Source organism: Mobula birostris, chromosome 14 (genome assembly GCF_030028105.1).
Source record: "Mobula birostris isolate sMobBir1 chromosome 14, sMobBir1.hap1, whole genome shotgun sequence".
NCBI classification, from domain to species: domain Eukaryota; kingdom Metazoa; phylum Chordata; class Chondrichthyes; order Myliobatiformes; family Myliobatidae; genus Mobula; species Mobula birostris.
In genome coordinates this window covers 54,993,259-55,065,347 of record NC_092383.1, presented here as the reverse complement: position 1 = coordinate 55,065,347, position 72,089 = coordinate 54,993,259, and positions in this window count along the sequence as shown.

The following is a 72,089-nucleotide window of genomic DNA, read 5'->3' as shown; positions in this document are numbered from 1 at the left end:
TGGAATTCTTAAAAGCGTGCAGACATAGTTAAAAACATTCAGTTGTAGTTTAGACTAACCATCAGAATGGAGAATAAATGTGACCTAAGTGCCTTTGATTGCGGGATGTTTGTTGGTGTCAGACAGGATTGTTTGAGTGTCTCAGAATCTGCTGATCTCCTGGGATTTTCACTCTCTACAGTCTCTAGTGTTCATAGAGAATGGTGTGAAAACCAAAACAAAATCCAGTGAGTGGCACTTCTGTGGGTGAAAACAGTTTGTTTATGGGAGACTTCAGAGGAGAATGGCCAGACTGGTTCAAGCTGACAGGAAGACGACAGCAACTCAAATAATCATGCTTTAAAACAGGGGTGTGCAGAACAGCGTCACTGAATGCACAACATGTCGATACGTGAAATGGATGGGCTACCACAGCAGATGACCATGAACGTGCACTCTGTTAGGTACAGGAGGTACCCAATAAAGTTATTGCTGAGCGTAGATTAAGATTTTGCAAGAGATTTTTGCAGAGAGAAATAAAACCAGGAAACACTGGCTGTATTGAACAGGCCAGGTGGCATATGTTTCGAGGAGTAGAGTAAATGTTTCACATCTCTGGAGAATTATAATTAGAGGTAGATAAGGAGGACAGAATGGAGAGGAAAAACATCCCTGAATCATAATAGTTGCTGAAAATCTGAAATAAGAGTGCTGAAATGCTTAGCAGATTGGGTGAAAATAGAGGAGAAAAAGGTTAATTCTAAAGGTGGGTGACCTTGCTTCAGAACTGGCCTGTTCTGGCATTAACAGGAATGGCTGTATATCTGAAATTATTGAATCCTAAGACATGTAACATGCCAAGATGAAAGGTGACGTGCTATTCTTCAAACATACATTGGGCTTTGTTAGAACATTGTGTGACTGAAGTCAGAGTGGGCTTGGGGTGAAGAATTAAAGTGGCAGGTGACTGGTAGCTCTGAAAACTGACAGAGCTGTTCTGAAAAATGATCACCAAATCTGCATTGGATTTCTCCAATATGGACAAGACCACATACAAAGCACCAACAACAGTATGCTGGATTGTGGGAGGCGCAAGTATAAACTGCTGGTAGGATCGTCTGGGTTTCTCTACAGTGCAAGTGGATGAAATGATTACATCTCTTGCACTTGCATGGGGAGGTGCCATGAGAAGGGGAATGGCTGATGAAGACAGAGGAACAAATCAGGAAGGTGGAGAAGGAACAATCACTTTGGAATGAAAGGAGAGGAAAGAGGTGTTTGGTGGTAGAATCTCTGTGAAGATGTGGTGCAGTGTGGTAAGGACTGGGGAAAATCACATCTTTGACTGAAGGAGAAGGTATGAGAGCAGACTTGTGGGAACTGATGACCTGGCTGAGAATGCTGCCATTATGATAAAGGAGAGGCCAGTTTGAGGAAAAAGAGACATCTCGGCAACTCAAGTGTAGGAAGTCACATTATCAGGGGGTTATCTGTAGAAAAGGTTGCCATGGTGATGAAAACAAGAACACCAGAAAGGAGGAGCTGCATGGGGATGTGGTGACACAGATTTTTCCACTTTAATCTCTGTTATTGATCTCCTTCAGTGGAGTGAATGGCTCTACAGCACAAGATACTATAGCATGATTGTACACGTTCCCCAGAATGGGACACAGCAAAATTTCACATACAAGGAACAGTTGCAACTCACATCAAGCACATGCATAGATTAAAACAGCAATGTACTGATACTTTAATTAGATCTATTTATCTACACCGCCATATTCAGGAATAGTTATTACCCTATAACCATCAACATGGATAACCTCACTCACCTCATCTCTGAACCGATTCCACAACCTGTGGACTCACCTTCAAGGACTTTCCAATTCATGTATTATTTATTTATTTGCATATTTTGTCTTCTTTTGCACATTGGTTTGTCAGTCTTTGTTTATGTAGAGTTTTTTAAAATAAATTTTATTGCATTTCTTTATTTTTCTATAAATGCCTGCAAGAATCAAGGCAAGATATATGGTGACATACTTTGTTAATAAATTTACTTCGAATTCAACTTTGACTTTCAGAACAGTTTTCTTTTTTTGTACAGCTTGTGTTTTTAACTCCTATTAAAGTGATCAGCAATTAGCAAATGAGATTAAAGAGAATCCAAGGCATTCAATACATATATCAAGAGCAGAAGGATAACTAGGGAGTGGGTAGGACCAGTCAAGGATAAAGGGCATTTGTTTGGATGCAGAGGGATATGAACATTGTGTCAGATTGAACACTGTATTCAATGAACCTGTCAGATCGCCAGCAGGTGGTAAGAGTGGGCTCCCTCACCTCTGCACCTCTGCCCCTCAGGGCTGTGTCCTAAGCCCCTTCCTTTACTCTCTGTATAGCCATGATTGTGTCACCACCCATAGCTCTAATCTGCTAATTAAATTTGCTGACAACACTACACTGATTGGCCTAATCTCAAATAATAATGAGGCAGCCTACAGAGAAGAAGTCATCACCCTGACACAATGGTGTCAGGAAAACAATCTCTCCTTCAATGTCGCAAAAACAAAGGAGTTGGTTGTGGACTACAGGAGGAAGGGAGACAGGCTAACCTGTATTGACATCACTGGATCTGGGATTGAGAGGGTGAACAGCTTTAAATTCCTCGGCATGCACATCACCGAGGATCTCATGTGGTCTGTCCATACCGGCTGTGTGGTGAAAAAGGCACGACCGCGCCTCTTTCACCTCAGACGGTTGAGTAAGTTTGGTATGGGCCCCCAAATCCTAAGAACTTTCTACAGGGGCACAAGTGAGAGCATCTTGACTGGCTGCATCACTGCCTGGTATGGGAACTGTACCTCCCTTAACCGCAAGATTCTGCAGAGAGTGGTCCGGACAGCCCGGTGCATCTGTAGTTGTGAACTATTCAGGACATTTACAGAGACAGGTGTGTAAAAAGGTCCCGAAAGATTATTGGGGACCAGAGTCACCCCAACCACAAGCTGTTCTAGCTGCTACTATCCGGGAAATGGTACCACAGCATTAAAGCCAGGACCAACAGGCTCCGGGACAGCTTCTTCCAACAGGTCATCAGACTGATTAATTCATGCTGATACAATTGTATTTCTATGTTATATTGACTGTCCTGTTGTACATACTATTTATTATAAATTACTATAAATTGCACATTGCACATTTAAACACAGACGTAACGTGAAGATTTTTATTCCTCATGTATATGATTGATTTAAGAAATAAAGTCAATTCAATTCAACTCAAAATAGATTGGTTTAGTTAGTCATCAGAGTACTAATTTAATTGGTTCAGCACAACATTGTGGGCTGAAGGGCCTGTTTCTGTGCTGTACTGTTCTATGTTCTGTCTTCTGTGATCATGCTCAATTTTTGTTGGAAAGAAAATGAAATATCACACATGCTGATGACATCATCACTTGTGCAAATGACTCTATGGAAATGACAGCCAATGCTAAAGGGAATATTGACCACAAGTACCCAACTCAGTTTTCCAGTAGGCAGTGCCCAGCAGAGATGGGTGTAATCAGGTTAAAATCAATTTCATAGATTTTATGTACAAAAAAAGGGCAGCAGGTCCAATTTTTGGGCATTGATTTTCTCCTGATGACACTAATGTTCATATTTAACATGGATGTATTCTTCGTTGGAAACATGAACATACATTACATAGATTAAATTTATTTGCCACATATACACGTGTAGGGCTCTCAGTATACTAGGTGGACTATTAACTGTTGATAGCTTATTACCAAAATAGCTTCCCTGAAGTGTTATATTAAAATGGGTTCTCGTAATGTTAACTGCTGAGCAAGGGATTCTCTGTAACTGCAATGTTTGGGTTATACAGGGAGATAATGGAAATTGTATTCATTTGTTAGCCAATGGAAGTCATGTTCTGTTATCTTGTATATGTGTGCTGAGTTGAAGAGCGCGGGCTTTTCGGGAGGTGAGCGGAGAGGACAGACGTGTGAGGAACGGACAGCGGTTCCAGGGTGGCGGATACCGGACCTCAGGGGTTCGGATGGTGGCCGGAGCCTCGGAAGGATGTTGTGGATGGAATCGGAGGCGTGAGCTCCAACGTGTTAAAATATTATGTGCACAAGACTGATAAGTTACTTACCTGGCGCCTAGTTTTTTGTAGTTATTTCTACTAACCCATCACCAAAAATTTGCTATAAAGTATAATTCTTTACTTGCACTTGGTATATTGTTTTCATATTTGTGTTGTGGCTGTTCATTGGGCGACTTGCACCTTATCCTTACCAAAGTGATTGCACCGTTTGGCGGGATCGACGGCTATTTAACCTGGGCAACGGGGGGTCCGTAGGGCAAAAACCTTTACATTTGGGGTCTCGTCCGGGATTTGAATTCTGTCAGGATAAGGCGTAAGCCGCCTGGGTTTAAATTAGAAGGGATGGACGCGAATAAGATTGAACTTTGGTGTGAGATCGAGGATGTCCCAGTTAATCATGCCTGCGTATTAAGTGGGGTGGATATACGTACCCCGGATGATGTGTTAATTCGATGTTTGAGTACGGTCAGAGCTATCGGTAAGGTTGAGATTGTAAGCAGAAAGATTGGTAAAACGGGGGACTCAGGCGCTGGTGCTGGCTTTTGCAGACCCCTGATTGCCCTATGTGCTACACACTGACGCCAGTCATGAGGGGTTAGGGGCCGTTCTATATCAGGATCAGGGCGCCGGCCTGAGGCCTGTGGCATTCGTCAGCTGGAGTTTGTCACCTTCGGAGAGGAACTATCCCACTCACAAGTTAGAGTTCCTGGCATTGAAATGGGCGGTGGTGGATAAGCTGAGTGACTATCTCTACGGGGCCAAGTTTGAGGTGCGGACAGACAACAACCCGCTCACTTACATACTGACCTCGGCGAAACTGGATGCCACAGGCCATCGGTGGCTGGCAGCTTTGTCTTCATATGATTTCAGCCTGAAGTACCGGCCGGGGAGCCAGAATGTCGACGTGGATGCTCTGTCCCGACGGGGCCGTGAGGAGCTGGGGAAGGATGAGGAGTGGGAGAGTGATCCTGCATCCGGGGTGAAGGTGATGTGCCAGTTTGCTATCACCGTGCAGGCTGAGGAGAAGGAGAGGCCAGGTCGAGCAGTGGACTCATTGGGGGCATCCGATGATGCTCTGCCTCTAGTGTACTGTGACATGACTGCACTGAAGGCCACGCAGTTGCCGGGGTTAAGCCCTGGGGAAGTGGCCACTGCTCAGTGAAAGGACCCCGACATAGGCCCAGTCTGGCATGCTGTGGAAGAGGGGGATGTGACACGGGCGGAGAAGGCCAAGCACGGTCTCGTATCCCTGTTACTGAAGGAATGGCTTCGGTTGAGGTTGAAGAACAAAATTTTATATCAGGTAACGTCATCCCCGGACTGACCTCGGTGTTGGCAGCTGGTCCTGCCAGAGAAGTATCGGAAGGTTGTGTTGAAGTCTCTCCATGATGACTCTGGGCATTTGGGGGAGGAAAAGACCTATGGATTGCTCAACGATCAGTTTTATTGGCCCCGAATGAGGACGGAGGTTGAAGAGTACTGCAAGTCCTGCGTTCGTTGCATACGACGGAAGGCGATGCCCGGGCAGGCTGCTCCTTTGTCTCACTTGCAGAGTGTGGGGCCTTTGGACCTGGTGTGTATGGATTTCCTGCCCATAGAACCCAATGCCAGCAACACGGCAAATGTCCTGGTCATCACGGACCACTACACCAGGTATGCGCAAGCTTTTCCTACTAAGGATCAGAGGGTGACTACAGTGGCAAAAGTGCTATGGGAGAAGTATTTTGTGCATTATGGTCTTCCTTAGCGGATCCATAGTGACCAGGGACGAGACTTTGAGAGCAAGCTCATCTATGAGTTGCTGGGCCTGCTGGGTGTTGAGAAACCGAGGACCACGCCCTACCTTCCGCAAAGGGATCCCCAGCCGGAAAGGTTCAATCGGACACTACTAGACATGCTCGGGACTCTGGAGATTAGCAAAAAGAATCGTTGGAGTCGACATATTGGGCATCTTGTTCACTGTTACAACTGCACACGCAATGAAGCTACTGGTTACTTGCCCTATTATCTCATGTTTGGGTGCAAGACAAGGTTGCCTATTGACCTTTGTTTCGGGGCTGATGCGGGTGAGGTGTCGCCGAAGCCTTGCTTGAAGTATGTGTCTGATATGAGGCAAGAACTGAAAAGAGCGTACGAGTTGGCCAGGGAGGCTGCCACCCGGCAGAATCAGGGAGATGTTTGGGTTGTACAGGGAGATAATGGAAATTGTATTCATTTGTTAGCCAATGGAAGTCATGTTCTGTTATCTTGTATATGTGTGCTGAGTTGAGGAGCGCGGGCTTTTCGGGAGGCGAGCGGAGAGAACGGACGTGTGAGGAATGGACAGCGGTTCCATGTCGGCGGATACCAGACCTCGGGGGTTCGGATGGTGGCCGGAGTCTCCGAAGGATGTTGTGGATGGAATCGGAGGCGTGAGATCCAACGGATTAAAATATTATGTGCACAAGACTGATAAGTTACTTACCTGGCGCCTAGTTTTTTGTAGTTATTTCTACTAACCCATCACCAAAAATTTACTATAAAGTATAATTCTTTACTTGCACTTGGTATATTGTTTTCATATTTGTGTTGTGTCTGTTCGTTGGGCGACTTGCACCTTATCCGCACCAAAGTGATTGCACCGTTTGGCGGGGTCGACGGCTATTTACTCTAGGCAATGGGGGGTCAGTAGGGCAAAAACCCCTTACACTGGCACTGTAAAGCACTCTGCTACCATGCTGCCTCAGCTACGGTACCATATTGTGCAGTACTGTACCGTATAAAGCAGCGTACAAACGGCTCTGCTGTGCTGAGATATTCTTGAAACCAAATTCTACTGGTTTAAGTTCCAAAGCCAACAAAAATTGGCCTCTGCCATGCTGATTTTTCAGGAAAAAAACTTAACAAAGGTTTCTTAAAATAGAAAGTTATGTTGAACTTGGGAGAGGTCAGATTTCTATAAATTATTAATTCTGCATTTTCCACCAGGAATGTACTATTATCTGAGCAGCCAGTGTATTTGGAGATAAGCCCAGTACTTAGTCAAACAATGAATAAACTCAAGGTTTCCATGGTTAATTAAGTGTAAGGGCTGGTGGGAGGAGAGTGTCAGCAAACAGTGTCAGAAAAATATATTGAAGTATCCGACAAGAAAGTTAATTTAGTTGATCAATAGGAAGAATTAAATCATAGAACATGAATATTGTCAGTAAATTCCAAGAACAGCCTGCAAGGTGTCTATTGAATTCTGTTTATCGAAAGGACATCCAAATAATTTCAATTTTTTAATCCATTTGTTCTGGGCATGTACCTCATTTGTTGCAGTGTGCACCTGCATTAGTTCAGCATTTCAGAAAGGGATAATTTAACTTCAAGCTAATGAAAAACCTGCTGTAAATGTCCACTTCTATTAGGTGGGTAATTTTTCTCTTGAAGTATTTTGATATTTATAAGTGAAGTTGCATAAAGTACTGAGATTAGAAAGTTCATGGTTGATCTTTCTACTGTAAATTAGCAATTATGCTTCAGTAGATCATTTGATTCTTTTAAATATAATTTTAGAATGAACTTTATGTTGATACACGCCAGTACTTGGGGTTGGTATATCCTTTCTAAAATTGGAGTCTGCTGGCTTAGCTTCAGAAATGAGTGAAAGCATCTTTTAACAGTAATCTACGTTCTAAGTTTAATGTTGGCATGCAGCATTTGTGGTTTTGCATCTACACTGTAGTTATATAAATCAAGTTTAGGGTCTCAAACTGAATCTGGTGCTTAGAGAAACATACATCATCCTATTTTGCTCGAGGAATGAGATCGAACCTGACTTCACATTCAGGATATACAGTATTTGTACTTAAACTGCAGGATTGTATTGGTCCTTAATGTTCTTGTTATTACACACTGTTACTGACATTACTGACTGATCTAATAATAATTTGCTGAACTTAATATCTTAAAGTGAGTGTGGTTAGAAACTTATGTAATTTTTAAGCAGGTTTGCATTTATAATTTGTGGACTCTAAATTTAAGAGTGTTTCTTAAAAGTGCACCTCTTATCATAATCTTCCATAGTCACAATTAAAACTGTTACAAGGATAATTTTAAATTTAAAACAAATTTCACCTTGAATGTGGATACTATAGCAAGAATACAGAGGAGATTTACAAGGATGTTGCCTGGATTGGGGAGCACGCCTTATGGGAATAGGTTGAGTGAACTCGGCCTTTTCTCCTTGGAGCAACGGAGGATGAGAGGTGACCTGATAGAGGTGTATAAAATGATGCAAGGCATTGATTGTGTGGATAGCCAAAGGCTTTTTCCCAGGGCTGAAATGGCTAACACAAGGGGGCATAGTTTTAAGATGCTTGGAAGTAGGTACAGAGGGGATGTCAAGGGTAAGTTTTTCACAGAAGCTTGGAAAAATAGAGGGCTATGCAGTAGGGTAATTCTGGGCAGTTTCTAGAGGAGGTTACATGGTCGGCATGACATTGTGGGCTGAAGGGCCTGTAGATTTCTATGTTCCATGTAAGGCTTGAACGTGAGATGGCTATTAAATTATGAGTAGAATTCCACTTGTGCCTGAGGTGTCTTGATGACCATATTGATTGACTGATGTGTACAGATCTTGTGGTCTATTCACTGCGAAAAGAGAATGCTGATAACTTTTGTATGCAAATTACTACATAGGTGTTACGCGCAGAACTTAGATCAAAATACACTTTCAGTGCTGTCTGGTTTTTCTTATTTTGAGTTGTAATGGTAGTCGTGACTGCATAGACATTAACATTATTTTCTGAGATCATAGCCTGCACAGGATAGAATCAATGGATGGCAATGATGGCCTACAATTGCGAACACTGACATATAGTACCTGGTGGCGAATTACATTCTCAAGAATGCAACAAAGTTTTTTTAAAAACTATGGTTTCTGGACCTAAACGCTTGACGGGGCTGACATTGGATTTAATCGAAAAAATGTTTAAGAGACAAAACCAAATTCTGCTGAACTTGTCTTCAACCATAAAAAATGAAAAGCAAAACCATTTCAGCTCTTAAAGTTCACAACCAATACCAATGATATTTACTGATGCTGAAGTGCATTATGTTCTAATTTCAGATTACACAATCTTCATTAAAGTAGATGTCTGTTTTTTATCTGGCACAGGATGGTTCTGCAGTATGTGTGTTCTCTCTGCCTTTTCATTCTCTCACCACCCCATTCACCACGGAGAATTATTCATGGCAGAAATTGACCTCAATCCTCACACCAGTTCAATCAGTCCAAACATATCCTGGAATCTGTATTTTGAAAATACTTCCACATTTTTCATATGGAACATATCTGCAGATGATATGAAACTGAGCCAGTAGAATATGCAAAAATAAGTATCAACTTTGACAGGTAGGCCAACATCTCCATCCTGCTTGGTAATTTCTACTGACATCACAAAATATGTATTTTGATATTTTTTCTCTCAATATGTCTCATGGAATGGAATTATTTCAATATATCTATGCAGCATAAATTTATTAAAGATATCTATGTAACCTATTATTTGTTCTACTCTAAAGCTGCTATGCATTAACTGGCTTCCAAACATATTAGGTAATTGGCCTTCATCAATCGTGGGATTGAGTTTAGGAGCCGAGAGGTAATGTTGCAGCTATATAGGACCCTGGTCAGACCCCACTTGGAGTACTGTGCTCAGTTCTGGTCGCCTCACTATAGAAAGGATGTGAAAACCATAGAAAGGGTGCAGAGGAGATTTACAAGGATGTTGCCTGGATTCGAGAGTATGCCTTATGAAAGCAGGTTGAGTGAACTCGGCCTTTTCTCCTTGGAGCGACGGAGGATGAGAGGTGACCTGATAGAGGTGTATAAGATGCTGAGAGGCATTGATCGTGTGGGTAGTCAGAGGCTTTTTCCCAGGGCTGAAATGGCTAGCATGAGAGGGCACAGTTTTAAGGTGCTTGGAAGTAGGTACAGAGGAGATGTCAGGGGTAAGTTTTTTACGTGGAGAGTAGTGAGTGCGTGGAATAGGCTGTTGGCGACGGTGGTGGAGGCGGATACGATAGGGTCTTTTAAGGGACACCTGGACAGGTACATGGAGCTCAGAAAAATAGAGGACTATAGGTAACCCTAGGTAATTTCTAAGGTAAGGACATGTTCAGCACAACTTTGTGGGCCGAAGGGCCTGTATTGTGCTGTAGGTTTTCTATGTTTCTATGTAATGGAATATCTATTCCAAATGTGTTTTTAATGTGTGATTGCTTGTTGTGTTGTTGACACCCTCCAGAGAGGCACCTTAATTGTAGAAATGGAGTGGTTGGTTCTCCAGTGTGGGAGCATTCCTACAGGCTCTTCCTTGTAGGAATGGAGAGCTGAGGCTTTGACGAGAGAGGCTTCAGTGAGGAGGCACAGGTGATAAGCTGGTAAGGGTCATGAATTTTTTCCCCCTGTTAATCTGTGGCCTTTGATACTATAGATAAAATGGTGGCCAGGGCAATCCAGTGCTCCTCCCTGATGACTACATACATGAGAATTGCAACCAGCTGCAGCTTCTGATAGGCTGGATGAAGGAAATAGAGCTGGAACTTTCTGTACTCAAGATTGTCCAGGAAATCATAAATGAGAATTTTAGTGAGGTGTTTTAGAGCGATTTTTGGGTTTAGCACACTTATATTTAACAAATTATTTCAGCCACCAGTCTTCAGGCCTGAATATAAATTGTGGATTTAATTTGGAGTGCAGCTCTGAACAATGGGTTCTGAAAAGCTATGAATCCCAGACCAGACGCTGCTGATTAAAATTCATTTGGACGTCTGTGGTGTGGGTGGGAATCGGGAGATTGAAATTTGTTGTAGTTTCAAAGAAAGCACTGTCAACACATTGTAAATTTGGAATTGTCCTTTGATCTTTGACACATAAAATATTGAGCCCTACGTTGGGCCAGCAGACCTCTCCACCGAAAGCCTCTCCATATGGTGCCTACTGTACCTTGTTTTGTCAAATAAAGAAGCAGCTTTGTATCTACCCATACTTTTCTCTGGTGACTTAATTTACACAACAACAAAGTGTCACACTTCAGGTGTAGTCTACATATATATGGATGACCACTAGGAGATATAAGGCAGGTAGACTGACGGAGCAGGGTCCCATTATGTCCATTCCCCTCCTAATGTGTATACCCCTTTGGATACTGTTGAGGGGGTAACCTTTCAGAGGCTAGCACTAGTGGTCAGGTCGGTGGCTGTAACAGGCTGTCTTAATCAGTTTTCAATAATTCGAGTGTCCAGGAGATGTGGTAATAAGTGTACAACCACAACAAAGTAACTTAAGCCTAATTTATTATCATAAAATAGATCGCACAAATAAACCACACTAAATATTACATAGCAAGGCACAAAGAATTTGGGTCTCATGATTCTTTGTCACCACTTGATTGTTGCTGTTGTCAGGGGGAGCTCCGAATTCTGACATGCTTGTGAAACCACCCCGGGTCCTAGGCACCAATTGTGATCTCTGATATCAGTTGAAGTCCAGTGAAGCCAGGAAAAGCACTCCCATAAATACAAGTTTCACAATTATAGAGACACACAGTGACAAACTCTTTGATCTTTTGTCTCAGCAGAGCCTTTTTTTTCAATCATATCCTTTGTCCATTAACATAGTCCTCATAATTCAATTAGACATCTCCTCATTCACTTATACCTGGACACGCAATATTTCCTTGGACTTACAACAGCTACTATCAACAAAAGTTCTACATACATTAACAGTGTTTACTCACTAACAAACATTACTCACCAAAGACATACAGACCCCGCATGCTAAGAGTTCAGAAAGAGTTAAGTGGTCTTTCGACCTGACAGCTATTCATTGTTTTACAAAATCTAGTTTGACACAGTGGTAGAGTGCTGTGCTCTGGGGTAAGAAGGGGAAGAGGACACTGAATACAAATTGGCATCAGGATTAGTACGAGATTGACTGAACGGCCTGTCAAATGCAGTTCTATGTTCTTTAATTGAATTCTCATTCACCATATCTATCTTCAAAAGGAAATATCATTTTCCTCATCACATTTCAAGTGTCATTGTAGTTGCCTCCATCTTACAACGTGATATGATTCCACACAGTGAAGAACAAGAACAATGCCACTGGGGTGAATGCACCGTAGAACTGTAGAATGATTTAGAGCCTCATACTTAAAGCAAAGAAATGTGAGCATGAAGTATGATTACTATCTCCATCAGCACAGATACACCACCAGGCTGTGTGCTTAGCCCCCTGCTCTGCTTGCTTTATACTGTGAGGCTAAGTACAGCTCCAACGCCATATTTAAGCTTGTGGATAACACCACTGTTGCTGGCCAAATCAAAGGCAATGACAAATGGGCATATGGGAGGAAGATTGAAAATCTGGCTGAGTGGTGCCACAACAACAACCTCTCACTCAACATCAGCAAAACTGAAGAGCTGATTATTGACTACAGAGGGAAGAAGCCAGAGGTCCATGAGTCAGTCCTCATCAGGGGATTGGAGGTGAAGCAGGTCAGTAACTTTAAATTCCTTGGCATTATCATGTAAGAGGATCTGGGACTAACATGTAAGTGCCATTTCAAAGAAGGCACGGCAATGCCTCTACTTTCTTCGAAGTTTGTGCTGTTCTGGCAGTCATCTAAAACCTCGACAGATGCACAGTGGAAAGTATCCTGACTGGTTGCATCTGGCTTAGTATGGAAACGCCAATTCCCCAGACGAGAACAGCATACAAAAAGTTCACAGGAAAAGCCCTTCCCAACGTTGAGCACATCTACAAAGAGAGCTACCATAAGTATTATTTATTTAGTTAGATTAGATTAGATTCAAATTTATTGTCATTGTGCCGAGTACAGATACAAAGTCAATGAAATGCAATTAGCATCTGACCAGAAGTGTAAAAGAATAATATTATTTACAAAATAACTGCGAATAAAAAGTAAGTGCTGCAGCATACAAATATAAAAGTACTGAGACAGTACAATATGGGTGCAATACTGCTTATTGCTGTGATCTGAGGTTCAGCAGTGTCACAGCCTCAGGGAAGAAGCTCTTCCTGTGCCTGCTGGTGTGGGAGCGGAGGCTCCTGTAGCGCCTACTGGATGGGAGGAGAGTAAAAAGTCCATGGTTAGGGTGAGATACATCCATGATAATGCTTTTCACCCTGCCCAGGCAGCGTTTATGGTAGATGTTCTCAACGGTGGGCAATTGCGTGCTGATAATTCACTGGGCAGTTTTTACCACATGCTGGAGTGCTTTGCGGTCCGATACGGGACAATTGCCATACCACACTGAGATGCAGTTGGTGAGTATGCTCTCAATGGTACAGCGGTAAAAGTCTGTCAGTATCCTGGGCAGAGGTGAGCTTTCTTGATGCTCCGCAGGAAATAAAGGCACTGTTGCGCCCTTTTGATCAGGATAGAGGAGTTCATGGACCAGGTGAGATCCTCAGAAATGTAGACATCAAAGAATTTGAAGCTTGATACACGCTGCAGTACAGCTCCGTTGATGTAGATGGGGACGTGAGTGTGGCTCCTAGCATTCCTGAAGTCCACAATAATCTCCTTTATCCTCCGGGTGTTAGAGGCCAAGTTGTTATCAGCACACCATGCGGCCAGGTGCCGGATCTCGTCCCTGTAGGCCATCTCATCATCCCCTCTGATCAGGCCAACCACTGTGGTGTCATCTGCGAACTTGATTATGGAGTTAGAACCACGTACAGGAACGCAGTCATAGGTGAAAAGGGAGTACAGAAGAGGGCTCAGCACACAGCTTTGAGGCACGCTGGTGTTCAGGGTGAGAGTGGAGGAGGAGAGGTTGTCTAACTTAACAGATTTGAGGTCTGTTAGTCAGAAAGTCCAAGGTCCAATTGCAAAGGGATGAGCTGATAACAAGCTGGTGAAATTTGGCGATCAGCTTGGAGGGGATCACAGTATTGAATGCCGAACTAAAGTCAATGAACAGCATTCTGACGTAAGAGTTGGGACTGTCCAGGTGGGTCAGGGCAGAGTGAAGTGCCGTGGAGATGGCGTCCTCTGTAAACCTGTTGGTGCGATAGGCAAATTGTTGGGGGTTCAGGGTAGTGGGCAGACGGGATTTCAGATGTGATAGAACCAGTCTCTCAAAGTAATTATTTATTTATGATTACACTGGGCAACAACTTTTTTCAAATGTGTTGCTTCCTCAGAAATTTTTTCTTTTGTTTATGAAGCTTGAAGCTGAACACACATCATTTCAGGCTACTTCTATTACGTAGGAATTCAGAGAAATGACAAATTAACTTTTATTGAATATAATGAATTTAATTGCATAATTTGTACTCAGAGTCTGAGGCTTCTTGCTTAAGTGTCCAACAATAATCAGCCAGCATTGATAAATTCCAGTTGCCCTGATACCGTTTCTCCATGACCGCAATGCCCTGGTGAAACCTTTCATCGTGCTTCTCAATGACAGCACTAAGACTTGCAGTGAAGAGGTCTAAATGGGAAGACAGAAAATAAATCTTTAGTGACACATTGCACTTCATAGCTTGTCCAGTAAACGTAAGGGGAGTGAGGAGGGTAATGGATCTGTTCAATTAGTGCCATAATTTCATACCAGGGTTCTTAGAACTAGTGGCTCCGATGCAGACCATAATCAAAGGAGGGAAGCCCCCTCTGGAGGAAGTAAGATATATGCCAGAGGAGGAGAAGGTTTTTACAGATATCTGGTCTCTGCAACAGCACTAGAGTTACCAGATATCCTTTCACTTTTACTGCAGTAATGAGGGAGGTATTACAATACAGTTGTGGTACAGGACCACAAGGACAGAAGAAGGCCAGTGGCATATTATTCAACGAAATGGACACCTGTCAATGCAGGACTTCCCCACTGTGTAGCAGCTTCAGGCTGGGCAGCACGGGCAGTGCGAGTGGCTGAACCTGTTGTGATAATGGGACAACTCACACTACACACACCCCATACCACTATAGAGCTCCAGAACCCGGGCAGGCTGAGAGCAGACACTGACAGCAGGACGGCAGCTTGGCAAACAGTTCTCACCTCCAGAGATGAGTCAGTAACAATAGTAAGGGACACTGGAGTGAACTCTGCAAACAGCCTCCTGACAGTGGGTGAAGCACATGAGTACCAAATGGAAATAGAACAGGAGGAAGACAGCAGTGTGAAGGAAACATCTCTGAGATGGGAAGCTGAGAAAACACTGCAGAGTTTTAGCTATCAGACAATGAAGGGGTGAAGATAAAGAACACGATTAAACCACAATTGTCCAGCAGGGAAGGCGACAACAGGAATATGAATGACAAAGCTGCATTTTAAAGACTGTTGGTCAAATTTCTGGAACAATCTCTGCCTAGAACTTCATAGGTAGCCATTAGAGATGATAGTGTAGATGCAGATGCACATAGGGACATGATAGGTATTTGGGGAAGGGGGTTTGGAAGTACAGGGCATTTCTGTTGCACTATTTGATTAGATCCTCTTTAAAGTTCGGCCTTTCCTGTAACAAATTTATTTTTGTCCCGGAGGGCCAAGAGAATGGACTCTTGGGTGTATCCTGGAGTTAGGTTTTTTAGCAAATATTAACTTCACCAGCAACCAATCTTCAGACTTGAACGTGGATTGTAGACTAAATTTAAAATGCAGCCTGGACAATAGTCTTCCTAGAGCTGAGGGCAGGAGTTGATTGCAAACCAAATAATGTTGATTAACATTCATCTTGTGTGTCTGGAGTGTGGGTGTGTAGAAGGAGGAGTGTCAAAACTGTATGTAATTCAAAGGAAGCATTGTAGATACATTGTAATTAGAGAATTGTCCTGCAGCTACCTTTCATCTTTAGCATATAAAAATGTCATGTAATATTGGGTCAGGAGGCCTCTTCCTCCATGAATGACTCAGCATGATGTCTGCATCTTGTATTTGTTGAATAAAACACTTCTATATCCACTAGCTTCACTGTCTCTCCGGTGACTGATATACACGCTACAGCACTGGCGACCCCACGGATTTGTTATACTCGTATGACATGCCCTCAGCTCCAGTAATAATTGTTCCAAAAGTCGAAGATATGTATTCAATCCTTTATTAGCAATTAGTAAGCGTACAATCTTGAAGCAATGAAATTGAAGTGTACCCAAGTGAAAGTTAAGTGTAAATAAGTGATCAACAAAAGATATGACATCCGTTGGTTCCCAACCACAAGCTACACAAACAAATAACTTATTTCCTTCGCTTTTATCATGACCCCTCATGTGACTAGTTATCATAATAAATGTATTAAACACCCAACACAGAACACAGTTCAGATAGAAAACAGATGCATGGCTCCTACATTCTAGCCCTCTAATTATTATATTATAATAATTACAACTACATGCTACTAAAACACAGCAGACATGTAATCTTAACATTTACACAACAACCTCTTTTGGTAAGCAGACTATCCTGGATTATGACCTTCTCCTGACAAACCTCTTGACTGTATTCAGGAAAATCAGTCTTGAATGGCTGCTGCCAAGCTTCATTCAAATTCAAAACTGAAGCCCTGTCAACTGCCAGCTCTGGTCGAGCGTAGTCTCTTCCACCACTGCGGTCTCCTTTCGATGGCCCATTAACAGTCCAACCCTACATTGTTCTGATTGCACCGTGAATCACTTGCAACAACTCCAATGCCTTAGGCACCTCGTCCCTATCAGCAGCTCAATTTCTGACTCAATCCCCAGTAAATGAATATGCCTCAGCTGAGACCATTCCTGAAGATTTCCCTTCTGCTTTTGGACAAGCATACGTTCCTGCACCTAGGAGTTGGGCAATTCACAGTAGTTTTCACTATCTAAGCTTCCAATCCTGAAATGACATAGCTACTCACAACCTTCTCTTGATCCATGGTGTGAAAGAGATTATGTGTTCCTTTTCCTGTCAGTTTGAGCTAGTTCATGAGGCTGTCTGTGTAGAACACTGCTGTACTTCCTTGATCTGGATAGAATAAGTAGCCATTGTCTTGTTAGACTTCACCCGAACTGGAATTATAGGAAGTTTACACCAGTCCCTGCAAGGCTATTAGATATTAGACATGCTATCTTCAGGGTGCTTTATACATAGTCACAGCATGTTCTGTGGCTTTATAAATATTTTCATTTCCTCCAGTCATCTGACTTTCAACCGCACATGTTTGCTTCAACCATTGTTCACCCTCTGCTGTGACTGTATTAATAAGCATATTAATGTTTACAAAGTTTTCAGTCTGTTTATCTTACTCAGAGATAGACATTAAGATAACAGCAAGTTATGTTGCTTAGCAACATTTTCACATTTTTAAATCACCCAGATGAGTTTTTACTGGGAAACACCTTGGTCTACATGTAAAATGTTTCTAATTAAAGACAGGGTTAAAGAAGCTATCTTTGTCAAATTGGAAAACCCATCCCTGAACAGAGAGGTGGGGTATAACACCACTACTTACAGTGTACTTACAGTGTAATCCTAACATCTTTACCCTAGCATCTCCACAACAGTTCACGCCTTCATTCATGCAAAGTAAGACTAATGACTCATTACCTGTACAACTCTTAACAACCCTCAAGGGATTGCTATATCTTTAAACAACTCACAGAGTTTATTAACTGGAAAACTACCCACCATGGATTACAACTGAAGGAACCTCTTGGATGAGTGGTAAAACGTCTTCTAGACAACACAGCAAGACTTACGACTGCTTGGTATACAGTGACCGAGGTGACTGAGAACATTCATAGATACATTTCTAATTAATGATATTAAATATTTAACCTTTCAAACAATTTCATTACAGTCCTTTCAAAATGTATCATTTCTAGCTGCCAAAGCCTTTCCAGTAAATTTAATTTTGCTCTTAGCCTTAACTTCAAGTTCACTGCTTCCAGCCTGACTCGTGTTGTTTTCCAAGTCGCAAACAAAACAATGGCAATTTAATTAAACATTTCAACAAAGTAAAGCGTCGGACTACTCAGGTAAACATCGCTATACAGCTAATGGTCCCCAATTGACAGGCAGAGCTGACTATTCAAAACTGTGTTCCAAACCCAAACACACAGCATGAATCAACAAAAATTTCAAACGGTCCTTTCAGGTGAGGCAACACTTCACTTGTGAGTCTGTTGGAGTCATCTATTGCATCCAGCGCTCCCGGCGTGACCTCCTTTACATCGGTGAAACCCGACGCAGATTGGGGGACCGCTTCGTCAAGCACCTCCGCTCCATCTGCCACAACAGACAGGATCTCCCGGTTGCCATCCACTTCAACTCTGCTTCTCATTCCCACTCGGATATGTCCATACATGGCCTCCTCTACTGCTATGATGAGGCTAAACTCAGGTTGGAGGAGCAATACCTCATATACCGTCTAGGTAGTCTCCAGCCCCTTGGTATGGACATAGAATTCTCCAACTTCCGGTAATTCCCTCCCCCTCCCTTCCCCCTTCCCAGTTTCACTCTGCTCCCTCCCCCAGCTGCCTATCACCTCCCTCATAGTTCCGCCTCCTTCTACTACCCATTGTGCTTTCCCCTATTCCTTCTTCACCTTTCCCGCCTATCCCCTCACCCACCCCTTTATCTTTCTCCTTACTGGTTTTTCACCTGGAACCTACCAGCCTTCTCCTTCCCACCCTCCCCCACCTTCTTTATAGCGCCTCTGCGCCTTCCCTCTTCAGTCCTGATGAAGGGTTCCTGCTCGAAACGTTGACTGATCGTTTCCACGGATGCTGTCCAACCTGCTGAGTTCCTCCAGCATGCTGTGCGTGTTGCTTTGACCCCAGCATGTGTTTATGAATCAACAGAAGGTCATTACTTGCCACAAGCTGCTCCAGGCTGCGGTGCTTCTAATTTCAGAGACACGTTCAAATGCTGATGTTCATTTGGTATAACAGTTGAAAACTTTTGTTGACGGTATGAAGCAGCCAGTTCTAACCAAGCCAAAATGCCACTGCTGGCAACCCCCATGGATTTTCTATTGTTGTATGATGTGCCCTCAGCTCCAAAGGTTGAAGATAAGTTTTCGATCCTTTATTAACAATTAGCAAACATACAATCTTGAAGTAATGAAACTTTAGCATACCCAAGTGTAAGTTAAGCATAAATGAGCCTAACTGAGTGGTCAACAAAAGATATAACAACCGTTGGTCCCCAGCTGCAAATTGCTACCAACAAAACACGAAGGCGTAACTTATTCCCTTCGCTTTTACCATGACCCATTCATGTGACTCATTACCATAATAAACGCACAACACAGAATACAATGCAGATAGGGACCAGATACATGACTTCTGCACTGTCCATGGAACATGTGCTGTGATCAGAATTGTGAATATGGTGCCCAAGCCTGATTTGTGGTATATGTACTTCTGTTCCTCTTAGCCTATCAGGTCATCACACAAAAGACTCAGAAGGAAAACTGTAGACTTCCTGGAACCTTAGCTATCTCTAAATTTGCCTTTCAGTTATTTTCTTTTATTGAAACTGCTTTGCAAAGCTGACAAATATTGCACAATGTGATAAAATTATTGAGCCTCACTATCTTGTACATGAAACCCCTTTTTACTGGGTGTCTCTGGAGATGCAACTCATTACCCCTCGCTTCAGCCACTGGACTCAGTGGTGAAAAAAATCCACCTTTCTCAGACTCCGCATGCGCAGGGTCGATATGACTTGGGTCCCACCAAACCCAGGGAGCTGGGATGTCTTGGGAACCCATTTCCCGATCTGAGCGAAAACTGTGTAAATGCTGCCCACTTACAATTAGCCATCAGCAAGAAATAACAGATAGTGCACTGCATACAATTATAAAAAAGTATATTTACAAATTTCAGCTTTATTGAACAGTTAGTAGGAAAAGAAAAAAATAAATAGAAAGAGCCCACTACAGTTAACCCAGTCCAAATGTGCACACAGGTTGGAGCTCATCTTGAAGTTGTCTTTATCTCATGTGCTGGACTCACGGTCTGTGAGAAAGCACATACCTCCTTCCGAAGGTCGCTCGAAATCCATCTTGAACAAACAGGCTCCCCCACAGGAGTATTCGTTTAGTGTCACTGTTGCTGAATGGTTACCACCATCCCGGGGAGATTGCCTGGTGGGGGTGATTATCATTGACCAGGATCTTAACTGGGTCAGTGATATTAAATACCATTACTTTGAATTTGGATCTTAATCTTCAGACTTCTTGACCATCTTGAAAGCTTGAAAGTGTACTAAGAAAATTTACAGGGATTTTGCTGGGACTTCAGTACAGGTTAAACAGGTAAGGACTTTATTCCTGGAAGTTTGCAGGAGAATGGGGGGAAGATCTCATAGAGGTATACAAAATTATGAGGGATATACTATGGTTAAAGGTTGCAGGCTTTTTTTTCCCTTAGGCTGGGTGAGATTAGAACTAGAGGTCATTGGTCTTGGTGGAAGATGAAATATTTAAGGAGTTTCCGAGAGAGAACTTCTTGAGTTAGAGGGTAGTGCCAGTGCGCCAGAAGAAGTGGTAAAGGCAGGTTCAAATGTAACACTTAAGAGATCTTTGCATAGTAAATGGATGAGATGGGGTATGGTGAGCTATGGTCAGGAGCAGGTAGATAGGACCAGGCAGAAGACCAGGTTGACCTGGATTAGATGAGCTGAAGGTCCTGCCTCTTTGCTGTAGTACTTGCGATGTTTGTTCTTAATAACAGCAAACTTAGCATGGGTTTAACACTAGAACATTTACAGAATGGCTTCAGCTCCTCACAAAACACAGGTGACCATCTCACCAACGTCACTTCTGGTTCCGGGTGAACTGCCCGCATAGCCCTCTGGGAACTGAAGTTCTTTATTATGTACATACATTATAACACATTTTCCCCCTTAAAGAACAAAAAGCAAAACTATGTCCTCATAAATCTGCAAGGAACAATAATCCTTTTTAACAAAGATATCTACATTAACATCAATTGTAATGAGCAAATACAATCCCTTATTCATCCCATCAACTTTCAATCCGTCTCTGAGGTGGTTTGATAAATTGAACTGACTCTATCACTTACATCCTTCATATACATGAGGAGTAAAAATCTTTATGTTACATCTCCATCTAAAGGTGCATTTTATAGTTATTTATAATAAATATTGTGTACAATGGGATAGTCAATATAACATAGAAGTATAGTTGTGTCAGCATGAATTAATTAGCCTGATGGCCTGTTGGAAGAAGCTGTCCCGGAGCCTGTTGGTCCTGGCTTTTATGCTGTGGTACCGTTTCCCAGATGGTAGCAGCTGGAACAGTTTTTGGTTGGGGTGACTTGGGTCCCCAATGATCCTTCAGCCCCCTTTTACCCATCTGTCACTGTAAATGTCCTGAATAGTGGGAAGTTCATGTCTACAGATCCTTTTTTTCTGCTATTTGTTTCTACAGATGTATTGCTTTCATTTGCTGTGTTAATATTAGTGTCTTTCTGAGAACTCTGATCAACATGTTCAATTTTTACACCTACTGGCCCCTTTGGTGTACTGACAAGTGATGTATCACAGTTGCAGGTTGGAGATTATGGTCATAAATCCACACAGTTCTTTCTCAGAGGTGTTCCTCACTCCATCTGGATCTGGTAGGAATGTGGAGCTACTTCCTCTTGAACATATCCTTGCATGGACCATGTTCTGGAAAGGCCTCAGGACGGGTAGGCTCTTTGCAGCCTTGTCATGACACTGTTTCTATTTCTCCTTCCCTCCCACTTTGACCTTGTGTGCTCATTTAGGTGCCTATAGGTTTGTGTGTACTGGAAGGTTAGTGTGTATGCGTCAACCCATCAGCATTTGGGCTTGTGAAAGGCCATTCTGCAGTGGCAGATTTCAGTAAATCATCAGACTTTTGTGAAAGTCCTCTCATCCATCTTGTGCTTTCTTCATGAGGCCCTTCACTACCTTGACTGAACTCTCTGCTAGGCTATTAGATTTTGGGTGATGTGGGCTTGAAGTTATATGTCGAACCCCCCAATCATTGGCAAAAGGACTCAAGTTCACAGCACAAAAATCGTGGATGATTGTCTGATACCACTTCACATGGAACTCCATGCTTCAGAAACACAGCTTTCAAGGAGGTGATGATCTACTCCGATTTTGAAATATGTCTGCCTGGTACAGGGTGCAGTATAAGTGGTTCTGCCTGCTGCTTTTGTTTGTAGGCAAAGCATATTTCATATGAAGCAATGGCCTTGCTGACATCTTGGTTCATTTATGGCCAGTAAATCACTTCCCAAGCTCTACATTTACATTTTTCCTCACCAATATGCCCTTCATGTACCTTCTGGAGCATTTTCTTGTGTAGTAACATTGGAATCGTAAACATGTTCCCTTTGAAGACTATATCGTCTACTACAAATAGTTCAACTCTGCATGCCCAATTACCCTGAATGCACATTGAACAGTCATTCTTAGTTGCTGGCCATCCTTTCTGTACTGTCTCTGTGAGTACTTTCATTGTTTCATCCATCTCTGCTGCTTTTCCATTCTGCTCTGTTCTGTCAGGAGATACTGGAATAGAGGTGACAATCATGTCAACATAGTCCTGTAGTTGCTGCCACTTGTGCTTGAAAATGACTATACCGCCCCCTTTCATTGGAAAATTCTCTCTAGTATAGCCTGTCACTTTTAACTTCTCTGGGTAAAGCTCACTCTTTACTTTGAGAGTTTTGTAATCATCCATGGATAACAGATTTACCTGATCCAGTGTCAAGCTTGAATGGAACTACTGCCTCATTCACAGTCTCTCGAACAATCCATTCTGTTTTATCAGCACCTGCAGTCTGTAGAGAATCTACAAAGACTTCCTCCATCTCCTCAACAAACTTTCTCTTGGTAGCCCCAGCTTTGCAGCACTTTGCAAAATAATTCTTCTTTCCATAATTATTGCAGGACTTTTCATAGGCAGGACACATCTTCGGGATGTGCCTACCATTTGGTGCATTTGCTCTTTGAGACTACGTCTTTACTTTGCAGTTGCTTTGGAAACAGCTTGTTCTCTGCCCCTCTGTTTTAACAGCATGAATTGTTGGGTCTGGTCTGTGTAGCTCCTTAGCTTGTCCTCGTGTGGTCTCTACTGCCGTACACATACCCACAGCCTTTTCCAGCATTGAATCTTTTTCACAACATCCTTTATCTGGGATTACGTAAACTATTTTGTCTCTAACTAGTGAGTCTCTGAAATCTCCAAGCTCTCAGCACTTACTCAGTGTGTGAAGCTCAGCTAAATATTGGTCAAAGTTGCCACTTTTTTTCTGGTCACAAGAAAAGAACTTAAATCTCTTAAATGTTATGTTTTCACTTGGGACAAAATACTCCTCAAATTTTGTGATCAGAGTGTCCAATGTCAAGGTGGTCTCATCAATTTGACAGCTGTTATAGATGTCTAAAGCATCTTCACCAATTTCGTGCAGAAAACAAACACTTCCAATTTCTCATCAGCCCCTTCCACTCTGCTAGCAGCTAAATATATATTGATTTGTTGTTTTGAAGTCCCTCCAGCTATTGGTTAGATTGCCGGTAAATTACATAGGTGCAAGAGGACTTAGTTTATCCATGACAGAGTTTTCGACCTCTCTCCTGAATTTCTCTTGGTGAATACGGGAACAATGTGTTCTGTTTCCTTGCTGGCCAATTTTCCTCTCTGTCACTGGCGTCTCTTTCTGAGTTGTGCACTGTATTCATTTACCATCTGTGTTTAATCCTCATGCCGACTTCTTACACCATGTTATGTTTGTTCTTAATAGACAAACTTAGTGTGGGTTGAATGCTAGAAAATTTTATTTACAGAACGGCTTCAGCTTGACACTGAGAAATGTAATGGTAAGTTCTCCTTTTACCTCCAACAACACTTGAGTGGACTGATTGGCACCTCATCAACATAAACACTCTCTGAACCACTGGTGTGTAATGGCTGCATCTGCAATTTGCACTGCAGTTACTCATTCGTCTTATTTGACAGTTCTGCCAACTTCTTGACAGCTGCCACCAAAAGGATCAAGTGTGGGATGTGTAGGAAAAGTTCAAAGCCTGCACTTTCTGCCTCAAGGCATGCACCACTTAAAATCAGGAATTGTATCGTCATTCCTTCATTGCACTCATTCTAAAGCCTGGAAAAATGTTTTCAGCAACATTGTGGAAATAACTTCGCCAGAAAAACTGCAACAATTCCGGTGAGAGGCTTACGTAAGCAATTCAGGGCAATCAATAATTATAAGTAGAATTGGATTTTTACACCATAGTCTTGTGGCCTGGTTTAACTTTCAACATTACCACAGAGCCAAGAGATTCTGTGAGCAGCATGTTTTTATTGCTTTAAGCAGTACTTAGTTTCCTTTAAGATGAGGTTCCATTGAAAACCTGTCAAAATATTTTTTTTAAAAGCCTGGCCAATAAGCCCTATGACTTGGATGAAACGATAAAAGAAAGGAAATAAATGAACACCCCCACCAAAAAAAGAAAGATTAGACTATCTATTGGGCTGATGTAAACTGTCTGGGTCCCCCTATCACAGTTGCTTGAAGTACGGAGGGCCAGCTGAAATGATCCTTTGTACCCAGGAGCTAACCCTAGGTTTCTGTATTGTAAACAAGCCTCTGGATCCCAAGGTCCCAGTCCGGACTATCTAAGGGCCTTTGACAATCTGTCAATTCAAACTGTTCAAATTGTTTAAATTTAGATGCAAAGTGCTTCTAACGTCTTGTCTCAGTAACTCGATGCCCCATTGCTGGGTCTTTGTTGTGAATCTAGTGGCACCATGACTGGTCACTTTCACCTTTTCACCAGATGTGTACAGAAATATGGGATGAACTGATCCATATTTTGTAGGTGTCCGCCACGTCACTTTAGGTCAACTCAGTCTGAGACATCTTGTCAATTTGGTTCTGCTCAAATGGAACAGATAATCATTTAGCTTTTGCATAAACAGAAGATGGATGTATACCTGAATATGAATGATGTGGTAGATACATGCATGGACTAAGGGGACTGCAAACCCAGATATTACACTGCAAACTGCATCCAGTCATTTGGATGGACATTGGGCTGGAGATGACCAGTGCATTTGTGGAGACAAATATGCTTTCTGTAGATTTGCTCAACATCTGTGGAGGAATCAAAACTGTCTATGCTTTGTCCCACAAAAAAAATTATTGCACAAGTTCTCAATTGTTAATATATAGTTTGGAGTAGAAGTGTTTCATAAAGACAGTTTTATATTTCCATTAAAGTTCAGGATCTTTGTACATGAATTCACTTGTGTGCAACCAATTTAATTTGCTCAGAATCAGAGTGATTTAGTTGTGTTTGGAAATCAGATATAATCAATACCATCAAAGTCTTAAATTATACCACTTCAGTCTGACTTATTCTTTATCCATTCCAAGTAATTAAAGCTTGGGAGCTAATTTCCTCTTGTTATAGTTATTGGTATTTGTACATCTTAATTACCAGTTCTCACTTACATGGCATGCTGTGAATTGATACTGAAAGTTTAACAAAGTGACTTTCTTATTTGCCAAAATCTCTAATTATTTGGCCCAAATATCTACATTGAATACAATCTCTGGGGTGGTAGGTTACCTTATGGAGTATTGTGACAATTATATTTTCATAGCTGAATATATAATCTGGCTGTATTTGCAACTGTTGGCCTACAGCCTTCCCACTCCAAAAATATCCATTCCAGGCCCTGAGTTACACTGAGCCATTTAATGCCAGTAATCATTTTGCAGATCAAAAGTAAGCATTGTAATTGGCGACTACACTTCAGAAAACCAATGAATTATGTTTGTAGTGCAAACGCTGGTTCAATGTCGGGAACAAGCAGCAATGGACGAAATTATCATCCAACCTGTTTTTTATGGCTGACTGAGGAACAAATGGGGGTCAGGATATCAGGACTCTCTTCTCAATGCTGAGAAGTGGTGAGAGGAAGCTCATGTGAAACATACTGCACAGAGCGCAGGACAGGTGTCCAAGATGGTGGCTCACAGGGACACAGCAGTGCTAGCTTCAAATTCTTAGATAGTGCTTCAAAGTTTCTAGTCAGGGGTTTCAGTTGTCCTAAGCTCTGTGAATATGGCACCATTTAACTCTTAGACAAAATTGCACTTAATCTACCGGCAGCAAAGTTCATAGTGGGGCTCAGCGGACTAGGGATTCTACAGATACCGGGCCCAGCGACTGCAGCCTGGTCTAAGTGGCTGAGCCCAGGAAATGGCAGGCACAGATGGTGTGAGAGGAAGCAAGGGCATTCGTAAGGCTGAGAGCTTACTCGACGAGACCGGTGGTACCGTCACTGTCCCTGGCCAACGACCACTTGCTTGGTAATAAAATGGACTTACTGAGACTGAGAATGAACGCACAGAAAGCAATAAGACACTGTTGCATTCTGGTTTTCACTGAAACATGGCTAAAGAAAACAACATGGCGGCTCAGCACTTTTGTGAAACACAAAAACACCCTGTCAGGGAAATCCAAAAGAGGTCGAATCTGTGTCTACAACAACAAAGGTTGGTGCACAAACTCATCTGTAAATAGTAGTCACTGTTCTGGGGAACTTTGCATATTACAATTAAATGCCAGCCCCATTGTCTGCTCAGGGAATTCACTGTTGTGTTAATCACCGCTGTCCACATTCTGCCGAGCGCAAACTCCAAGGATGTACTGGGAGAGCTTTACAGTATCATCAGCTCTGTACAAAATAAGCATCCAGACAGCCTCTTCATAATTCCATAATTCAATTATGTTATCCTCACCCAAATTCCACCAACACGTCACCAGGGGAACAAAGAGACTGGACCGTGTTTAAGCAAACAGACATGGTACTTATAAAACCATTCCATGCCTTAATCTTGGCCTCGCTGACTGTAGGGTGATGTAATCGGGAGAAATGTACATAATTCACAACCGCCGACATTGAGTTGGGGTTTCGCTTCAAGGGATGTGTTGACGTTATTACCCAAAAGGCTTTTAACGTGCTTTTGTCATGTGAGTTTTGAGTTTGATAAAATGTGTTACGGGTTTCATTAAACATAAAACACCTCACTTCATTTTATTTGCAGAAACCTACATTGGTGACCCTGGTGCTGTAGGACAATTCTGGAGTTATTGAATATGTTGGCCAATGCAGTCGCTTTGAAGCTACCAGGGTTTTGGGAGCAAAGTGCCATCACCTAGTTCAAACAGGCTGAGGCTCAGTTCACCCTGTGAGAAATCTCTGCCAACAACACCAAATATTTCTATGTTGTAGCATCACTCAGCAATTCCATGGCTGTGAGAGTGGTGAGTCTGCTTGAACATCCGCCTGAGCACGATAAATATTGATCGCTGAAAACTCACCTTTTACAGACTTCTGGACTATCAGAGTCTGAGTGTGCCAAACAGTTGCTCTCCTTGCCTGGTCTCAGGGATGCTAAGCCTTCAGAGCTAATGAACCACATGCTGTCTCTCCTTGGAAATCACCATCTTGTTTTATTTTTTAAAGAACTCTTTATATAGCAAATGCCTGCTCAAGTTCAAGTAGCCCTTACCAATGCACCCGTGAAGGACTATAGGGAGCTTGCTAAGATGGCTGATAGTTTACACTCAGCAAGGCAGTGGTGCATCATTCCTCCTCCTTTCTCTACCTCAATAAGCCCGGTCAGCAAGGCCCCCGACATAAGGACGCCCACAACTACGAAACAGACGACACTGTGCCCGTGCTTTTACCACGCCCCCTTCGGTAGGAATACGAGGAAGTGCCGACCGCCTCGCAACTTTGATAGTGTCAGTGCATTGGGACATCTGAGGTCTGTGAACACCATGAGTTTCAGCTGCCAGGGTCGTCGACTATGGTTTATGGACACCTTTTCCTGTGTGACACGGGTGCTCAAGTGAGTGCTGCATAATCACCTATTGATGAGAAGGCAAAGAGTAATGAAACCTTACTGGAGGCCGCCAACGGCAGCAAGATCCAGACTTATGAGACACGACGGGTGATGCTCTAGTTCAGTGGGAGACGTTACACATTGGACTTGGTCCTGGCTAAAGTGTCTAGACCTCTGCTCAGTGTAGGTTTCCTGTGTGCCCAAGGACTATTAGTTGATCTTAAGAACTGCCGGCTTGTGGGTGTCAAGGACTTTGGGTCCTTACCTTGCTCCTCCAGTAAGTTCCCCACAACAACTCTGTCAAGCACATGCAAGTTTACTCAACAGTTGGGCAAATTTCCAAACCTCACCAAGCCCACATCTGCACTACAGTCACAAAACATGGGGTCAAGCCTCACGTTCCCACAATTGGCCCCCCAGTCCACGCCTGCGCGAGCAGACTGGGCCCGGAAAAGCTGGCAACCGTGAGGGCTAAGTCTGCTGTCATGGAAAGACTTGGAATTATATGCCGGTTGAATAGCCCCTGGGCTTCACCTCTCCATATGGTCCCTAAGTGTGATGGTGGTTGACACCAATGAGGTGACTACTGACACCTTAAAGAGGCCACCACCCGTGATCATTACCATCAAGACTTTTCAGTATGTTTGGCCGGGAAGTTAATTTTTTCCAAAGTCAATCTAGTTACAGACTACCATCAGGAGCTGTGTACTCGGAAGTCTTTCCCAAAACAGCTGTGATAACCCCATTTGGTCTCTTCAGCTTTCTACTCATGCCATTTGGGCTGAAAAATGCAGCACAGACTTTCCAATGGCCAATAGACCCTGTATTAAAAGACTTAGATTATCTTTTTGTTTACCTGAATAACATATTTGTCAGCAGTGCATCCAAATTTGCACACATATCTCATCTCTGCACACTTTTTCAGCACTTAAACCTACACGGGTTGATTATTAACCCTGCTAAATGCCAACTTGGCTTGTCAGCCATTGACTTTCTTGGCACCGCATCTCTGCAGAAGATGTGAAATCTTTCCCATCAAAGATAGTCACAATTATGGATTTCCTACCTCCCCGCACTACTAATAAACTACAGGAGATTTAGGCATGGTGAATTTCTACCACCACTTCATTCTGCAAGCTGCTGAACTTATGCTTCCCCTGTATCGTGTCCTTAAAGGCAACACCCCTAATCACATGCTTGACTGGTCAGTGGACATGACCAGGGCATTTGATGTTACCCAGGAGCTCTTTCTAATGTGACCCTGCTGGTGCACCCGCTCCCCAAGTAGCCATTACTACTGACACTTCAGACTATGCAGTGGGTGCTGTGTCACAACCACGGATTCGGCAGCGCAGTAGATACGGCAATTGCACTCATGAATATGCATGTGTCAGCTAATCATTATATCATTATGGTAGTCTTTAACTCCATTCATTCCATTGTAGTATTTGTCGAGACTTGGACACAGCAACGTTTCGCTGCCTGTTTGCGTTCTGCCTTGCCTGAGAAATTGGACTGGTGAGTCAACTGACTGTGAAGGCTAGCAGTATTTGTTGTATTCGTTCTTTTCAGCCGCAGTGTAGGCTTCGTTTTCCATTTGAGAGTTTTAGTTAATGGCTCTGTTTGGCCTAGCGTTAATTGTTTTCTTTTCCCTTTAATACTGTTTGCATTAAAGTCTGTGAACTATCGACCTGCTTCAGTGTCTCTCACTCCACCCTTGGGCCATATCCGCACCACGGTGACATGCTATGCATGAACAGTTAGTCAGAGGCTTGTGGCAGCTGCTCACCTTCTGCAGTCAGCAGCTCTGTTCCCTCGAAAGGAAGTACGGCATGTCTGACCGTGAGCTTCTCAGCCACTATTTGGCTGTCTGCCACTTTCATTTTCCTTCAGAGGGTCGCTATTTCACAGCGTTTGTCGATTACAAACCCCTCAAAATATCAGACCCTTGGTCTACACGGCAGTAATGCCACCAGGCCTACATATCCGCGCTCACAACAGGTATGCAACATATCAAAGGGGAAAATAATGCCGTGTCCAATTGCCTCTCCTGGCCAGCCATTGAGGTCATACACATAGAGGTTGACTTGCCAGCATGACAGCCAACTAAGTACCGACCCAGTGGTCCAGGCTTACTGAACAGCAGTCACTGGCCTGTGGGCTGAGATTAAGTTCGGGGAGGCTGGGGTTTCTCTCCTGTGCGATGTTTCAACCAGCTGCCTTTGCCCCATCGTGCCCGCAAACTGGAGACGGACTATTTTCGATTCCATATATGTTCTCTGGCATCTGGACTGGAAGGTCACGCAGAAACTGGCTGCACTGATGTTTGCTTAGCACGGCCCCAGGAAGAACGTGTGTGATTGGACTGCAGCCTGTGTGGAATGCCAGTGGGCAAAAATTAAAGGACATCTCCAGGCGCCATTGGCACCTTTTTCAGGTCCCTGAGCGGTGGTTTGATCATATCAATGTGGACCTTGTTGGTCCTCTTCCCCTGTCCCGCAGACTTACGTACCTTTTTACCATGGTGGACCGTACCACCGGGTGGCCAGAGATCGTCCCTCTAGCATCAGTGATGGCGGCAGACGTGACTAGGGTATTTATCAGTACCTGGGTTGCTCGGATTGGCACCCTATCTGATATTTCCTCTGACCATGGTCCCCAATACATTTCAGACCTCTGGGCTGTGATGGCCCAAACCTCGGTGCTAGGATACACCACACCATGGCATATCACCTGCAGTCTAATGGCTTTCTTAAAGGTTACTCTGAGGGCTTTCCTGACGGATAAGTGTTGGCATGTTGAGCTTTCATGGGTCCCGCTAGGGCTCAGAACAGCTCCGAAGGGGGACCTGCAGTCGTCTGCGGCTGAGTTGGTATACGGGCAGCCGTTACAAGTGCCAGGTGATTTCATTCCTGACGCCATGACCTCAGTAAATTCAATTCTTCTGCACCTATTCCTGTCTCCCATCATGGCGCACAGCACTCTTGGGTTCCTGTTGACCTCCATTCTGCCTCATTTGTTTTCGTCTGCCATGACGCACACCAACATCCCCGTAGGCCCCCTTATAATGGCCCATTCTGCGTTTTGGAACAGGGAGGAAAGACTCCAGTTAGACTGCAACTGCCAATATGTAATGCCCTGGTTGAGATTTCTACTACAATGCTGTGAGGTAGTTTATCTTTAACAGTTTTCTGTAAAAGCAGAGTGCCATGCTGGAAAGAGTGTTTTGGCTTCAGCTAAAGATAAGGAGCCATATTGTCCAATTTAGCCAATCAGGATTGTGGGATGTGAGAGAATGTTTTAAAGAGCTGTGGGGAAGGTTTTTCTGAAGGACAGTAGCCTGGTTTAGGGTCTTTTTGGTGGGAGCTGTGGAGCAGGGCAGAAGGGAAGATGCCACAGATTGCCGTTGGAAGGACAGTCCCTGTTGCAAGAAGTGCTTTGTGCAGGTGAATGGCTCCAAGGAGGAAGGGCCAGTACTCCTGAGAGAGTGCCAGTTTGTTTCAGAGGGTCTCTGAGAGGAGTTCTGAATGTGGCGAGTGCTTTCACGCAGACTGTGGGTCCAGTGCGTGAGCAAAAAAATACAGCACTGACTACTCCAGAATGAACTCCAACGTTTATGTGCACATTGGACTGGTTTAACTGTAATGGATCCTTTTATTGTTCTCCCCTTTTTGCTGTAACTGTTTGAAAAATTGGTGAATATATTTTCTTCATAATTTTATGCTGGTGTGCGATCTTGCATTTCTGCGTATGGGCAGTATTCACACAGCATTTGCCCAAACTGAGGTTCCTTTGATCAGAACATTACAATGTTCCTGTTTGGTTGAACCCTAAATCATATCAATCCTAAATGTATATTGTTTATGGAAGGTGGCCTTCTAACCGTTGAGTCAGGTGGCTATTAGCAGAGTTAGCTAACGAGCCCAGTTGGTGTACGAGCCCGGGTGAGAGGGTTTCACTAACAGTTCTGGTCACTCTGGTCACACCATCATAGGAAGGATGTTGAGGCTTTGGAGGTGGACAGAAGAGGCTTACCAGGATGCTGACTGGATTAGGGGGTATGTGCTTTAACGAGAGGTTGGACAAACCTGGGTTGTTTTCTCTGGAGCAGCGGAGGCTGAGGGGAGACCTGGTAGAGGTTGATAAGACTATGAGAGGCACAGATAGAGTAGACAGACAACATCTTTCTCCCAGGTTTGTAATGCCTAATGCCAGAGCACATGCATTTAAGGTGAGCGGAGTAATTTTCAAGGAGATGTGAGGCGCAAAATTGGTGGCTGTCTGGGCCACAGTGCCTGAAGTGGTGGATACATCAGGGACTTTTAAGAGACATTTAGATAGGCAGATGAATGTGAGGAAAATAGAAGAATATGGACATTGTGTAGGCATAAGGGATTAGTTTGGTTGTCCATTTGATAACTGGTTTATTTGGGTCAGCACACCACTGTGGGCTGAAGGGCCTGTTTCTGTGCTGTACTGTTATGTGTTCTATATGCACTGATGTTGAAAGCTTACCTGTTTCCTGGGTTAGCAAAACTCTTCTTTCACTTTATAACTAGTGCCAAAGGATCTTCTACATGTGTTTGTTGGTCAGATGGGTATTTTAATCTCCAACAATGCACCAATATTTCAGCCTAGGTTATATCCTCATTCTTCCAGTGGAGTGTGAACTTGAAGCTTTTCTAATGGCAATAAAGACTTTCAGAAAGAAGCCAATAACAGCAGATTACGGAGGAAATACCACTTTGTTTTCCACCAATGAGTACTGCAAGAGTGTTACATTCTAAATAGCCAAAGATGGCAAATATGCTATGTAAATGAAGCAAGAATTCTTAAAAATTGCCTCATTTTTGAGATAAGGATATAACCTTGAATCTATCCAGATACTTCATGGGGTTTTGTGCAGTGTGAGGGATGGAGGCATAATTCTAACAATGCTGAGTAAGAGTGTCAGAGGTAAGTTCTTGACAGAGAATGATGGGTGCGTGAAATGCCCTGCCAGGGGTGCTGGTAGAGGCAGATATGATCGCAGCAGGGCAATAGCGGAACTCAAGTGCAAAGGAAAGACAGACTCCAATGTAGAGAGAGCGACCAGTGTTTATTCATAATAATTCCAAAAGAATACCGCAACATGCACAACATGCTGGAGGAACTCAGCAGGTCGGGCAGCATCCGTGGAAACGATCAGTCAACGTTTCGGGCCGGAACCCTTCGTCAGGACTGAAGAGCGAAGGGCAGAGGCCCTATAAAGAAAGTGGGGGAGGTTGGGAAGGAGAAGGCTGGTAGGTTCCAGGTAAAAAACCAGTAAGGGGAAAGATAAAGGGGTGGGGGAGGGGAGGCAGGGAGATGATAGGCAGGAAAGGTGAAGAAGGAATAGGGGAAAACACAATGGGTAGTAGAAGGAGGCAGAACCATGAGGGAGGTGATAGGCAGCTGGAGGAGGGGGCAGAGTGAAACTGGGATGGGGGAAGGGAGGGGGAGGGAATTACCGGAGGTTGGAGAATTCAATGTTCATGTCAAGGGGCTGGAGACTACCCAGATGGTATATGAGGTGTTGCTCTTCCAACCTGGCCTCATCATGACAGTAGAGGAGGTCATGTATGGACATATCCAAATGGGAATGTGAAGCAGAATTGAAGAGGGTGGCAACCGAAAGATCCTGTCTGTTATGGTGGAAAAAAATATCGGTGGCTCGGCCAAGCGACACTGCGAGGCGTAATATTCTCAAAACTAGGACCCCATGATTAACACTAATCAGGCGTCTTCTTAAATAATACAAGTAACTCAGAATCCCTCAAAATAAACTGAACAAGCTTAAACAGATAGCACAAAGAGACCGCATAACAAGGAGCGAGTTTCTCAGGCAACAAACAAGGATATCTAAACAATTAATCAATCCAGGTGCTCTACAAACCTTGGAACCCAATGCTCTCCATTGCTCTGCACAGGCCTGAAGAGCTCATTACAGATACATTGGTGACACGTAAGAAAGTCTAAGAAATGCACATGGATGATCGAAAATTGGAGGGATATGCAGGCAGAAAGGATTGGATTAATCTCAGGGTAGGTTAAAAGGTCAGCACAACACCATGGGCTGAAAGGCCTGTACTGTGCTGCAATGTTCTACAATATGTTCTAATAACATTAAGCAAATTGCCACAGGAACACTACATTCAGCACATTAACTAAGTGCCATTAATGATCATTTAGCTGTCAGTTTTGGGAACATCTTTCCAATTTCATTTTAAAGAAGCTTAGATGATATGATGTTTAATAGTTAAGAGCTTTAGCTTTTACTTTTAATTGGCACAGTTCAAGTTTTCAGTTTTCTATTGATGAACATCAATAGACTTTTCATTTTTCGGTTGCATCAGCCTCATACATTTTGATCAAATGTAAAACATAGAAGTTAGACTATGAGAGCTGTTGTACCATGAATAGCTAAAAAGTTAGATCCATGAGCCATAGTTAATCTGTGGAATTCTCTGCCACAGGAAACAGTTGAGGCCAGTTCATTGGCTATATTTAAGAGGGAGTTAGATATGGCCCTTGTGGCTACGGGGATCAGGGGGTATGGAGGGAAGGCTGGGGAGGGGTTCTGAGTTGGATGATCAGCCATGATCATAATAGCTGGCGGTGCAGGCTCGAAGGGCCGAATGGCCTACTCCTGCACCTATTTTCTATGTTTCTATGTTTCTAAAAGATAAGGAGGCGATCACTTAAACTTGGAGGCATGCAATTTTTCTTGCAGTGGATAAGGAATCTCAGAAATTCTCTACCCCTGAGGGCTGTGTCAGCAAGATAAGACCATAAGAAAGGAGGGAGAGAGAAACCGGGGAATTATAGACCGGTTAACCTAACGTCGGTGGTGGGGAAACTGCTGGAGTCAGTTATCAAAGATGTGATAACAGCACATTTGGAGAGCGGTGAAATCATCGGACAAAGTCAGCATGGATTTGTGAAAGGAAAATCATGTCTGACGAATCTCATAGAATTTTTTGAGGATGGAACTAGTAGAGTGGATAGGGGAGAACCAGTGGATGTGGTATATTTGGATTTTCAAAAGGCTTTTGACAAGGTCCCACACAGGAGATTAGTGTGCAAACTTAAAGCACACGGTATTGGGGGTAAGGTATTGATGTGGATAGAGAATTGGTTAGCAGACAGGAAGCAAAGAGTGGGAATAAACGGGACCTTTTCAGAATGGCAGGCGGTGACTAGTGGGGTACTGCAAGGCTCAGTGCTGGGACCCCAGTTGTTTACAATATATATTAATGACTTGGATGAGGGAATTAAATGCAGCATCTCCAAGTTTGCAGATGACACGAAGCTGGGTGGCAGTGTTAGCTGTGAGGAGGATGCTAAGAGGATGCAGGATGACTTGGATAGGTTGGGTGAGTGGGCAAATTCATGGCAGATGCAATTTAATGTGGATAAATGTGAAGTTATCCACTTTGGTGGCAAAAATAGGAAAACAGATTATTATCTGAATGGTGGCCGATTAGGAGAAGGGGAGGTGCAACGAGACCTTGGTGTCATTATACACCAGTCATTGAAAGTGGGCATGCAGGTACAGCAGGCGGTGAAAAAGGCGAATGGTATGCTGGCACTTATAGCGAGAGGATTCGAGTACAGGAGCAGGGAGGTACTATTGCAGTTGTACAAGGCCTTGGTGAGACCACACCTGGAATATTGTGTGCAATTTTGGTCCCCTAATCTGAGGAAAGACATCCTTGCCATAGAGGGAGTACAAAGAAGGTTCACCAGATTGATTCCTGGGATGGCAGGACTTTCATATGAAGAAAGACTGGATGAACTGGGCTTGTACCCGTTGGAATTTAGAAGATTGAGGGGGGATCTGATTGAAACGTATAAAATCCTAAAGGGATTGGACAGGCTAGATGCAGGAAGATTGTTCCCGATGTTGGGGAAGTCCAGAACGAGGGTTCACAGTTTGAGGATAAAGGGGAAGCCTTTTAGGACCGAGATTAGGAAAAACTTCTTCACACAGAGAGTGGTGAATCTGTAGAATTCTCTGCCACAGGAAACAGTTGAGGCCAGTTCATTGGCTATTTTTAAGAGGGAGTTAGATATGGCCGTTGTGGCTACGGAGATCAGGGGGTATGGAGGGAAGGCTGGGGCAGGGTTCTGAGTTGGATGATCAGCCATGATCATAATAAATGGCGGTGCAGGCTCGAAGGGCTAAATGACCTACTCCTGCACCTATTTTCTATGTTTCTAAGATATAGGAGGAGAAGTAGACCATTCGGCCCATCAAGTCTGCCCTGCCATTTGATCATGGGCTGATCCAATTCTTCCAGTCACCCCCACTCCCCTGCTTTCACCCCATACCCTTTGATGCCCTGGTTAATCAAGAACATATCTATCTCTGCCTTAAATCCACCCAATGACTTGACCTCCACAGCTGCTCATGGCAACAAATTCCACAGATTTACCACCCTCTGACTAAAGTAATTTCTTCACGTCTCAGTTCTAAAAGGATGTCCTTCAATCCTGAAGTCGTCCCCTCTTGTCCTAGAATCCTCTACCTTGGGGATTCTAAGATCATTGAAAGATAGAAACATAGAAACATAGAAAATAGGTTCAGGAGTAGGCTATTCGGCCCTTCGAGCCTGCACCGCCATTCAGTATGATCATGGCTGATCATCCAACTCAGAACCCTGTACCTCCCTTCTCTCCATACCCCCTGATCCCTTTAGCCACAAGGGCCATATCTAACTCCCTCTTAAATATAGCCAATGAACTGGCCTCAACTGTTTCCTGTGGCAGAAAATTCCACAGATTCACCACTCTCTGTGTGAAGAAGTTTTTCCTCATCTCGATCCTACAAGGGCTTCCCCTTTATCCTTAAACTGTGACCCCTCGTTCTGGACTTCCCCAACATCGGGAACAATCTTCCTGCATCTAGCCTGTCCAATCCCTTTAGAATTTTATACATTTCAATAAGATCTCTCCTCAATCCTCTAAATTCCAGCGAGTATAAGCCTAGTCGATCCAGTATTTCATCATATGAAAGTCCTGCCATCCCAGGAATCAATCTGGTGAACCTTCTTTGTACTCCCTCTATGTCAGGAATGTCTTTCCTCAGATTAGCGGACCAAAACTGCACACAATATTCCAGGTGTGCTCTCACCAAGGCCTTGTACAACTGCAGTAGAACTTCCCTGCTCCTGTACTCGAATCCTCTTGCTATGAATGCCAGCAACCCATTCGCCTTTTTCACCGCCTGCTGTACCTGCATGCCCACTTTCAATGACTGGTGTATAATGACACCCAGGTCTCGTTGCACCTCCCCTTTTCCTAATTGGCCACCATTCAGATAATAATCTGTTTTCCTGTTTTTGCCACCAAAATGGATAACCTCACATTTATCCACATTAAATTCCATCTGCCATGAATTTGCCCACTCACCTAACCTATCCAAGTTACCCTGCATCCTCTTAGCATCCTCCTCACAGCTAACACTGCCACCCAGCTTCGTGTCATCCGCAAACATGGAGATGCTTCATTTAATTCCCTCGTCTAGGTCATTAATATATATTGAAAACAACTGGGGTCCCAGCACTGAGCCTTGCAGTACCCACTGGTCACTGCCTACCATTCTGAAAAGGTCCCGTTTATTCCCACTCTTTGCTTCCTGTCTGCTAACCAATTCTCTATCCACATCAATACCATACCCCCAATACCGTGTGCTTTAGGTTTGCACACTAATCTCCTGTGTGGGACCTTGTCAAAAGCCTTCTGAAAATCCAAATATACCACATCCACTGGTTCTTCCCTATCCACTCTACTAGTTACATCCTCAAAAAATTCTATCGGATTCGTCAGACATGATTTTCCTTTCACAAATCCATACTGACTTTGTCTGATAATTTCACTGCTTTCCAAATGTGCTGTTATCACATCTTTGATAACTGACTGTAGCAGTTTCCCCACCACCGACGTTAGGCTAACTGGTCTATAATTCCCCGGTTTCTCTCTCCCTCCTTTTTTAAAAAGCGGGTTTACATTAGCCACCCTCCAATCCTCAGGGACTAATCCAGAATCTAAAGAGTTTTGAAAAATTATCAGTAAAATTATCAGTAGCACAAGAAATAGTAGCACTATTTCTTGTGCTACTTCCTTAAGCATTCTGGGATGCAGACCATCTAGCCCTGGGGATTTATCTGCCTTTAATCCCTTCAATTTACCTAACACCATTTCCTTACTAATATGTATTTCCCTCAGTTCCTCCATCTCACTAGACCCTACTATTTCCAGAAGATTATTTATGTCCTCCTTAGTGAGGACAGAACCAAAGTAGTTATTCAATTGGTCTGCCATGTCCTTGTTCCCTATGATCAATTCACCTGTTTCTGACTGTAAGGGACCTACATTTGTCTTAACCAATCTTTTTCTTTTCACATATCTATAAAAGCTTTTACAGTCAGTTTTTATGTTCCCTGCCAGCTTTCTCTCATAATCTTTTTCCCCTTTCCTATTTAAGCCCTTTGTCCTGCTCTGCTGGACTCTGAATTTCTCCCAGTCCTCAGGTGTGCCGCTTTTTCTGGCTAATTTGAATGTTTCTTCTTTGGAATTGATACTATCCCTAATTTCTCTTGTCAGCCACAGGTGCACTACCTTCCCTGGTTTATTCTTTTGCCAAACTGGGATAAACAATTGTTGTAGTTCATCCATGCGATCCTTAAATGCTTGCCATTGCATATCCACTGTCAACCCTCTAAGTATTATTTGCCAGTCTATCTTAGCTAATTCAGGTCTCATACCTTCAAAGTTACCCCTCTTTAAGTTCAGAACCTTTGTTTCTGAATTAACCATATCACTCTCCATCTTAATGAAGAATTCCACCATATTATGGTCACTCTTACCCAAGGGGCCTGGCACGACAAGATTGCTAACTAACCTTTCCTCATTACTCAATACCCAGTCCAGAATGGCCTGCTCTCTAGTTGGTTCCTCGACATGTTGGTTCAGAAAACCATCCCGCATACGTTTCAAGAAATTTTCTTCCTCAGCATCCTTACCAATTTGGTTCACCCAATCTATATGTAGATTGAAGTCACCCATTATAACTATTGTTCCTTTATTGCACGCATTTCTAATTTCCCGTTTAATACCATTCTGAACCTCACTACTACTGTTAGGTGGCCTGTACACAACTCCCACCAGCGTTTTCTGCCCCTTAGTGTTATGCAGCTCTACCCATGTCAACTCCACATCCCCCAGGCTAATGTCCTTCCTTTCTATTGCGTTAATCTCCTCTCTAACCGGCAATGCTACCCCACCTGCTTTTCTTTCATGTCTATTCCTCCAGACTATTGAATATCTCTGAATGTTGAGCTCCCATCCTTGGTCACCCTGGAGCCATGTCTCTGTGATCCCAAATATATCATATTCATTAATAACTATCTGCACATTCAATTCATTCACCTTGTTACGAATGCTCCTTGCATTGACACACAAAGCCTTCAGGCTTGTTTTTACAACACTCTTAGCCCTTATACAATTATGTTGAAAAGTGGCCCTTTTTGATTTTTGCCCTGGATTTGGCTGCCTGCCACTTTTACTTTTCACCTTACTACTTTTTGCTTCTACCCTCATTTTACACCCCTCTGTCTCTCTACACTTGTTCCCGTCCCCCTGCCACATTAGTTTAAATCCTCCTGAACAACAGTAGCAAATGCTCCCCCTAGGACATTGGTTCCAGTTCAGCCCATGTGCAGACCGTTCTGTTTGTACTGGTTCCGCCCCCTCCAGAACTGGTTCCAATGCCCCAGAAATCTGAATCCCTCCCCCTTGCACCATTTTTCAAACCATGTATTCATCTGATATATCCTCCTATTTCTACTCTGACTAGCACATGGCACTGGTAGTAATCCAGAGATTATTACCTTTGTGGTCCTACTTTTTAGTTTATCTCCTAACTCTCTAAATTCACCTCATAGGACCTCATCCCTTTTTTTTTACCTATATCGTTGGTACCTATGTGCACCACGACCACTGGCTGTTCACCCTCCCACTCCAGAATGTCAAGATGGAAAGAAGAGGTGGATAACTTCTGAACAATTCTCAACTGAGGAATATGTGTGACTGACACAGAGGAGGAGTTGAGCCCTGGGGAAGAAGAGCCTTGAAGATATTGAATGGTGGACTAGTCTCAAGGTGACCTATACGGAATTCTTTCCTGTTTTCTTGGCCATTCTTAGTCTTTACTAAATCCTTTATCTTTCTTGATAAATGTCTTCAGTTTGGGCATCAAAGTCAGCCAAATGCATTTTTAGATGCATTTAAACTACCTCACCCATAATCTAGAATATTTTCTTTTCAGTACAGTATTTACATAATGACATCTTAAATCAGACTGTCGCCTAATACCCCATTAAGGTTGCATATGTGCTGTAGACCATCTTAAATGACAGCTGAATTGGAAAAAGTCAAAAGCCCATTTTCCGTAGCATGCCTACTATCAGCAAACAAGTCTCATGCTTTTGCTCTGGATTGCCTTGAAGTGGGAGTGTCTAAAGTGAAAGGCTGTGCAATGCCTGTATTATTGATAAGATTGGTGAACAAGTAACCCAACAAATGTAAATTGATGCAAGTTGAGAATTTCAATTCTGTTTAAAAATCTTGAAGTGGCCATTGGTTTAAAATAAATAATGAATGCTCTCAAATGTCTCTAATTAACCTACTCAGGTCTGTAAGTCACTCTAGTTACAGAAGTGATACATCCAATGGTGCATGCTAAAAATGGCAAAGTTGTAATGCAGTTGAACTCTTCTGCTGAGATCTGATTAGGGCTCTGCATCCTAAGTTTAGCATACAGAGCAGAGACTGAGTTTGTACCCAAATGAGCAGCAAGCTGTTTTCTGACCTAGCCTGGTGATAAAACATCATGGACGCAAGCTCAGGGCACTTAAGGCCAGTGATAATTACTGACCTTCATAACATCCAGAGTTATTTTTATGAAAGGTAAATACTTTTCCATTGAGAGAACACACAGCCATAAAGCAGATGTTGCCATGAGGCTATAAACTATTCACAATGTTAATTTCTCAGTGGAATTCAGATTAACACTGATGGTCATCCACACCAAGCTAATGTCAGTTCACCTTTTTCCAGTTGCCATTTTTTTCTTGTGCATTGTTTGCAGAAGCACATTTTGTCCTTTATTAAATTGCTTTGCTATATCTCTCAGGAATTTCATATTGCAGTCTATTTCAATGACCTGACACTGGTGCATTTGGAGAAAGCAAGTTTTAATTAGCTGTGTGATTTACTTAAGCATATAGATCATTTATGTGATCAATGAACTCCTGCTGTCAGTGAAAACGGTAATAATTCTCTGATTTGTGAAATGATATTCTTCAAAACACAGCGCAAACAATTGTAGGCATCCCAAGGCACAACATTTCTCAATTCACTGTCCAGCAATGTGCTGTACTAACTTCAATCCATCATTTAAAGTCACTGTTGCAGAAGTATATTGCCAAAGAAGTAACTTGTAACAGCAATGGTTCTCTCTTGAATATTCTTTCCTGCACATTTACACATATTCATCCACACACTTGTTCATACTGTCTGTGCTATCTTGAACACATTATCTTGTATTTTGCACAATTCATTCCCCTCTGCCCATGATGTTGTGCCAACATTTTAAACCTACTCCAAGATCAATCTAATGCTTCCCTCCCACATGGCTCGCCATTTTTCTTTCATTCTTGTGTCTACCTAAGAGTCTCTCAAATGCCTCTGCTGTATCTGCCTCTACCACCTCTACTGGCAGCATGTTCCACACCCACACCCACACCCACACACGAGTCTCTGTGTTAAAAACCTACCTCTGATATCCCCCCTGTACTTGTCTCCAATCGCTTTAAAATTATGCAGTTTTATATTAGGCATTTCTGCCTTGGGAAAGTGGTGCTTGATGACCCATCTGTCAGGGCATCTTAACATCTTATAGTCATAGTCATAGTCATACTTTATTGATCCCAGGGGGAAATTGGTTTTCGTTACAGTTGCACCATAACGAAAACCAATTTCTTCCTGGGATCAATAAAGTATGACTACAGTTTATTAAGTCATCACTCATCCTTCCTCACTGCAAGGCAAATGGCCTAGCGCAGTCAACCTTTAGAGAGACATGCTCCCTAATATAGGCAGCATCCTGTAAATCTCTGCACTGCATCTAAAGATTTCAGAATCAGAATCAGGTTTATTATCATGAAATTTGTTAACTTAGCAGCAGCAGTTTCATGCAATACATAATATAGAAGAAGAAATAATATTAATAAATTAATCAATTACAGTATATGTATACTGAATAGATTAAAAATCGTGCAAAAAAACAGAAATAATATATATTAGAAAGTGAGGTAGTGTTCATGGGTTCAATGTCCATTTAGAAATCAGATGGCAGAGGGGAAGGAGCTGTTCCTGATCACTGAGTTTGTACTTTCAGGCTTCTGTACCTCCTACCTGATGGTAACAGTGAGAAAAGGGCATGCCCTGGGTGCTGGAGGTCCTTAATAATGGACGCTGCCTTTCTCAGACACGGCTCCTTGAAGATGTCCTGGGTACTTTGTAGGCTAGTACCCAAGATGGAGCTGACTAAATTTACAACCCTCTGCAGCTTCTTTCAGTCCTATGCAGTAGCCCCTCTATACCAGACAGTGATGCAGCCTGTCAGAGTGCTCTCCATGGTACATCTATAGAAGTTTTTGAGCTCTTCAAGCTCTTAATGAAGTATAGTCATAGTCTTGCCTTCTTTATAACTGCATCAATATGTTGGGACCAGGTTAGGTCCCCAGAGATCTTGACACCCAGGAACTTGAAACTGCTCACTCTCTCTACGTCTGATCCCTCTATGAGGATTGGTATGTGTTCCTTCGTCTTACCCTTCCTGAAGCCAACAATCAGCTCTTTCGCCTTACTGATGTTGAGTGCCAGGTTGTTGCTGCGACACCACTCCACTAGTTGGCATATCTCACTCCTGTACACCCTCTCGTCTCCATTTGAGATTTTACCAACAATGGTTGTATCATCAGCAAATTTATATATGGTATTTGAGCTATGCATAGCCACACAGTCGTGGGTATACAAAGAGCAGAGCAGTAGACTAAGCACACACCCCTGAGGTACGCCAATGTTGATCATCAGCAAGGAGGAGATGTTATCACCAATCCACACAGATTGCGGTCTTCCAGTTTGGAAGTTGAGGATCCAATTGCAGAGGGAGGTACAGAGGCCCAGGTTCTGTAAATTCTCGAACAGAATTATGAGAATGATGGTATTATATGCTGAGCTATAGTCAGAAAACAGCATCCTGACATAGATGTTTGTGTTGTCCAGGTGTTCTAAGGCCTTGTGAAGAACCATTGAGATTGCATCTGCCATTGACATATTGTGGTGATGGACAAATTGCAACGGGTCCAGGTCCTTGCTGAGGCAGGGGTTCAGTCTAGTCATGAACAACCTCTCAAAGCATTTCATCACTGTCGATGTGAGTGCTACTGGGCGATAGTCATTAAGGCAGCTCTCATTATTCTTCTTAGGCACCGGATTAATTGTTGCCTTTTTGAAGCAAGTGGGAACTTCCATCCATAGCAGTGAGAGGTTGAAAATGTCCTTGAATAGAAACATAGAAACATAGAAACATAGAAAACCTGCAGCACAATACAGGCCCTTCAGCCTACAAAGCTGTACCGAACATGTCTCTACCTTAGAAATTACTAGGCTTACCCATAGCCCTCTTTTTTTCTAAGCTCTATGTACCTATCCGAAAGTCTCTTAAAAGACCCTATCATTTCCGCCTCCACCACCGTTACCGGCAGCCCGTTCCACGCACTCACCACTCTCTGCGTAAAAAAACTTACCCCTGACATCTTCTCTGTACCTACTCCCCAGCACCTTAAACCTGCGTCCTCTTGTGGCAACCATTTCAGCCCTGGGAAAAAGCCTCTGACTAACCACACGATCAATTGCCTCTCATCATCTTATACATCTCTATCAGGTCACCTCTCATCCTCCGTCGCTCCAAGGAGAAAAGGCCGAGTTCACTCAACCTATTCTCATAAGGCATGCTCCCCAATCCAGGCAGCATACGCCTGCCAGCTGGTTGGCACATGAATTCAGAGCCTTACCAGATACTCCATTGGGACCTTCCGCCTTGCGAGGGTTCACCCTCTTTAAAGACAGTCTAACATTAGCCTCTGAGATCACAGGGTCCTCAGGTGCAGCAGGGATCTCCCTTTCAAAGAGGGCATAGAAGGCGTTGAATTCATCTAGTAGTGAAGCATCGCTGCTATTCATGCTATTGGGTTTCGCTTTGTAGGAAGTAATGTCTTGCAAACCCTGCCAGAGTTGTCATATATCCATTGTCGCCCCCAACCTTGTTCGGAATTGTCTCTTTGCCATTGAAATGGCCTTCCACAAATCATATTTGGTTTTCTGATACAGACCTGGGTTTCCAGACTTGAATGCCATAGATCTAGCCTTCAGCAGATAACGTACCTCCTGGTTCATCCATGGATTTTGGTTTGGGAAATGTACAGTAAGTCTTTGTAGGCACACACTCACCCACACAGGTTTTGATGAAGTCGGTATCCTTCCCATAATGAAGTGAACAGAACTGAACACAATAGTCCAAGTGTGGTCGAATTAGAGTTCTATTACCTCATGGTTCTTGAGCACAATCCCCTGAAAATGAAAGCCAACACATCATGCACCGTCTAACAACTCTATCTATTTGTGCAACAACATTGAGGGTCTCTGGACATGGACCCTGTGATCCTTCTGTTCCTCCACACTGCCAAGAATCCTGTCATTAACCCTATTCTCTGCCTTCAAGATTAACCTACTTTTCACACTCTTCCAGATCATACTTCACCTGTCACTTCTCAGCCCAACTCTGTATCCTAGCAATGTCCTATTGTAACCTACGGTAACCCTTCACACTACTCACAACTCCACCAATCTTTGTGTCATTTGCAAGCTTAATAACCTACCCCTCCACTTCCTCCTCCAAGTGATTTATAAAAAATCACAAAGGGCAGTGACCCAGAACAAATCTCTGCAGAGCACCAAGTAGAATATGCTCCATCTACTATCACTCTATGCCTCCTATGGGCAAGCCAATTTTGAATTCGAAGTCTCAAAGTGTATTTGTGAACAAAATATGTATACAGTATACAACCCTGAGATTTGTCCTTCTGCGGGTGGGGTGGGCATTATCAGAATTTTGAGAAATCAATGTTCATGCCATCTGGTTGGAGTCTTCCCAGATGGAATATAAGGTGTTGCTCCTCCAACCTGAGTCAGGTCTCATCCTCCACTGCCGCAATGTAGCCACACTCAGGTTGGAAGAGCAACACCTTATATTCCGTCTGGGTAGCTTCCAACCTGATGGCATCAACGTCGATTTCTTGAACTTCCAGTAATGCTCCCCACCGCTCTCCTTCAACATTCCCCATTCCTATTTCCCTCTCTCACCGTATCTCCTTACCTGCCCATCACTTCCTTCTAGTGCTTTTCTCCCTTCCCTTTCTTCCACGGTCTTCTGTCTTCTCCCCCTTCTCCAGCCCTTTATCTCTTTCACCAATCAGCTTCCCAGCTCTTTATGTCCCCCTCTCCCCTTCTCCCAGTTTCACCTATCACCTCCAACCTTATATTTTTTCCTCCCCTCTTACTCTGACCTCATCTTTTTTCCCGGTCCTGATGAAGGATCTCAGCCTGCAACATAGACCGTTTACTCTTTTCCATAGATGCTACCTGGCCTGCTGAGTTCCTCCAGTGGTCTGTGGGCATTAAAGCCTGACTTTCTGTAATGAATTTTGTAAATGAATGTTTAAACTTGTCTTTCTTAGTTCTGCTCTTACTTGTCTTGAGTCTGATACCTAACATGTATTTGTGCTTTCTATGTCTAATCTGTTCCAGCTGGGTGGATTTGTTTCCTTCTGGGCTCCACTAATTTCTTTCTGGAATATCTTGAGAACTTGTAAGTTGTTTTCCTTGTACTGCAGTATCTGACTATGAAGAAATTTTTTCAATAACCAAGTGGAGTTCTGGATGGAAGAATCCCTTGTTTTGGGGAGAATATTGGTGTCCACTCTTGTATGGATAAATCATTGTCACTAGGCAGCAATGAGGTTACTAGGTAGCTGGGACATGGATGTGCTCTTCTACTCTAAGCGCTTCATTAGTTTTTGTATTGCTGATTTTTAAGACTTGTACCTTTGCCTTGATTCTGATTCCATTTCTCTTTGCTCCCCTCCATTTCTGAAGGCGCCTAATGAGGTAGCGTATTGAATGCGCTATAAAGAAGGCAAGACAGCGGCTATATTTCATTAGGAGTTTAAAGAGACCTAGTTTGTCAGCTAAAACACTTGAAAACTTCTATAAAAGTGCCATGGAGAGCATTCTCACAGGCTATATCACTGTCTAGTATAGGGCAGGGGGCTGGTGGGCTGCTGCAAAGGACCAAAAGAAGCTACAGGAAGTTGTAAGGTTAGTCAGCTCCATCATGGGCACTAGCTTCTGTAGTATCCAAGACATCTTAAAGAAGTGGTACCTTAGAAAAAACACTATCACCCAGAGCATGCCCTCTTCTCACTGTTACTGTCAGGTAGGAGGGACAGAAGCCTGTAGCCACACACTCAGCCATTCAGGAACAGCTTCTTCCCCTCTGCCGTCCGATTCCTAAATGGATATTGAACCCATGGACACTACCTCATTTTAAAATATATATATATATCTCGCTTCTGTTTTTGCACTATTTTTCATCTATTCAATATACATGCAGTATATATACTTACTGTAATTGATTTACTTTTTTCTTTCTATATTATCATGTATTGTATTTTACTGTTGCTGCTAAGTTAACAAATTTCACGGTGCACGCCAGTGATAATAAACCTGATTCTGATTCTGATTTTGCCAATGAGTAATTGAACAAACATTGCAAATAAGTCAGAAGCAAACTTATTACTCCTGACTTGCTGAGATAGATGTATTTAATTATTCTCTATGTACTTCTGGTCTTAATTGATGAATATTAGATGAAAACCTGTGGTGTACCAGTAATTGAAGGCTTTGAAACTGGTAATGACTTCTGTGAAAATATATATATATTTATTTATCTTGTGCAAAACCTACAGAAATAAAGTCACATCTGGTGGCCCCTTGCTCTGGAGCTATTTATCAAATGAACTACAGAGAATTATATCTTTCAATTTCAGACTGACTGACTCTAGACTTTCATTTATTCCGAGGGTTAAGGATCTGGAAGGTGGCATCAGCAAACAAATTGACGAAGGGAGACATCCTTCAGACGGTTTGTGGGACGCCTCTCTTTGTCTTTTTTACTTCTTCTTTTTCTTTTAGATGTGATCCTGTTTCTGTTGGGGCCTGTGATCTACATTTTGGTGGTGTGCTTTTGGGCAGGTTGAGTGATTTGATGCTTTGCTGTCTCCAAGAGAGTTTGGTAAGGTTTGGACCAGAGTGTGTGGCCTGGACGCCAAGAGACCTGGAGTTGGGGTGTGAGCCCATGATCAACTCCATTCCTCGGCGATCTCACTGATTAAAGCATCAAGGAAGACTGAAAACATCGAGGCTGAGAGCAGAAGGCAAGTGGGTGCTCAGCACCATCTACTTGCGGGTGACAGGTCTCTCTCTCCTTCTCTCTCACTACTGCAGGATGAAGGTGTCTGTGTGTGATGGTCTCTCTCTCTCTCTCTCTCCCCTGATCTCTTTCATCCACTGCTCCCAGAGGAAGGTCACTACAGTGAAATGGTTTCTCTCCCTGCCCCTCTTGCTCGACACTGCCGTAAGATGGTGTCAGAGTCCTGGGTCTTGGGGAAGGTTTAATCGACATGGATTGTGGATTGGACACCATAGTTCATGTTATGATGTGTTTCTGGTTTCTAGTTGTTCCTTTTTTTTGCTATTTTGTGTGACTTTTGGTCAAGTGGATCAGCTCTGTGGCCTGAAGTTAACGAATGGCACAGTGCTAGATAGAACTGAACTGAGCTGAAGTGAATAACCCTGCACTGTTATGATAATTTGTGGTTTGCTGTTTTATATTCTGTGCTTTTTGCTATCTGTGAGACACATTCTTTTTTGGCGCCTTGGGGGTTTGATAATTATCTTTGAATGGGTTCCATGTTCTGTGGCTGTCTGTGGGAAGACAAATCTCAGAGTTGCATACTGTATACATGCTTTGATAATAAATGTACTTTGAATCTTTGAAGGATCAAAGACGGTTTGGCCATGCAGTGTACAGCTACCGGATGCAATACGATTCAGAGACGTCTCCAAGAACTGCTAACAAATATTTCACTGGGATAATGGCATCTGAAAATAACTTCTTTGAACCTTAAATGTGCTTAATGAAGTAACCAGCAATACTTTGACTTTGTAGTGTTTGCTGGCTCATTGAATGCACAAATAATGGACTCTTCCATAAACCTCTCCCTATTTCTTGAAGAATAGTCTGTGCACTTTAATATATGGTACAGAGAAAAAGAGGGTTGATGAAGTTTTTACTATTATACATTTTCACCAAAAGATCTACAATTACTTTGGCCAAGAATAATACAACATAATGTGTGGGGAAAATGATTGCCATTGAATGTGCTATACGTTGCCTAACAGACAATGTTTCTTTCACGTCCAGTGTTTATGATTCCAGCATTTCAAGGAAGAGGATGAGAATGCTTAGCCCAAATAAAGTCCTTCTTGTGCACTCGAGAGAACGTCCTTTTCTTGTTGGAAGGGACCGGATTCTGTGAGGTGAAAGCAGACCCAAGGTTCACACTTCGCTAATTTCTATTTGTTTCTTTTGGGTCTCTTCTTTAACACTAAAACGACGACTCCATTTTCCAAATTAACCATAGAGGGCAATAGACTTTAGCAATACTGTTCAGTAATATTGCAGGATAGGATGATTAATCCTTTACAAGGTTGTAGCTTTTGTTTTCATCTTTTGGAGATATCTCATTTCAAATCTGGTTTACAGTAGAAAATGCTTTAGTTAAATGATCCATTCAAAACATTGCATTCTTGATTCGCCATGAAGCGTTTTTGTGGAATTGAATCTGATAAGCTGAGCTGCTGCAGCATTTTGTGTGTTGCTCTGATTTCCGGCACTCGCAGAATCTGTTGCGTCTGCGATAAGACTTTCTTTACAGCAATTCTGGCACGATTGAGCATAGGTTTAAATGGTAAAACAACAGTGCAACATAAAGCCAAGGCGCAAACAGCTATTTTTCAATTTGCTTAGGAAAACTCTACCCTGAAACATACTTAATAAATGGTCTTGGATTTACATTTGTTATAATACATTGGCAAAGATCCTGCGGCACTATATCAACTCTTTCTGCTTCATTGGTGTACACTCCAGCATGGTTCAGTGACAGCTCATCTCTATTACAGGAAATCCAGCAAACAGTGGTCTGCAAGCACCCGGGGTGGAATGAAAACATATCACGAATACAGAAAAGTGCAGCAACTTAAGTGCATACACCTTATAGGTGTATAAGATGATGGGGGGCATTGACTGTGTGGATAGCCAGAGGCTTTTTGCCAGGGCTTAAATGGCTAACACGAGGGGGCATAGTTTTAAAGTGCTTGGAAATAGGTACCGAGGGGATGTCAGGGGTAAGCTTTTCACACAGAGAGTGATGGGTGCATGGAATGCACTGCCTGCGGCGGTGGTGGAAGCGGATACAATAGGGTCTTTTAAGAACCTCTTAGGTAGATACATGGCTGTGTGCTAGGGAAATTCTAGGCAGTTTCTAGAGTAGGTTACATGGTTGGCACAACATTGTGGGCTGAAGGGCCTGTAATGTGCTGTAGATTTCTATGTTCTATGTTTTCTTTTTCAGAGTTACATTGCAATTCCAACAACAAATGAAACATTTTAATAGATTTTGATTCAAAATACAATTTCACTGGGGTAATTCCAGGTACTCAATTTCTCTCAGCTATATATCATGCATTGTCCTTCTTCCCAAGTGTCTTAGATAAAGGCAAGCAAAGTTTCCATTATAAAGTAGCGATTCAGTATGGAACTTCTGGTCTTACACTCTGTACCTGCATTAATTCATGATTAGTGTGAGAAAGGGGAACAAATTTCACCAATACAATATGGGACTTCCAAATTGTACTCCCTAATGCGAACTAGTTCATTTGAATTGATAAAAAACCGTAAGATGTAGGATATTTTAAGTTGCCTTTTCTTGGCATGTAATAACTAGAATGCACTTTAGACTACAACTGGCAATTTTGCTATTTTCAAATATTTAAATCTCTTTACGCTCATTAAAAGTCTTCAATTATGAATAGTTGTTTGATCTTAATGGAAGTATTAGATCATTCACAGACAGCTTGTAATTTTGGAGCAGGTGTTAAAATAGCTGTTGATGCATTTCATGTGATTGCAAATTGATGGATTCTTGCTTGGAGCATCTCCAATCACAGTGAAACTGGCTTCATTTACAGGTGTCTGCACTGGACACAGTCCTACAAAGAGTGGTTAGCAGAAAACCGATTCATCACCACGGACCAACAGAATGCAAACCTCACACTGAATCCTTGACACTTAGTGAAAAGAAGCATCTTCATACTTTCTAAACTACAAAGCTTGATGAAGCTTTTAATTTCATATTAAAAAGCAGTAAAATACTTTGCAACATTTGCCAATTTAAAGTGTTCACTTTTATTTTCTTCAGTGACAAAAAGAAATAGGTTGGAGTACAACACACTGCCAGTACAGAGCACATGTAGCGCAGCCAGCGCAGAACCCAAGACAGATGATCTCAGTTCGAGAATACAAATACATTGTTAAGTGTCAGAGAGCAGCAATACATAAAAAAGTACAGTGCTCTTTCTTTCAGGACTATGCAATCTTAAACATAGGTCCTTCTGGGCAGAATCCATGCGTCTTTGCCAAATGCGTCCCAGATTCGCATCAGTAGCACATGATGCAAGTCGCTGTGCAATTTGCATGGGAAGGTTCTCTTTGCAGAAAAGTCTGGCCATTTGAGAGTCACAAAAGCAAAGAGCATTATCTCCAAGTTTCACCATTACAGACTTGGCTGACAATAGGACACATCACAATGCGTTCTAAATGTCGGAACGTACTGACTTTCCTCTCAGAATGCTCAGACTTTGCATCGACTAGCTGTTTGGGGAGAGATTAGCTGCAGAGGAATTCATTTGTTGATGCTCTCTGGGATCTTTCCCCTTGAGGAGATGCAATGCCTCCTCCAGCCTGACAAGGCAGTGCACCTGAGAGAGACCTTCATATACCGACAGCCCTGCCTGCTATTCCTAGCAATTCCTGTCTCAATACAAGCTTTTTTAAGAACCTAGAACATAGAACAGTTCCAGAAGAATAGAGATAAGTCATTTTGTTGAGTAGTGCTGTAATAACAAACACTCCAAGACAAAAGTGCTAACTGTTGCCTTCAGGAGGAGGAAGGAGGCCGGATATGCACAAGTGTAGATTGGGAGATCAGCAGTGGGAAGAGTCTGCAGAGTTAAATCCCTGAGTGTTAACATAATGGATATCCCTCCTGGGCCCAGCATATAGATATAATCATTAGGAAGGGCACCAGCTCCTTTACTTTCTTAGGAGGTTAAGGACTGCCAAATACAACAGCAGCTCATGCCTCCCCATGATCAATAGTATCTACAACAGGTACTGGCTCAAGAAGGCAGCATCTATGATCAAAGATTCGTAACCACCATGCCATCTTTTTGCAGCTGCCATTGGACAGGAGGTACAGGTGCCTGAAGCCCCACACCACCAGGTTCAAGAAAAGCTACTTCACTTTAACCATTCGGTTCCTGACCCATCCAGCAAAACTCTAATCTACACAGTTTAGCAGCAGTGTGACCACTTTGATCACTTTGGTCTCAAATGGATTATTTTTAATATTACGGGTTGAGTACCTCTTATCCAAAACCGGTAAGGGGGTGGTGGGTGAGTGGGAGAGATTTCTGATTTTTCCAACTGTTGAAATATATATTGAGATCGCTTGGGATCGCCATCATTTTGACTCTGAATTTCTGTGCTACCAATAAGCAGTCTTTGTCTTACTCTTGCTCATCAAACATACGTACTGATGCAGCCGGTCAGCGTGTTAGATTTTCAACAGCAGCAATCTTGGCAAATTCATCAATGAATTTCTCTGCTGCTTCATAATCAGCTTTATCACCACAGTTTTTAAAAAAATTAATGCTGTGCTTTTGGCTTCAATTATACCAGTGTCCAAGAAGAGCGTGGTGACCTGCTTCGATGACGATCACCCAGTTGCACTTACATCCACAGTGATGAGGTTGGTCAGCTTCTGCCTGAGAGGTGACTGGGATCCACTCCAATTTGCCTATCAGAGCAACAGGTCCATAGCAGATTAGATTAGATTAGATTCAACTTTATTGTCATTGTGCCGAGTACAGATACAAAGCCAATGAAATGCATTTAGCATCTGACCAGAAATGCAAAGAATAGAGTTATTTACAAAATAACTGCGAATAAAAAAAGTGCAAATATAAAAGTACTGCTATTCCTAATACAAATATAAAAGTAGTGAGACAGTACAATATGGGTGCAATACTGCTTAGCGCTGTGATGTGAGGTTCAGCAGTGTCACAGCCTCAGGGAAGAAACTCTTCCTGTGTCTGCTGGTGCAGGAGCGGAGGCTCATGTAGTACCTACCGGATGGGAGGAGAGTAAAAAGTCCATGGTTAGGATGGGATGCATCCCTGATAAAGCTTTTTGACCTGCCCTGGCAGCGTTTATGGTAGATGTTTTCAATGGTGGGCAATTGTGTGCCGATAATCCGCTGGGCAGTTTTCACCACATGCTGGAGTGCTTTGCGGTCTGATATGGGACAATTGCCATACCACACTGAGATGCCCTCTCACTGGCTCTTCACTCAATGCTGGAATGTCTGGACAGAAAACAAGCATACATCAGGATTTTCTTTATAGATTACAGCTCAGCATTCAATACCATCATCCCGTCAAAACTAATCAATGAGCTCTAAGATCTTGGCCTCAATAAATCCTTGTGCAATTGGATCCTGGATTTCCTCCCTTGTAGACCCCAGTCAGTTCAGATTGGCAACAACATCTCCTCCACGATCTCCATCAATACAGCTGCACCACAAGGCTGTGTGCCTAGACCCCTGCTCTACTTGCTTTACACTTATGACTCTGTGCATCAGCACAGATCCAGTGCTGCATTCAAGTTTGCTGATGACACCACCAGTCTGGGCTGAATTAAAGGTGGTGATGAATCAGCATATAGGAGGGAGATTGAAAATCTGGCTGAGTGGTGTAATAACAACAACCCCTCACTCAATGTCAGCAAGACCAAGGAACTGATTATAGACTTCAGGAGAGGGGAACAAGAGGTCCCTGAACCAAAGGAGCAGAGGTGGAAAGGGTCAGCAGCTTTAAATTCCTGGGTGTCACTACTTCGGAGGACCTGCCCTGGCCCAGCAGGTATGTGCAATTGCGAAGAAGGCACAGCAGTGCCTCTACTTCATTGGGAGTTTGTGGAGAGTCGGCATTGTAACGTATGGATCTATTTCCTTTAGAGCAATGACTCTGCCCCCTCCCCACAGCACTACGTATTGATCTGCTGTCTGCGCACATACTGTTGTCTACACAATGCGCATTGTTTGATCTCTCTCACTACAATGTGAATACACCAGTTAAAGTCATCTCCCACGTGCGTGCTTTTATTTAATCGATATATAGTTGCGCACAGACACAACAAATTGATGACGAGTATGAACCTGAATGTCAGAGAATATCACGAACCGCACCGACAGTTACAGGATGAAACAATGAGAGAAAAACAGCACAAGAAGACAGTCACAGACACTAACAAATGCATTAGTGCAGTGCATAGTATCAGTGGGAGATGCGCTGAACTTAAAGTGAAAATAATGTGACAATACCTTCACAACACATGCAAAATGCTGTGGAGGCAGCATCAATGGAAAAGAGTACAGTCGACGTTTAGGGCTGAAATCTCGATTGTTTACTCTTTTCCAGAGATGCTGCCTGGCCTGCTGAGTTCCTCCAACATTTTGTGCATGTTGCTCAGATTTCCAGCATCTTCAGGTTTTCTCTTATTGGTGATGACTTCATTTGGGAAAATTGATGAATTTGACAGTGCTAATGAAGACTGGGAGTCATATAACAAGAGTATTGTAACCCAAACAACGTGGAGGAGCAAAAGAAAGCCCTATGATCTTAGCTTATTCGGTGCAAGGACGAACCGTCCCTTACAGAACCTAGTAACCCCTGAAAAGTCTTCAAGCAAGACATTCAATGAAACTGTTACAATTTTACAAAATCTCTTGGGCTCTATACCACTGGTAATAGCTGAGAGACTTAGGTTTTACAAAAGGAACCAGTCAAAAGGTAAAAGCCTTTCAGAATACACTGCAGGACTGCACAAACTTACCTAGCACTGTGACTTTACAGATGAACCTTCTGATGCATTAAGGGGCATGCTTAGTTAAAGCACTCAAAACAGTTACTATCCGAAAGAGGTCTAACTTTAGACCGGGCATTAACCATTGAAATATCACTAGAGGCTGCAGCAAAGGATGCAGCAGAACTACAGAAAATTAGGTTAGTATGGGAAATGCACAAAATGCTCCTGAACACCACAAATAGCCAAAGGTGTTATCGATGTGGCAAATTCTCCCATGATGGAAATGACTGTTGGTTCAAAGAAAAAGTCTGCAGAAAGTTTCACAAACAAGGTCACATGGAGAGAGTGTGCAGACAAAAAGCACAACCAAGTTAAAAGTCTCAAACACAAAACAAAGCAAATGTATAAAGTTACCAAGTGTAAAACAGAATCAGACAACATTGAGTCTGACAAAGGAGACCTGGCATGCCTAGAGCTGCATAGTATAACTGAAGCAGATCGCAATAGATGTGTCTGGTGTGAAACTGAAAATGGAGCTGGATACAGGGTCAGCTTTGTCTGTAATTCCAGAGCCTGACTGCAACTGACTGTTTTCTAAGACACCGTTAGAGAAGGCTTTGGAGATGCTGAAGACTTTCTCAAGGGAAAAAGTGTCTCCTAAAGGCAAACTGAAAGTGAATGTGACCTATGGAGGCCAAACACAACAGTTAGAGCTTTATGTATTGTAAAGTGGAGGGCTCAAATGTTTCAGAAGTGAATGGTTGATAAAAATCCAACCGGACTGACGCTCAATCAAAGCTCTCAATGTGACACCAACAGGCAACAGCAGCACAAACAGTAGCACTAACCAGAGACTGTCACAGCTGCTTAATGCTAATGAGAAGGTGTTTGAGAAGGGATTGGTAAACTCAAAGGCATGAAGACCAGAATGAAACTGGATGAAGCAGCAACACCAAGATTCCATAAAGCACATCCTGTGCCTTATGCACTACGTCCTAAAGTGGATGCTGAACTGCTGTGCTTGGAGGCATCTGGAATTCTCTTCAAGGTTGAGTGGAGCAATTTGGCCACATCCATTGTCCCAGTAATCAAGAAAGGGAAGGCCGGAGATATTTGCATATGTGGGGATTTCAAAGTGAGGATCAACCCAATGATGTGTACTGGATAGTATCCCTTGCAATGAATAGAAGATATTTTTGCATCTTTGGCAGGCCGGGAGAGGTTTTCAAAGATTGATTTGTCACAAGCCTATCTGCAAATGGAGACTGAGGAGTCAAGCAGGAAGCTCCTCACAATCAACACTCACAAGGGACTATTCCAGTATAACCATTTTGTCTTTGGTGTCACATCAGCTCCAATAATTTGGAAAAGAGCAACGGACCAAGTGCTCCAAAATATCCCAGGAACACAATGTTACCTTGATGACGTCATCGTGACTGGCAAGAATGATGAAGATCACCTCCAGAACCTTGGCAAAGTGCTCACCAGACCGAGTGAATATGGTCTGCATGCAAAGAGAGAGAAATGGGAGTTTTTCATGAATGAAATCTCATATTGTGGACATGTCATTGACAAACAGGGCTTACATGAGTCACAAGAGAAAAATGAAGCAGTGTTACAGGCACCCAAATTGGAAAATGTGTCACAACTCAGGTCACACTTGGGTCTGGTAAACTACTACCACTGGTTTCTCCCAGACATTGCGACAGTGCTGCACCCATTGAACACACTGTTACAGTCGGGAGCAAAGAGGGAACGGTCAGAAAGATGTGAAGGAGCATGCAAGGAAACAAAGAGATAAATAACGTCCAGCAAACTGCTCACCCATTATGACCCATCCCTGCCCATCAGACTGGTGTGTGATATGTCCCCTTATGGCATTGGAGCTGTTTTGTCACACATTATGAAAGATGGATGTGAACCCCCGATTGTGTTTGCTTTAAGATCACTGATGAGCGCAGAACACAACTATGCACAGATTGACTGAGAGGCCTTTAGTCTAGTATGGGGAATAAAAAAGTTCCACCACTACCTCTACGGATAAGAGTTTACTCTAGTGACAGATCACCAGCCCCTTGTGTCCACTTTCAATCCCAGGAAGGAAATTCCAGTGATGACTGTTACCCCGTTACAATGTTGGGCACTGTTGCCAGACAGAAAGCTCAAAGGTACCAAACAACATCGCAATGCTGATGGCTTGACATATCTTCCACTATTGATAACTGGAGAAGAAAAGTCTTCATACTGTGACCCAGCAGAAGTGTTCCACACCACACTGGTAGACCAGTTGCCGGTAACAAATTCTGAAATACAAAAGGAAACAAGAATGACCTGACATTGTCAAAATTCTATGACATCACCACGCAAGGATGGCCAGCTCATAATAATCCTATGTTTCCAGAGTTCTCAGCGAGACAAGGGCAACTGTCGGTATGTCAACGAACACTGGTGTGTGGATCTCGTGTTGTGACTCCCTCTAAACTGCACACCAGGGTGTTAGAGAATCTGCATGAAGGACACCTGGGTACAGTCAAGATGAAGAGTCTCGCCTGGAGCTATGTGTGGTGGCTGGGAATAGATAAACAGATGGAAGACTTGATCAAAAGCTGTACAAGATGCCTAAAAGTTCAAAATGCACCCCCACAGGCACTGTTACACCTGTGGGAGTGGCCATCATCACCATGGCAAAGAGTACATATTGACCTTGCTGGGCCTTTCATGGACTCCATGTTTCTAATTGCTGTGGATGCTCATTCAAAGTGGCTGGAGGTTATACCAATGAAGTCAACCACATCAGAAAAGACTTTCTCTGCTCTGAGGACTATCTTCACCAGAAACAGTTTAGCAGAACAAATTTGTGTGACAATGTCGGAAGAATTCTGGCTGTTCATGAAGAAAAATGGCATCAGATATTTCAAGTCAGCTGCTCTCCACCCAGCAATGAATGAGTTAGCTGAAAGGTTTATCCAAACCTTCAAGAAGTCAATTAAAGTGATAGACAAGGAGGACATTTCTCTACAGCACAAGGTGGACAACTCAATTCTGTGCGACGACAAATCAAACACCTGCAATGCTGTTCATGAGCAGGAATCTGAGATCTCACATAGACCTCCTGAAACTGGACCTACGGAGGAAAGTACAGAATAAACAGTTCAGCCATTTGCTGAGTGAAGAGACAAGGAGCTTCGAGATTGGACAGGAAATCCTAGTCATGATTACTGAGACAGGTGGACACCTGGTAGGATAGCTACAAGAACTAGACCACTGATGTACACAGTGGACGCTGGAGATCATACATGGAGACATCATGTGGACCAGATACTGGATGCTCAACCGAAGAACACACCTGAGTCGATAGCATCCAAAAAGATGGACACATTACAGTCATCAGACTTACCTCTCAGTGATGATGATGTCACTGACAGCAATGGACACCGGAAACCGAGAACGTTGTCTTAGGCAAGATACCTGCCAAGCCTGATGCCACTTCACAGGTTCAGAGGCGCTATCCTGAAAGAAATAGAGCGCCACCCAAAAGACTGAACCTTTAGAACTGTGAAGTTAGTTATGGAATGTTATTGTGAAAGCATGTTTATTTGGAATATGGGGTTATGAAAAGGAAATTGAATGTTTTGTACATATACACTTCTGTGTTGCATTAATCTAAAGGGGGAAGAATGTAATATAGGGATCTATTTCTTTTAGAGTAATGAACCCAACCCCCAACAGTACATATAGATCTGTTGCCTGCACATGTGCTGTTATCTACGCATGAGCATTGTTCTCTCTCTCTCTCTCACTGCAACGTGAATACACCAGTTAAAGCCATCTCCTGCATATGTGCTTTTATTTAATTGATTTACAGTTCTGCACAGACACAACAGGCATAACATCTAAAACTTTGACAAATTTCTGTGTTGGATGTGTAGCGGAGAGTGTATTGACTGGTTACATCATGGCTTAGTACAGAAATACCAATGCCGTTGAACAGAAAATCCTGCAAAAAGTAGTGGATTTGGCCCAGTACATCATGGGTAAAGCCCTCCCAACCATTGAGCACATCTAAAAGAAATGTTGTCAGATGAAAGCAGCATCCATCATCAGAGATCCCAGCTACCTAGGTCATGCTCTCTTCTCACTGCTGCCGTCAGGTAGAAGGTACAAAAGCTTCAGGACTTTCACCACCAGTTTCACGAACAGTTGCTACCCCTCAACCAGCAGGTTTTGAACAAAAGGGGATAACCACGCTCACTGGCTTCATCACTGAAATGTTCCCACAACCAATGATCTCACTTTCAAGGACTTTTAATCTCATTATCTCATGTTCTGGTTATTTATTGCTATTATTTATATCTGCATTTGCACAGTTTGTTGTCTTCTGCACTCTGGTGGGTCCTTCACTGATCGTGTTATCAGAATCGGAATCAGGTTCAATATCACTGGCATACGTTGTGAAATTGGATAACTTTACGGCAGCAGTATGATGAAATACATGATAAATAAATATAGTGAAAAAATCCGAGTTACAGTAAGTATACATGTGTCTTTTAAATAGTTATGTTGAAATAAGTAGAGCAAGAAAACAGAAATTTAAAAAGTAGTGAGGCAGTGTTCATGGGTTCAGTGACCATTTAGAAACCAGATGGCAGAGGGGAAGAAGCTGTTCCTGAATTGCTTCAGGCTCCTGCACCTCCTTTCTGATGGTAACAGTGTGAAGAGGCCATGACCTGGGTGTTGGGGATCCTTCATGATCGACACCGCCTTCCTAAAGCACTGCTCCTTGAAGATGTCTTGGATACAGGGGAGGTCAGTGCCCATGATGGAGCTGACTAGTTTTACAAGTTTCTGCAACTTACTTTGATCCTGCAGTAGCCCCCACCCCCCCCATACCCAATGCAGCAAGTTAGAATGTACACGTTAGTACATCTGTAAACGTTTTCAAGTGTTTTAGTTGACGAACCAAATCTCTTCAAATTCCTAATGAAATGTAGCCGCTGTCTTGCCTTCTTTAAAGCTGCATCAATATGTTGCATTCAGGTTAGATCCTCAGAGATTCTGACACTCAGGAACGTGAAATTGCTCACTCTCTCCACTTGTGATCCCTCTATAAGGATTGGTTTGTGTTCCCTCGTCCTACCCTTTCTGAAGTCCACAATCAGCTCTTTGGTCTTGCTGATGTTGAATACATCATTGCATCTATGCAAAAAAATGACTTGCGCACATGAACAATAAATTCGACTTTGTCTTTGATTTAAAGTGCACCACAGGTACAGGCCTCTGTTAAAAAGCTAATCAAGCTAATGACACAGCACCTTCTGTTGATACATGTCCATATCTCTCCATTCACTGCTTAATCATATGCCTATTTAAGAGCCTCTTAAATGCCCCTATCATATCTGCCTCCACCACCACCCCTGAGAGCACATTTCAGACACCAGTCACCAGCCACTCTCTCTGTAAAACAATAATTTGGCTCGCACATCACCTTTGAACTTCCCCTTCTTAAATGAAATACATGCCCTCTAGTACTAGATTGTTCAATCCTAGGAAAAAATACTTATTGTTTACTCATCTATGCCTCGCATAATCTTATAAACTTCTATCAGCCTTTGCTGCTACATAGAAAACAACCTTAGTTTTCAGCATGTATTTGTATCAATGTACGTAGGGGACAGGAACAGGAAGAAAGCATCTCCTACAGTATGTGTGTGTGTAAATATCAGAAGAGATGTTTATGGTGTTTTAGAGGCAACTGCAATATATATTTTATCTTTTTTACTCTAAGTGTTGAAGCTTAGTTCCGTTGTGATGTCCCTTCCTCTCTGGTATCATATGTGCCAGCATTTCAGTGTTTCTCACCAGGAACCCCAGTGGTCTCTGTGCTATGCACTTTGCAGTCTTGCTCTCTCACTCTCCTCCATAACATGTAAGATACTGTATGTTGCTTCAGTCCAGCTGTCCTGGGGTGTGTACCTTTAAGGACTAGCACCTTTCTCCGGTTAACATGCTACATGGCAACAAACTGGCAGCCGTTATAACCTCAAAGTTCTTCTCTCAGGCCACATGTTAACACGTTGTTTTGTGCAGAAGCAATGTTAATCCCACTGCACCCTGGTTTGCAGCCAATTTCACAAATACCTTATGGAATTTAACTTAGTGGAGCAACAATACCTTAGTGCACCGAAAAAGGTAAGATCTCATTTCCCAGGGCTTGCTGATAAGGCAGCATCTCATAAGTTCTGCTTCTAAAACTGATTATTATTATAGATATCAAGTTTGAAGTTCAAAATAAATTTATTTTCAAAATACGTATACATCATCATTACTACACTGAGATTCATTTTCTTGCAAGCATTTACAAGGGGAAAAAGAGACACAATAGAACTTAAATAAAAGTGTACATAAACAAAGACTGGGAAGCAGCGAATGTGCAAAAGACAAATTATGCAAATACAAACAATAACAAATAAATAAGTAAATAAATAATACTGAAAACATGAGCTGTAGAGTTCTTGGAAGTGAGTCCATAGGTTGTGGATTCATTTCACTTGGGGTGAGTGAAGTTAGCTACTGGTTCAGGAGCCAGTTGAAGGGTAATAACTGTTCCTGAACCTGGTGATATGGGACCTAAGGGTCCTGGAGCTCTCAGATGGCAGCTGCAAGAAGGGAGCTGGACTGGATTGTGGGGGCCCTTGATGATGGATGCTGCTTCTTGTAGTAGCGTTCCTTGTAGGCACTCTCAATGGTGGGGAGGACTCTTCCTCTGGTAGAATGGGCTGTATCAGCTACTTTTTTCTGTTTCTGTTTAAGTCCCAAGGCCAAAAATGGAATGCATGTTCCAATAGTGGAAAAAAGATTTCTGGAGCGAGTTTCTCAACAGCAGATAATTTTTTTCTGATGCACCAGCATGCTCGTAAATTTCAATCATTGGAATTTCAATTGAAAATTAACAATGAAAAGGACAGGATCACAGTAAATCAATGATGTTACCTGAGTTATTAATCATCTACCAGACAAAATGAGTGAAGCTTCAATTACAATCTGAGTGATGGTGAAGGGAATGGATTTTGTGGTTACTTATGAAGAAACGGTGCCCGACGGTATGGAGCCATTAAGACAATTAGAAGGCCAGCACCATGAAGCCACCTGAGGATCCATGGGATCCATAAGTTTTGTGGAACTTCACAGTGGGACAGGCCGGTGAGTGGTGGGTAAATTGCTGCAGAGGATTCTGAGAGAAAGGATCTACCAACAGGGTTCATTCAGGTCAGCCAGCATTGCACTACATATGGGAAGTTGTGTCTGACAAATCTCTTGGAGGTCTTCAAGGAGGTAACCAAGAGGGTAGATGAGAGTGGGGTGGTGAATGTTACCTAAATGAGCTTTAGTGAGGCTTTTGACAAGATCCCTCATGGCAGGATAATCCAGAAAGTTAGATTGCATAGGACCCAGAGGGAGATAGCTGATGGGATTCATAATTGGTTCAGCAGTATGAAGCAGAGTATGATGGTCGAGTGTTATTTCTCAGACTGCATCTGCTGGTGTGCCACAGGGATCAGTGCTGCGAACTTTGTTGTTTGTACTTTACATAAACAATAGAAACATTGGATGTGAATATGCAAGGCATGGGCCAATTTGTGGATGATATTAAAGTAGGTGGTGTCGTAGGAGCTTACAGCGGGATCTTCATCAGCTCGGTATGAGGGAAATGACTTTCAATCCAAATAAATGAGGTATGACATTTAGATCAAACCGGGGTAGGACTTATTCAGTGAATGGTAGGACCTGGGAGTGTTATGGAACAGAGAGATCTAGATGTGCAAATCCATAGTTTGTTGAAGGTAATTGATGAGGCCCCACTTGGAGTATTGTGTACAGTTTTGGTTGCTCTGTTCTCAGAAAAATGTTAATGAACTAGAAGAATGCAGAAGGATTTATCAGGATGTTACCTGAACTTGGAGGCCTGAGATACCAGGAGGAGTTGCATGCGTTGACAAGAACTTTATACCCTGGAATGTAGGAGGTTGAGGGTTGACCTCAGAGAGGTATATAAGATCATGAGGGGCATTTCCAGAGTGAAAGTTTAGTCCTTTTCCCAGGAGAGAGGGCTAAAAACAACAGGGATCAGGTTTAAGATGAGAGGTGAATAGTTTAAAAGGGACATCAGGTTCTTCACATAAAGGGTGAAGGTATTTGGAATGGGCTAGAAGAAACAGTGGTTAAAACAAACACATTTGTAACATTTGAATTTGTCTAGATTAGTACATGGATAGGAATAGCTTAGAGGACTATGGGCCAAGTGCAGAAAGGAGGGATTAATTTGCTGGGCAACACAACTGGCATGGACGAATTTGGCTGAAGGGTCCATGTTGTGTGACTCTATGGCTCAGGGGCTTTCATTTGCTTTTGTCATTAGAACACGGAAAGCTTTGCCCTGCTCTGAAAGTGACACTGTAGTCAGTGTCTTCAGGGGAGACAATTGTCTTCCTTTGAATGAGGTTCAGAAGTTTGTGTTTGATGACAAGAAATGCAATCTTGTACAGTATATGCTAACTCTGAATCTGGCTCACTATCTTCAAATAATCCAGAATCTTCTATTGGATTGCACAATATCTCATGTATGAACAGTGAAGTAGCCTCAGGCATTATTTCAAACCAAGAATAAGCTGATGCTTGACGTCAACATGGAACTGATGCATTGTGCCTCTAATTCCATTTAGACAGCTCCTTATCATTGGGAAAAAAATGTGGTCCTGGAGATCAAGTGGTACACGATTTATCGCAGTGGTTTTGTTTCTCAGTGTAATTTTATCATTGGACATCCAGATGTCAATGTCAACAGTGCTTCAATGTGAGCAAACCATCTGAGGCATCTCAATTATTGGCAGCCATGAGGAGCCCAAGCTTCACGTTTTGTTTCCTTTGCCTGCTTTGGGGCATGTGACTTCTCTGGCTGCCTCAAGGTGCAAGGACACAAATGGCATTTTTACAAATGAAGGCCAATACCTCAAAGTCTTTGGGTGTTGCTTCTGAATGTAACTGATCCCACACAGTTAGTGGGGTTAAGCACTCTCCAGTTGAAAGCATTTGTCCAAGCCAAAGTAAGGCATCTTATTAACAGAGAAATTAGAGCATTTTTGGCTACTGCTTTACTTGTGAAGTGGATCCTGGTAAGCTACCCATTGAACAAGATGACTGAATCGCCTTTAAAAATTCCAGATGATAGAATTCTGAAAGCTGCCTAATTGAAGAATCTGTTTGCTATGAGAAATGGGATCAAGTTTGGAGTGTGAATTTTTAAAAAATACATAAATAGCAGGTGTGACACGTCCTAGCTGATGTGAATATATGCCTGACAGTTTAAGCAGTCATCAAAGTGTAATAACCTAATATTGAGACAAAAAAAAAACAACTAAGAAAACCTTGAACTGACATGTTGAGCTCATCAGTCCTACATCGACCACCGCATTGGTGCTACTTCATGCATCCACGCTAAGCTCACCAATTTCATCAACTTTGATGCTGCCCTCATCCACATCTCTTTCATTTTTCTGGACATCGGGCCCCACCTCATCTTCCCACCACCTTAACAGGTATAGCGTTCCTCTTGTCTTCACCTACCCATGAGCCTCCACATCTAGCATGTTATTCTCCACAGCTTCCACCATCTTCAATGGGCTCCTACCACCAAGCAAATCTTTAAATCACGGGCCCACTCCCACTTTCTACAGGGATCATTCCCTCCGTGATTCCCTTGCCCGTTCATCCCTCCCCACTAATCTCCCTCCAGGCACTTATCCATTCAAGTGGACACCTGTCCATTCACCTCCTCCCTCACCTCCATTCAGGACCTCAAACAGATCTTTCAAGTGAGGCAACATTTCACCTTCAAATCTGCTGGGGTTGTCTACTGTATACAATGCTCCCGATGCGGCATCCTCTACATTGGTGAAATCTGCCATAGATTGGGGAACACTTTGTTGAGCACCTTCACGCCATCCACTAAAAACAGTATTTCCCAGTGGCCAAGCATTTTAATTCCAAGCCCCATTCCCATTCTGACACTTCGGTCCATGCCACCTCTATTACCAAAATTAGACCACTGTCAGGTTGGAGAAATAACACCTTACATTCTATCTAGTTAGCCTCCAACCTGATGGCAAGATCATCAAATTGTCTTACTTCCAATAATTTTGCCTCTCCTTCCATCCTCCATTGTGGCTCCCCTTCTTACCTCTCCTCTGCTTCTCACCTGCCTACCGTCTCCCATGACACCCCTCCTCCTTCCCTTTCTCCCATTGTCCACTCTGCTCTCCCATCAGATTCCTTCTTTTCAGGCTCTTTATCTTTTCCACCTATCACCTCCCTGCTTCTTACTTCCTGCCCCATCCACCTGGCTCCAGCAATCACCTTCTGGCTTGTATTCCTTCCACTTCCTCACATCTTCTTATTCTGGCTTCTTCCCTCTTCCTTTCCAGTCCCGATGAAGCTCTTGGCCTGAAAAGTTGACTATTTATTTCCATAGATGCTGCCTGTTCTGCTGAGTTTTTCCAGTATTTTGCATGTATTACTCTGGATTTCCAGCATCTACAGAATCTCTTACTTTTAAGAAAACCTTTGTCATGTTTTGGTCTATAATTGGACTGGTGACACTTATTTCCAGTCTTTGACCGAGGCTGTAGATAATCTTGAGATCAGATACTGGGCACTTTGGAGCTAATCGATAGGATGAATGGGAAACTGTTCAACCTGTGTGAGCTACACACTGGAAGCAAAAGCGCTCCAACCTTGGTCAATGGAAGACAGATAATGTTTCCATCTGTCCATGATTGGAAGCTAGGTTCCAAGTTGATGATGTCTCATTAACTGAACCATACTTGGAAATAAGATTTTCACTGAACATCCCCAAAGTTCTCTTTCAAATTGCTTCCTATGAATAACATGCCTTCAACAATATAGCTCTGAAGTGTAGAACTCTTCCCATTTATTTGGAGCCAAAGGTAGACATTGATGATGAAATTCACTAGCACCTCCAATGGGCTTACACAGCGTCTGGCTTTCTGTGGAAGGGCAAGCTCAATGGTCAAGAGCACAAACCCAGCATAAAGATCCTGACCTTTGGGTAGCTGTGATGTTTGCCCAACATGCATGCTTCTGAGATATGGATAACCTCCAGAGAAACTTCAAAGAACTTCAAACAAAGAACTGCCAGCGGTGCAATCACAGATCTTTAGAATTCTCTACCTGAAAGTGGGTGAGGTGTAGGTAGACTGGAAAGTGGAACTGGGAAGTTACTATCAAATTGGTAATAAATGTAATCAGAGGCGGAACAGGCTTGAAGAGCTGAGTGGCCTACAATTGCTCCTAATTTGTATGGTTATATCTTTAGGATGTTCTATTAGCAGTTGAGCTGGTTTTTGAATTAAATACACATGGATCTGATCTAGCAGACTTTAGGACTTTTAAATTAGATAATGAAATGGCTTGACTCCAGGCTCTGAATTTAGTTTTATGCTTTTCCTGCTGTGTATTTATGGCTCCCATAGCGACAGTCTATCTTTATACTGCTGTAAGTTTAGTCTGGAGCAGTAGAACAGATGTAAATCCTGGATTAACCCAGCATGCACGATTTAAATTATAAACCACCATCTATTGAAACTAAAATGTGAGATATCCATCTAAATTTGTTTTTGTGATATTTCTAAATACTTTTGGTATTTGGTGTGTATGCTATTAGCCTGCTGAATGTTCTTGCCATCAGACTGTTCATAAATGTTAGTTCAGTTTTTATGCATAAATGGATACTTGTCCAACTAAGTGATTTCAGTTGTTACCACTCTTACCACACACTGAAAATCCTAGCACTTGCTCATTTTGCACACATTTTCACTAACATTTACCCTTGTTCCACAGATTCTCCATACTATAGAAATTAGTGCATTTCTATATTGAAAAACATAGATGCTAAACCAAAGAAATATTGGCGAGAAAATGATGCAATACTCAGCAAAGGTTAGGCAAAAAGAGAAAGAGTTAGTGTTTCAGTGTAATTAATTATCATTAAAGTTGGGAACATAATGCTTTGGGAATTACAGTGCTCCCTAATACATTACATTAAAGTATTCATAACAATTTTGGTTTTGGACCTTCTAATATGAATTTATTTAGTACTCAAGACCTATGTTTAAGACCTACGATCTAGCCTGGGGGATTGGGGAAAGAGAGGTGAAAGGTGGTGCAGAGAGTAACAGTGGTCAGAGATGATCACTGATACATAATGTTGGATCATCAGGAAATAAAGGAAGTTAGGTGTTGTTGAGGGAGGGCATCTAAGGTAAGCCCTGAGGTTGGGAACAAGGGGAATACTTCAATTAATGATCAGTGCTTGGAAAGGGAGGGATCTTGACCAATGATTTGGGGGTGGAGGAGGATTTTCTCTGAAGATTAGGACCTGGGGTTGAGACTCATTCAAGATTCAGGATGGTTTAATGTCATTTCCAGTGCACAAGTGTAAAAGAGAATTAAATAATTGTTACTCTGGATCCAATGCAGATTATAAAAAAAAACAAACTAAAATAAAGAACACAATAATGAAAACACAATAAATAGAAGTACATAAGATAGCTTATATACATAGATTGATTATGTGTACATAAAGTGATGGTAGGTACAGGAGTGTTTGTACATAAGGTGACCAACAGGAAATGATAAAGCAATGGTAGCGGATGTTTGGTGGAGTGGGTTAGTGGCTGCAGATCTTGATTAGCCTCACTGCTTGGGGAAAGCAACTGTTTTTCGAGTCTGATGGACCTGGTGTAAATGCTATGTAGCCTCCTCCCCGATGGGAGTGGGTCAAACAGTCCGTGATCAGTGTGGGCTGGATCTTTCATGATATTGCTGGCCTTTCTCTGCCCCCTTTCTGTATCTATGTCCTTGATGGTGGGTAAGCTAGTGCCAGTGATGCATTTGGCAGTGTTGCCTGCCTGTAGTAAAGTCTTCCTGTCTTCTGAAGAACAAATTTCATACCATGCAGGATGCTCTCTACTGCATGTCTGTAGAAGGTTGTGAGTACAGATGCACAGGATCTTGCAGTAGGCCACACACAGACAAGGAGTTGTGGGTGGAAGCTGGATCCTACTTCAAGGCCTGGAAAGATGGTTGGCTTGGAGGGAAGAAATGTTGGTGGAAATGGGATATCAGGAACCCAGTGGACTTTAGAACATTGGAGCACCCTACAGAAATGGATGATTAGCAGGGGTTTGGGGGTATCAGAAGTTCCTTTGTTTGAGAAAAGAGTCAGTGTATCAGATCTGGGGCAATGTAGCGTAGACAGAGCAAAACACTGCCATTGTTAGCTTTCAATGAACAAGTAGATTGTTGTAGAGTTGGGAGAAAGGTCAAGGTAGGTGCTGTGGTATTTGGTAGTGAGCCACTATAAGTTGCCTCTTATGATTATTAGAATCAGAGAGGAGTTGATGAAAATGTGAGGAGAATAAAATGAAATAAGTGTAGGATTAATTTCAGTGTAGCCGAGTTCAGTGCTGTGTGATTCTAAGAATATGAGTTGGATAAGGGAGGAATGGCACTTCCATAGACAGTAATTATTCACAACAAGGGAATCTGCTGGAGCCAATTCCCTTTATAGAACATAATACATAAAATAGTACAGCACAGTACAGGCTCTTCGGCCCACAATGTTGTGCTGACCCTTAAACCCTGCCTCCCGTATAACCCCCCACCTTAAATTCCTCCGTACACCTGTCTCTTAAATTTCACTAGTGTATCTGCCTCCACCACTGACTCAGGCAGTGTATTCCACGCACCAACCATTCTCTGAGTAAAAAACCTTCCTCTAATATCCCCCTTGAACTTCCCACTCCTTACCTTAAAGCCATGTCCCCTTGTATTGAGAAGTGGTGCCCTGGGGAAGAGGCATTGCCTGTCCACTCTATCTATTCCTCCTAATATCTTGTATACCTCTATTATGTCTCCTCTCATCCTCCTTCTCTCCAATGAATAAAGCCCTAGCTCCCTTAATCTCTGGTCAGAATGCATACTCTCTAAACTAGGCAGCATCCTGGTAAATCTCCTCTGTACCCTTTCCAACGCTTCCACATCTTTCCTATAATGAGGTGACCAGAACTGGACACAATACTCCAAGTGTGGCCTAACCAGAGTTTTATAGAGCTGCATCATTACCTCGCGACTCTTAAACTCTATCCCTCGACTTATGAAAGCTAACACCCCATAAACTTTCTTAACTACCCTATCTACCTCTGAGACAACTTTCAGGGATCTGTAGACATGTACCCCTGATCCCTCTGCTCCTCCACACTACCAAGTATCCTACCAATTACTTTGTACTCTGCCTTGGAGTTTGTCCTTTCAAAGTGTACCATCTCACACTTCTCTGGGTTGAACTCCATCTGCCACTTCTCAGCCCACTTATGCATCCTATCAATGTCTCTCTGCAATCTTTGACAATCCTCTACACTATCCACAACACCACCAACCTTTGTGTCATCTGCAAACTTGCCAACTCACCCTTCCACCCCCACATCCAGGTCATTAATAAAAATCATGAAAAGTAGGGGTCCCAGAACCGATCCTTGTGGGACACCACTGGTCACAACCCTCCAATCCGAATGTACTCCCTTCACCACGACCCTCTGCTTTCTGTAGGCAAGCCAATTCTGAATCCACCTGGCCAAACTTCCCTGGATCCCATGCCTTCTGGCCTTCTGAATAAGCCTACCGTGTGGAACCTTGTCAAATGCCTTACTAAAATCCATGTAGATCACATGCACTGCACTACGATACTATCATAGTCTCAGTATGATAGTATGGATTAATGTAATGGAGAGGTAGTTTGAAGGTCAGAAGAATACAAAGTTATAATTAGGTGTATGATCTTTGATAGAAGGACAGGTGTGAAGGGAAGTCATTCTGTATTTTGTGGATGCTATGTAACATAAGTATACATAACATGATGCATAAAGCATGGAACAATTGTGTACAAACATAAAGTTACATGTTTGCTGAAGGAACACCCTGGAGATAGAAAGGTACTGGATAAAGAGCTTTAGGCTATTACCAAAGAAAATAAGATCATAGGAATCAAAAAGCAAAACAAAACAGTAGGTGATGAAAAATTTAACTAATAACTAAAAGTGCTGGGAATATTCAACAGGCCAGGTAGTATCTAAGTAGAGGAACTGTTGACATTTCAGGTTGATCTTGTTTCTGATGAAAGGTTATTGACTTGAAGTGTTAACTTTATTTCTTCTCATAGATCCTGCCTAATATTGGCGACTATTCCCAGCATATCTCTTTGTGCTTTTAGAATCTAAGAAATCTCCTCACAGTATGGAAGGAGGCCGATCAGTTCATTGGGTTATTATGTGATGGATATTCATTTCATGGCCTATAGGCCTCTTTCTCTTTCTTGGTAGTTTCATAATCTTGCTTTCTAAGCACATCATACGTCACTTGTAAAATCTCAATCAGATGTAAGTAAACTTCCAGCAGTTGTTTGACTTCTGATCATAAAGGGAAGTCGGTTTTCAGTTCTTCAAATATAAATGGCAAGCTCTAATCACCTTGAGGTTAAAACAAGTATTGTCTAAAGACCAGCTTTGCAAATGAGCTTTATGGATAGCAGATGTTCTGCCTGGGAGAAGTAAGGTTTAGCTCACTGCACCTCCTTTATTACTGCTCAAAATGTGGTATAAGATAATGGGTTGTTTACTTCAAACTGTTTCAAACAGACAAGTTGACTCTTAATTTGCTGGGTTCAAGGAAGCTTGCAGAACAGATGGAGAATATCATTTAGCGTATCAATGACTGTTCTGCTGAAAGGTCTTGGCCCGAAACGTGACTGTTTACTCTTTTCCGTCGATGCTGCCTGGCCTGCTGAGTTCCTCTAGCATTTTGTGTGTGTTGCTTGGATTTCCAGCATCAGCAGATTTTCTCTTGTTTATCGATAACTATAATGAGGTTACAGTTGGAATGTTTTCTGTGCTCAAGGAAGTTAGCTTCACAGCTTTACAGCATTAATGGTAGGGAGCTGAAGAACTCTGCTTCCAAAATCCTTTTCAACTGTTTGTGTTGAAAGGACATCTGAGGAAGTATCATATGCATGTGAAGTCACCCAAGTGCAAGAAAAAGGGTATAAATGTAGAGAGCAGTTCAGGCTTATTAGGAGTGTTGAAGAACATCAAGATGAATGATAGGAAGACGTGGTGAATAGAATCCAGTCCTCTAGCTTCAGTTTCTGTGACAGGTGACTTGCCCGACCACATCATGGTATGTCTTCTTAGTTTATGAGACCGCACCTGTGGTTTGGAAATACCTTGTGTTTTAGAAATGGTTTGTAATTCAGAAATAAGCATTTAAGATAGAAATCCTCTGTCAGTTTTAAATGTGTTTTAAGAATGTGTCAATTCAGATGTGTATCACTGTAAGTAAATGAACCAACTGTGATTTAAAATATTTTGTTAACTGGAAGTACCTTAGGGAGGAGGAATCCACCGTTCAGTTAGTGGGTATTGGCAGCTAACACTCGGCACAGAGAATAAACAGGGCAGTAAATGAATCATTGGAAACAACAGGAATTCTGCAGATGCTGGAAATTCAAGCAACACTTCGTCAGGGTCTCGGCTTGAAACGTCGACTGCACCTCTTCTTAGAGATGCTGCCTGGCCTGCTGCGTTCACCAGCAACTTTTATGTGTGTTGAAATGAATCATTGGGACTGGATACTTACAGCATTATCTCTCTTTAGTGAAAGTATTTGTGACTGTCTATATCCAAATGGGCTGAAGATCTTTGTTTGAAGTTAGCACCCTCACAGTCACCAAACCCAATACCATCACAGCAGATCAGACTTCTAGGTGCTGTGGAGAGTGCAGAAGAGATTGATCAAAACATTGCCCAATGTAGAGCATTTAAGTTGTGAGGAGAGACTGGAGAATTTATAGTAGGTCTGCTTTCTCTGGAGAGGACAAAGTTCAGAGGAGACAGGATTGAGGTGTATAAAATTATGGATAGGGCAGAGTGCAGAAAACTTTTCCCTTTATTGACAGTGAACAAAACTAGAGGACATGGGTTTCAGGTAAAAGGTGATTTTCAGAGAGTGGTGAGTCCCTGAAATCCACTGTCAGAGAGAGAAGTGGAAGCAATATTGCTGATAGTTATTAGGAAGTGTTTCGACAAGTACCTAAATTGCCTAGGCATGGGAGGTTATGGGCCAATCGCTGGGAGATGGGGTAAATATAGATAAATACTTGCTGGTCAGTCTGGATGGTAGGTTGAATAGCTGTTTTCTGTGCTATGTTGCTCTGTATCCCATTTTGATCCACTGGGAGTAAATGAAATGACTCAGAGGAGAATGGAAGTACAATCCTGGTGTTAACGCCTTCATGAATCTTGCTGGCTGAGTTTCATAGTTAATAACACATTAACTATGAAAAAAATATTCATAGAGGTCTTCAGCTCAAGTGATTTCATGGACTTACAAAAAATTTGGTGCAGAGGACGTAGGTATGAATTTGGTCAATTGATAAAGTAGGTTAGATAGCAGGGAGCACTTTCTGTGGAGAGTTACTTCCTTCATTGTTGTGATGC